Genomic DNA, 61,201 nt, shown 5'->3' on the forward strand with positions numbered 1-61,201 from the left:
CTTCTACTATCATGACTGTTCTCTCATTATGCTTCTTCACTCTGTTTGTATGTCTTCTCATGAGTTTCTGAAAAAGAAATCTCTGAGCCTGTTTTAACTACTTGCCCCTTCATCTTTGTACTTAACTCGAGGTGGAAACCCAGGAATTTGGGGGTTCTGCTGGAGTTTGGTCACGTGATTGAAATTGGGTTCTATTTCAGAACCCTTGACTCTTTCAGACTAATTTTTGAGTCTTTGAACTAAGTTTGAACTTCTTTGATTACATGCAATTCCGAACTTTTAAATTCTTCTACACTAGACTTTTCTAATGGTTGGCATGATAAGTTTCTTTCATGTTTAACGTGTCTGTATGCTTTTATATATGATGAATCTTTCTTCAAAAAGGTTTTCCAACTTGTGATTGATTCTGAATTCCTTTTAATAGGTCTAATTGATTGTTACTAATTTTCCTTAAGTTAAAACCTTTTCCATCTTTCTGGCTTGGTTCATTCATACCAAATCTTTGGACTTCTGATTTCTCGGCTATTAATTGATTCTCTTCCCTTAAATTGTACAACCGTGTACTGTCAAGACCTTGTCCTTAAATAAACCTCTATGTATTTTCCCCTAATTTACTACTTTGGAAAAGTGTTTGATTAATCTCTTTCCTTAATTAGTTTTACCCGTTTGAAATCTGAATCCCTTAATTATGGGGAAAATCTTGTGTAATTGATTGACAATCAGTTTTCAAACTAGTTCTTACCTTATTTCTGCCTGCTTTCTACACTATAAAAGGCACGAACTCTTTTTCACAAACACACACTTTTCAATTCAACACTTTTACACTACAGACTTCACAATTTTTCTGAACTCTTACTCTCACTTAGAGCATTCTTGCTTCTTGTCTAAACTTTGGCTTTACAAGACTACTGCTTTCTTTCCACTTGTTTCTTTGAAACTAGTATGTCTATAATTTAAGCCTCAGCATCTCCCCAATGTGTTTACTTACAGCCTTCATGTCTATGTCTACTTTACTGTCTATGTAGAGTTAAATGTTTAATCAGCATGTTAATTTCCTTTTGCCTGTTTCTGCTGTGAATCCCTGCCCCCTCTATTTCCCTTTATGTGCTTTGAGTTATAGTTTAGAACATGGCAATATGTAAGTTATTGTCCACGGCTTGAACTTGATCCCTTAGGGGGTCCTAATCTCTAAAACAATGTGTTCTAACAGGCTTGTAAGGTGTGCCAGCACTTCTCATTGCTAGGTATGCCCACTAGCCTGTCCTTGCTTCTTTACCACTTCCCCTTCTCAAAACTCTGCACTTACACTCACTCTTAGCTTCTAAGTTCTGCCCCCCTCCTGTGAGCCTTGCCTTGGGACCTTGAGTTCCCACTGAACTTGAACACTTGAGGGTTGGCCCTTCCATACTGCACTATGACTTAATCCTGCAATGTATTTGGGTTCGAGCACTGCCCGGGGTCCATTTGAGGATCTTAGGGAACTCTGACACATCCAAATGATAGAAAGGCTTTGGATCTTGATCTTTGGAATTGGTTCAATACATATTTCAGACATGGAGTCTGAATTAGACTCCCCTTGGTTGTACTATTAATTCTGATGTAATTCTGCTTTTCTTATTCATTCTGGGCTGTAATAACTTGTAATAAATGTTGGGGATGGCTAGTGAAAAGGGGAGGGAATAACTGTATGCAAAGGGAAGATAACTTGCCTATAGATTTAATTTATTAATTTCTGCATTCACGTAGAGATCTTGCCTATATGTTTATTAATTTTTGCATCCACGTAGATATCCTGCTTATAGGTTTACTTACAGAATTCTGCATTTGCATATAGACACCATGGCTATAAGAACTCCTGCATTATGTAGATACAATGTCGATAGGTTTATGCATTCATATAGATACCATGTCTATAGGTTTCTGCATTCATATAAATACCATGTCTATAAGGTTTTCTGCACTTCTGCATTATATAGATACCATGTCTATAAGAAAGTTCTGCACCTCTCATATAGATACCATGCTCGTAGTTAACTAGAAATTCAAAATCATACATATGCATCCGTCACTAGGCAAACCTGTTTATAGGATTTAAAAAACTAACAACATTTAGATATCATGCCCATAGGATTTCTGCACTCATGCTACGTCTGTAAAAAATGTTTAAAATCAAAAACGCCTAGAAAGCATGCCTATAGGAACTATTAACCAAATCTGAACCGCCTCACTCGTTTTAAGTTTAATATGTCAGTAGTAATGTATCATCAACTGCAGAACTTATATTATTCTGTTAAAAACTGGCGACCTTTCTGTAATCAGTTTACTCCTTTATTTTTGAAACCAGTAGATATCATGCCTATAGGTTTCGTCTAATACCTAGTCAAGCCTTATGATAAAAGTATAAACTACATCAGTCTTTATTAATTATAACCAGCGGGCAGGTCTAATTCCGACTTCTTATATGAAAATATGTGATAAATCAGCCTGATTTAACTTATTAAGTTTTAATCAGACCCTAATCAGTACGTGCAAGACATGCTAAACTATATGCTTTTCTTTGATTTAAGGAGGTCTATTTGAGCCTTTCTATCTGTTTATGTACTTTCCCAATACTTTCTATATATGTTTTGATTGTCGCCTTAGAATTTTGTCCCTTTAAAACTATAAAACCTCATACCCCTTCCCTTTTAGGATTAGTAGTCCCAAGTAACTCCGGGACTAATAGGATTGGGGCGGGTAATAGTATGAAATAAGTAAAAGAACCATTCCGCGCTTTAATACCTTAACGGGGTGGGAAAGGGTAGATATGGATATGATGACAACGCGATAATATCTTGTGTAGCCCCTCTTTGAGGAGTGATTACCGGATGTTGTGTGGGGTGATCCATATTATTTGTAAACCTAGGACCCCCCCCCCCTCCCTTTACTTGTTTATTTCATTACTTTCAAAATTTCCAAACTATTTTCTCAAAAAATTCAGCTTTCTTTTGTTTCTTTAAACTTTAATCTATTCGCAACCATTATGTGAAAACCCCCTACTATTTGAAACTTTTACTTGCCTTCTTGTTATTTGAACTTAAAGTCACAATTGTAGTATGACCGGGAACCACACTAGTGGATCCTGAGGGGTGCCTAACACCTTCCCCTCGGGATAATTTCAAGCCCTTACACAATCTCTGGTTTTCTAAATCAATTTCTTCCTAGTGTCCTAATGCACTTTAATCATTAGATGGTGACTATTTAATTCAAACCCAATTCCCAAAAGGGAACGAGTTTTCCTTCCAAATGGCATAAACCTGATTTCACAAGAAAAAGAGGGCGCGACAGCATGGCGACTCTGCTGGGGATTTCCTTGGGCTTTTACCTTTCATGCTATTTGTGACTTTATGCTTCTTTATATGTCTTATTTAACGCCTTTAAGTATTTATTTCCCTCTTCTACTTCGAAACTGACTTGGCTCTTCGTTTCTTTCCTTTATTTCTTTACTGCCTTCCTTATTGCTTTACTTTATTACCATTGTAAATTCTGAGGAATTATTGTAATTATTACTTTATGAACGTGCAAATACGTGACAACTTGTTTGATTATTGTAACTGCATATTCAACATCATATTCCACTCGTGCTAAACAAAATACCTTAGCAATGCTTATAATGAGTGGTTGCGCTCTTCCGATATTATCACCCCCTAAATTCGGCAAAGGCATATTTGCGGTAAAACCAGTCGAACAACGGTGTAGTCGATGGTTTCGTGCCTTTCCCTCTTGAGTTGTCCGCTCAACGGTACCAGTCTAATACCCCATAGAAACCTTACTCTGTTTAACTGTGCATGCATCATGGTCAAACCTAGCCGAGTCAGTTATGTTGTCCGCATAATGACTCTTTAAGATAGCATTGTCCAAAGTCCACTGGGTTTCGTTGAAACCCAAGCGGACATTACCACGTTTTGTGCATTTATTTGGAGAACTAAATGTTTTTATGCCAATTATTGGTATTTAATAGTCAAGTCTGATGGGGGTAAAGGCCTAACACTTTTTGTCTTGAAGAAAATGAGGCACGAAGTCCCTAGATTCGGCATGGTCACTAACATCCACCCGAAATTGCTAAACTGGGGGGAAGATCTTCATTCCAGTAATTAAAACTCTTATCCGGAAATACTTAGGATATCTACCTTCTCTTTTGGAAATCCAACCCAACAACAAGATTATTGAAGCTGTTACCCGGTTCTGGGATTGCGATAGGTCTGTGTTTCGCTTCGGGGAGATTGAGATGATACCCCTGCTAGAGGAAATAGGAGGACTGGAGGGTATACCGTGGGAAACTCCGGGTCTGTTAATGCTAGAAAACGCAAAGGTAGAGGTTTTCTCAAGATGATGGGTCTAAAGAAGAATCCAGACTTAACCTGCTTGAAGGAGTCGTACATTCCCTTTGATTATTTGTACAAGAGGTACGGTCACAACAATCTTGTCGTACTTATCTTGATGAGTTTGCCCTTACATCATTGGGGAATATCCAATGAAGGGTCTTTGTCTTTATGTTCTGCTTTTTGGGGATGATAGTATTTCCAATGAAGAAGGCTAGGATCCATACCAGGCTAGCCATGGTCACCAAAACCTTAATAGAGGGAATTGGCGGGACCTCATTTAGCATAGTACCCATGATTATTGTAGAGATATACCGAGCCCTTTCAACAAGGAGCCAAACACTTCGAGGGTTGCAACTTGCTACTCCAACTCTGGCTCATGGAGCACCTCCAAAAGGGTGAGTATCGACAGGAGATTCAGTGTAGGGACTGGGACGATCATATAGCCTTCCATCAGCCAAGGAGGATGAACTACATGCCCAACATGTTTGCTCAGCCGGAAGATGCCAAAGGATGGGTAGAACTATTTGAAAATCTGAAAGAGGACCAAGTGCAATGGATGTTCGAATGGTTCCCTACTAAAGAGTTCATTGCCCGATCTCGGGATGCACCGTTTCTGATACTTATCAGTTTGAGAGGAACTTACCCTTATGTCCCTCTCCGAGTTATGAGACAGGTTGGTAGGCAGCAGATTATACCAAGGGTCGACAATTGCCCCTCAGCATATGTGGCACTACAAACTCGTCCTAGGAAGGGATAGCATCGAGCCGGACAGATACCATGCTGGTTGTACCCCATACTATCCCAGTTGGTTAGAAGACAATCATAATGGTCTGGGTCAACCCGGGTTTGCTCGAGGTCACAGGATCATCGATGAAAAAGCTAAAGCACAGGTCAAGTACAACAAATTGCGCAAGAGGATTTGAGAATGTGAAAGTGAGCACCATGAAATTCAAGAAGCCAATCAAAAGCTGATTGAAGAATGGAAAGACATGATTGTCAGCGCCAATAAGCGACTAGGGTACTTAAAGCGGGGTTTAGTAGAGTTGGAAAGGAAATTAGTCAGAAGGGTCGAAGACTGCCAGAATGCAGAGGGAAACGAAGGCGGGCACCTAGCCAGAGCCTACTTGCTGTTGGGACTTCGCGAGCTGGTACAGCTGTTCAATGGAGCCAAAGATGCCTAGTCTGGGGAAGGTCCTTCTGGAACCAAATAGATAGGAATTTACCTTTTCGTTTATGAATGTAATAAGGCCAATGGCCATTAGTGATATTTTATTTCCTGTTATTTAGTGTTGTTTTGGGATTCGTCTTATTTTTTATCAATAAAATGAGGCATTTAGCATTATAAGTTCTCCAAATCAATTTGTCCCTACCTCGGGCACAACGAGGCTCCCAAATTAGGACACGATTTATATTCTCGCACTATATATTTAAATATCGCAACATCTTCTCTTATAATCCTCACTAACTTGTTACCTTTTTTGTTTTTACTTTTTGTTTTATTCCCCTCCCAAAGGTTAGTTCGTGCACTCTGGCATCGTCATCATACTCCACCAGCCCTCCACCCATCCTCTTCCTAGTCCCGTCAGAAACAGGAACAAGGGAAAGATGGAAATCTTGAGCAACATCAGAAAGGAAAACTCGGTTGAACGAGTAGAAATCACTCAAGGTACTCAGGTCTCCGAAGAAAGTGCATCCCAACTCGAGCAGAAACTGTTGAAATTTCAGGAGGAACTTGATCAGGTCCGGAACTTGGCAAGCTTATCATTTTCCTTCACCACCCTAGATGTCAATTTTCCAAACGCGCAGAACCCCACACCTCCACAGAACATCCTAAAACCATAAAACCATCCCGCTCCTCACCATCACTGCAATACTTGCCACACTTCCAACAACACTCCACTGCTCATCCCTGAACCGCTGAACTCCACAAATGACCATCTCCACACTCACCATAACACCTCCATCTATGTGGAAACTATACCACACTCTATTCAACCCATCTCAAGCACACCTGAGTCTGATGACAAAGACTCCATCGTCAGAAACCTGGCAGAAGAACTCAAGAAACTGACTAGCCAAATTCAGGGCGTCAAAGGAAGCAAGGGGATTGAGGGGTTGAACTACGAAGACCTCTGCATACAACCAGATGCCGAACTGCCTGAGAGGTACAAACCTCCTAAGTTCGATATGTTTGATGGCACAGGGGATCCCAGAGTTCATTTGAGAACATATTGCGACAAGCTGGTCGGAGTAGGGAAGGAAGAAATGATTCGAATGAAACTTTTCATGAGGAGCCTGAAAGGAGATGCTCTGTCTTGGTACATTAGCCAAAACCCGAAGAAGTGGTCGAACTGGGTGAGTATGGCGTCCGACTTCATAGATAGATTCAGGTTCAATACAGAAAATGCACCGGATGTATTTTACATTCAGAATTTAAAGAAGAAGCCCACAGAAACATTCCTTGAGTATGCCACTTGTTGGAGATCAGAAGCTGCTAAAGTCAAGCCTGCTTTAGAGGAAGAACAAATGAACAAGTTTTTCGTCCGGGCTCAGGACCCGCAATATTATGAAAGATTGATGCAGATCGAGAATCATAAATTTTCTGACATCATCAAGCTGGGATAAAAGATGGAGGAAGGTATCAAAAGTGGTATGGTTACGAACTTGGAAGCCTTGCAAGCTACCAATAAGGCTCTATAGTCTAGTGGTACGTCCAAGAAAAGGGATGTAGGTGCCGTAATTTTTGCACAGGGGACCAAATCCCCTGTAAAATACCAAACCTACCCAATGCCTCCACTCACATATCCATCTACGCTGAATTACCAAGCACCCTCACCCCTTACCAAACTCCCCCACCTACTTATCAATCACCTCCGCCTCCTACATACCAACCTGCTTCACCAAGATATTCTCAACCCGCACATGTCTACCAAGCCTACAATACTCAACCATCCCACTATCAATCACCTACCACTCACCAAAACTTTCCTAGATCTCGACCAAATTTCGACCGCAGACCTCCCAAACAGTATACCTCCATTGCTGAACCAATTGACCAGCTGTACGAAAGGCTCAAGGCTGCTGGTTATGTCACCCTTATCCCTGCTATAACCCCTAAAACCCTTCCCAATGGGTCAACCTAAATAAAACCTATGCATACCATTCCGTCATGAAAGGGCATACCATTGATGAATGCCGCTCTCTGAAGGATAAGATCTAGGCTTTGATTGACAACAAGATCATTGTGGCAAAGGAGCCTGCTCCGAACGTCCGCAACAACCCTCTGCTGGACCATAAGGGTGGAGGTGTTCACATGATTGAAATAGAGGATGACTGGGACCCCAAGGGATCGATCAGTTTGATCACAGAAGGCGACGAACCAAAGAAGCCAATAGTCACCCTTAATCTGATTGTAGTCTAGATTTAGCCTTCTGGAGACACCGAGGTGAACATTTCCATACCACTTGAGTTTGAAACACCATCCTCTGCAAAGAGGCCAGCACCGATTGAGGTCGAGTTTGGGTCCCCGACAAATGCACCTGTACTATTTGAAGTTGTGGTCTTACCTTCCTAAACACCTACTCCGTTTGGAGTAAAAGTGCCCATTTCGGTAGCCATGTTGTCTATAACACCATTCCATACAAAGGCCATCCCTTGGGACTACACAGCCGAGGCAAGAAGGAAAGGGAAAGCCAAATCCGGAGAAGCAGTTACAGCACAGGGTATGACAAGAACCGGCAAGGTCTATACTCCGGAACATTTGGCTGAGTCAAGCAAGCAGGCCTCTGGTCGGCCGACCATCGCTGAAACCGGGCCTGATGATCTCCGGAGAAAGATACAAGCAAATGAGTACTCAGTCATTGATCAGTTGAACAAAACACCGGCACAGATCTCTATCCTAGCTTTGCTGCAAAGCTCCGATGCACATAAGAATGCTCTGTTAAATGTGCTAAGCGAGGCATATGTACCAAGAAACATCACTGGAGGAGAGATGGCAAACATGGTAGGGCAGGTATTGGAGAGTCACACGATCACTTTTCATGAAGATGAGTTGCCACTAGAAGGGTTGAGTCACAACAAGGCGTTGCACATCAATGTGCAATGCGAGGATTATTTCATCACCAGAATCCTGATTGATGGAGGGTCCAACCTCAACATTTGTCCATTAGTAACACTCAGGATATTGGGAAAGGGGCTGCATGAGATCAAGGACAGGGCCATCAATGTCAAAGCTTTCGACGGTTCCCAAAGGTCCACTATTGGGGAAATTAGCTTGTGTTTGCAGATGAGGCCTACTTGGTTTGATGTTGAATTTCAAGTAATAGATGTGTCGGCATCCTACAACTTGCTTTTGGGATGGCCCTAGATTCATGTCACTAGGGCCGTAGCATCAACCCTACATCAGGCAGTGAAGTTTGAGTGGAATCACCAAGAGGTGATCATTCACGGCGACGGTATCAATCCCATATACAGTCGCCAAACCATCTCAGCGATCGAAGGTAGAAGAAAGATAGGCGGAGAGACCTATCACCACATCGAGCGAGTCAACGTCGTTGATAAGGACAAATGGTGGGACAACAAAATTGAAAGCATATTGAACTGGGGCAGATATGAATCTGGCAAGGGACTTGGCAAAAACCTCCAAGGAATCGCCAAACCTATCAAGCTGAAGAAACATGGCTCCACTTTCGGTCTGGGATACGAGTACACTTGGGAAGAGTACAACAGCTGGTCGCCACCATGGCGCAACCCTTACTACCCACTGGAGCAACCAATACCCCATTTGGAACAGACTTTCCAGCCATCCGATGTTATTTATGGGTGGGAAGAAGAAGAAGCATTGGCAGCAGTGAGGAATTTGTTCCTAGAAGATGATGAAATGGATTGTTGTGTCGTTTTCGAGGAGGAGGGGGAGGAAGGCCCTTTCATACAAGCTGTGAGCAGAGGGGCATACCTCAACAATTGGACCATCAGGACCACCAGAGCCCGATGAGCCTCGGGGTAGCAAGACTAAAACAAGCACTATTCACCATTTTATTTACCGAATGATTTTCTTTCCGCATTTTTCAATATCCGCAATAAGATCTTCGATGTTCAAAACAATTATTCAATTTATCAAAGCATGTTTGATTTTCCAATAAATTAATATTTATTTCTATTATTTTCCTCCTTACTTTACCTATACAACATTACTATTACTTATCTCGATGAACCAATGACTATGACATATGATGAGACAACGCAACAAACAGACATAGATTCAGAAGGGGATGATATACCGGAAGATATTGTTAAGGAAGTTGAGAATTTCGAAAACATACCTAAGTCCAATCTCGACGAGACTGAGGTTGTTAACTTGGGAGATGCAGAAAACGTAAATGAAACATGAATCAGCGTTCATATGTCACCGTTAGAAAAGGAAGAATACACAGAATTTCTAAGGGAATATGAGGACATATTCGCCTGGTCATATGACGATATGACTGGTCTGAGTACATCTATTGTGGCTCACAAATTGCCGACTGATCCGACATGTCCACCGGTAAACAGAAGCTTAGAAAGTTCAAGCCTGACATGAGCTTGAAAATCAAGGAAGAAGTCACTAAGCAAGTCAAAGCTAAGGTTCTCAGAGTAGTAGAATATCCGACATGGTTAGCCAATATCGTGCCAGTATCGAAGAAGGATGGGAAGGTCAGGGTCTGTGTCGACAACCGGGATCTCAACCGGGCCAGTCCAAAAGATGACTTCCCCTTGCCAAACATACACATCCTGATTAACAATTGTGCTAAGCACGAGTTGCAGTCATTTGTAGATTGTTTTGCTGGGTACATCAGATATGGATGGATGAAGAAGATGCTGAAAAAATGGCTTTCATTACGCCATGGGGAATGTACTACTACAAGAGGATGTCGTTCGGGTTAAAGAATGCAGGGGCCACCTACATGAGGGTCATGACCACCATTTTCCATGATATGATACACAAGGAGATCGAGGTGTATGTAGATGATGTCATCGTCAAATCCAAGAAAGTCACTGATCACATGGAAGATTTGAGGAAGTTCTTCAACAGACTGAGAAGGTACAACCTGAAACTGAATCCCGTGAAATGTGCATTTGGAGTTCCTGCCGGAAAACTACTTGAGTTCATTGTGAGTCGCCGAGGAATAGAGCTGGATCTATCAAAGGTTAAAGCTATTCAAGAATTGCCACCGCCAAAGAACAAGAAAGAATTAATGAGTTTCTTGGGGAGACTTAACTACATTAGCCGGTTCATAGAACAATCTACTGTTATCTGTGAGCCAATCTTCAAGATGTTGAAGAAGGACGCCGCTACTAAATGGACTGATGACTGTCAAAAAGCCTTCGACAAAATCAAAGAGTATCTGTCAACACCACCAGTTTTGGTCCCACCCGAGCCGGGTAGGCCTCTATTGCTCTACCTTGCAGTATTGGATGGAGCGTTCGGTTGTGCTCTAGGGCAACATGATAAAATGAGGAGAAAGGAGCAGGCCATCTACTATCTTAGCAAGAAGTTCACCCTGTACGAGGCCCGGTATTCGCTATTGCAACACACTTGTTGTGCTTTGACTTGGGTAGATCAGAAGCTAAGGCACTATTTCTGTGCTTATACCACGTATCTCATATCAAGGATGGATCCCTTGAAGTACATATTTCTGAAGCTAATGCCCACTGGCAAGCTAGCCAAGTGGCAAATCCTGTTGAGTGAATTCGACATTGTCTACATAGCTCAGAAAGCAATCAAGGGACAGGCACTAGAAAATCACCTAGCTGAAAATCCCGTGGATGGAGAATATGAACCCCTAAAGACGTATTTTCCTGACGAAGAAGTATCATTCATAGGAGAAGATATTGCAGAATCCTATGATGTTTGGAGGATGTTTTTCGATGGAGCAACAAATTTCAAAGGAGTTGGCATAGGAGCAGTCCTAGTATCAGAAACCGGTCAGCATTATCCGGTGTCTGCCAAACTCAGGTTCCCATACACCAACAATATGGCTGAGTACGAAGCCTGTATCTTGGGGCTCAAGATGGCCATTGACATGAACATTCAAGAGTTGCTAGTGATCGGGGATTCAGACTCGCTTATACATCAGGTCCGAGAAGAATGGGCGACCAAGAACTCCAAGATACTCCCTTATCTACATCATGTACAGGAGTTGAGGAAGAGGTTCACAAAGACAGAGTTCCAGCATGTTCCCAGAGTCCAGAATGAGTTTGCCGATGCATTGGCTACCCTATCATCCATGATACAACATCCAGATAAGAACTTCATTGATCCTATTCCGGTAAAGGTCCATGATCAGCCAACTTATTGTGCTTATGTCGAAGAAGAAGCAGACGGAAAGCCTTGGTTTCATGATATCAAGGAATACTTGGCGAAAGGAGAATACCCAGAACTTGCAAACCCTACTCAGAATGCACACTTCGGAGGTTATCCGACAATTTCTTTCATAGCAGAGGAATCATGTATAGGAGGACTCCTGATTTAGGAGTACTAAGGTGTGTCGACGCAAAGGAAGCATCTAAATTGCTAAAAGAAATCCATGCCGGAACCTACGGTCCGTATATGAACGACTTTGTCTTATCCAAGAAGATACTCATAGCTGGTTATTTTTGGATGACTATGGAAACAGACTGCATCTAGTATGTCCGAAAGTACCACCACTGTCAGATACATGCAGACATGATAAAGGTGCCGGTAAACGAGCTTAATGCTACAAGCTCACCGTGGCCGTTCACCGCTTGGGGAATGGATGTTGTTGGACCAATCGAACCTGCCACATCAAACGGGCACAGGTTTATCCTAGTGGTGATTGATTATTTCACCAAATGGGTTGAAGCAGCATCGTACAAGGCAGTGACCAAGAAAGTCGTGGCAGACTTTGTCCGTGACCGTATCGTTTGTCGGTTCGAAATTCTAGAATCAATCATTACTGATAATGGTTCCAATCTCAATAGTGATTTGATGAAAGCCATGTGTGAAACCTTCGGGATCAAACACAAGAATTCTACAGCCTATATACCTCAGATGAACGGAGCCGTAGAAGCCGTCAATAAGAATATCAAGAAAATACTAAGGAAAATGATAGAGAAGCATAAGAAGTTGTACGAAAAGCTTCATTTGCTTTATTGGGGTACCGTACCACAGTCCGCACATCAATCGGGGCAACTCCCTATATGCTGGTTTATGGTATAGAGGCAGTCATTCCCGCCGAGGTAGAAATTCCTTCCTTGAGGATCATACAGGAAGCAGAACTCGACGATGCAGAATAGGTGAAGAGTCGTTACGAACAGCTAGCTCTTATAGATGGAAAAAGAATGAACGCAGTTTGCCATAGTCAACTTTATCAGAACAGAATGTCCAGAGCCTTCAACAAAAGAGTCAAGCCGAGACAATTCACACTGTGGCAGCTGGTGTTAAAGAAGATTTTCCCACATCAGGATAAGGCTAAAAGGAAGTTCTCTCCCAACTGGCAGGGTCCGTACATGGTTCACCGGGTTCTAATAGGAGGAGCCCTCATACTTGCAGAAATGGATAGAGAAGTTTGGTTGAAGCCGATCAATTCAGATGTAGTGAAGCGATACTATGTGTAACCTTTATGATTTCCTGTATGATGTAACTTGAACTACGCCTGACCTAATTCCCGTTTAAGAGGGGATACGTAGGCAGCCCTATGGGTTCGGTCACAATGCAATAAAAATTTCATTTCCCCCGCTATTGGAAACTGGGGCAGAATTTTGAGGAGGTCCCTCAAAATTTCGGAGCAAGAGAGGTTGCAATGTCTTGAACCAAGTCGCAGTCATCGGTTCATCTAAAGAAAACTATTCTCGATTATGTATTTATGTTATATTTTTACTAAATCATGCATGTATGTTACCAAAATTGCTTTGTTTAGCAACACTACCCCAATAATATGCACAATATCACCGAAATAGAGCCGAGCAGGTCAAGCAAAGTTAGCGGGGATACGAACTAACATTTCCCCTTTACAAAACTCACGATTTTTCTTTGGATGCAGGCACCCAAGTTGCAAAATCATCAAATATATTATACACTCATATTGTTCAGAAATACAACTCTCAGAACCGTCACGCCTATTCACAGTTACTATCCACACATCACATCCCCAGCAGCCACAATATCGCAATCAGCTATCAGTTATTGGCTAAGGAATTTTATTACTATTCGCCTTTCATTTCCTGCATTGGATAAGGCTACCATTCTGCCTTCCGAGGTTAATCTCTACCTCCATCTGCATTTCCTGCATTGCATAAGGCTACCATCCTGCCTTCCGAGGTTAAGCTCTACCTCCATCTGCATTTCCTTGCATTGCATAAGGCTACCATTCTGCCTTCTGAGGTTAAGCTCTACCTCCATCTGCATTTCCTGCATTGCATAAGGCTACCATTCTGCCTTCCGAGACTAAGCTCTGTCTCCATCTGTATTTCTTGCATTGCATAAGGCTACTATTCTGCCTTCCGAGGTTAAGCTCTACCTCCATCTGCATTTCCTGCATTGCATAAGGCTATCATTCTGCCTTCCGAGGTTAAGCTCTACCTCCATCCGCATGGTTGAAAGATCGCCACCTTTACTTACATCTTGCATCAGCTGAAATATCGCCACCTTTTATTTACACCTTGCATCGGCTGAAATATTGCCACTTCATTTAAATCCTGCACCGGCTAAAAGATCGTCACTTTTATTTCACATCGGTATCGGCTGAAAGACCGCCACCTTTATTTAAATCTTGCATCGGCTGAAATATCGCTACCTTTTATTTACATCTTGCATTAGCTGAAATATCGCCACTTCATTTAAATCTTGCATCAGCTGAAATACCGCCACCTTTTATTTACGTCTTGCATCGGTTGAAAGATTGCCACTAATTGCATTTCATAGGCTGAAAGATCGCCACCTTCTGCATTTCATGGGCTGAAAGATCGCCACCTACTGCATTTCATGGGCTGGAAGATCGCCAAAATTGTCCAAAGGTGTCATTGTTCAGAGGCACCATTTTCATAGCCCAATAACGCCATGCCATGGCCTGAGGACCCCTTTCATCTTTTGCATATCATTATTCAAAGGCATCATGGTTCAGAGGCATCATTCTCATAGCCCGAGAACATCATTTCATAGCCTGCGAATCCTTTATTATACGTTTCATGGCTCAGGATGTCATGGTTTGAGGACGTCATCCTAACCGTCCAAAGACAACATTCATGGTCCGACCGGAAATTGCATTATGTTTAAATTTTCGCACAGTATACGCTTGTATTGCTTATTTGTAGGTGAACCGGCTAGCAACTGCCGTCTCAGCAGGAGCGATCCTGCTCCATTTCCTGCAGCCCTATTAGACTTTAACCATCCATCCCAACCTAAATATCGTGTCCGTCCTTGAAGAAATCTCCATCGGCATATTCCGCCGACGGATCCTGAACTACATATGGCCTGATTCCTGTAAGACCAAGGATATGTAGGCAGCTCAGGGACCAGAGCACGGTCAAATCCTTCACACCATATCATTCGGTCAAATTGGCCATCATATCTTTACCCGACAACTCTTTCATCCTTCCCGGGTAAAGAGGGGCAGCTGTTGATACCCAATTTTTCCCTATGTATATTTTTATATATGCAAAATACTTTCAAAATAATATATACATGCATTGTAGGTATGTTCAAATATGTTAGTATTTTTCCTAATTTTTAAAGGGTTTTTAAATCAATTTATTACCATATTTTAGCAGTACAAAAACCAATAATTATTCCTCTAATTATCTTTTTGGTGATTAAATTATTTTATCCTCATATTTATACCAAAATATAGCTAAGGTGGTTTTTACACATTTTTACAAATTTATTTAGTATTTTTAAATCTAAATTGCATAAAATTGCAATCTTAGCCTATTTTAAGATTTAATTGCGTTTATAATTACAAAATTGATTCCAGTATTTTTTATTTAATATTTATACATCATTAATTAATTTAGTACCCTTAATTTGTTTCAGAAATCATTTGACCTATTTTTATAAAATAAAAAGGGAAAAAATGGCTATTTAAAATCTGGCCTTATTTTGTTTCAATTTTAGCCCAAATTAATCCCCCTAATTAACCCAATTTCAAAACCCAAACGGACCGGCCCAATATCAATTTAACCTGCCCCTAACCCAAATAATCTAACCTGGCCGACCTTCCCTTTTAATCCAGGCCGTTGATCATTTTGATCAACGGCCACAATCATTTTTTCCTTTTTAATTCACCCACACCCTAACCCTAACTCATTTCACTCAAATCGCCGCCTCTGAAATCACTCTCCTCTCAGACTCTCTCGAAACCCTAGCCTCTCTCACCGTCTTCTACCTTAAACTCACCGGGATCCATGGCTTCCCAAGCCATGGGAACCCCATACTCACCCCTGTGCTCTTATACACTTGATACTTGGAGATCCAAGGTCTGAACTCGAAGGTTTTTGCTCAGATCTTTGCCGGCTCGAGGTTCTATGGCCATCTCCAGATTTGCTCTGGCGTATCCTGGTTTTCTAAGCCTGATTCTGATCTTCTCCGACTCAGATCGGACCTTTTCAAAGTCTTTCTCATTTTAGGGTTCTACTGAAACCCTAACTATTCGAGGTTTTCTCTGATTCTTCTTAGATCTGTTATACATCTATGCTCTATTTGAGTTTCCAAACGATTTCCCCAACTTTCTTTCAAAAATTACTTTCAAAATCGCTTCTTTTCGATTTAAGGTTTTCTGAAATGCTTAAAATATTTCCCTGACTTTTCTTTTCCTTTTCTTTGTGTGTATTTGTCTTTACTGTGCTCGTATGTTTCCTTTTTTACCACGCATGTTCTTCTACTATTTTCTTATGCTTTCCTTCTACCACACATGTTCTTCTGTGCTTTCTATATTTCGTTTTCCTACTGTGTTTCTATACCATGCTCTCACATGTTTATATCACTGTGTTTTCCTATATGTTCTTTTGCTATACGTTTCTGGTGTTCTTGTGTTCTTCTACTGTATTTTTCTACTAAGTTCTTAAGTCTCTTTGTTTGCCTTCCACTGAACCTTGTTTGAGTTCTTCTAAAAAGACCTCTTTAAACATGTTTCTTCTACTGTATTCTTAAGTGTTTACTGTTTTCTCTTCTACTGAACTATGTTTAAGTCTTTTTTGAAAGGATTTTTTCTTAAACGTGTTTCTTCTACTATCATGATTTTTCTCTCATTATGCTTCTTCACTCTGTTTGCATGTCTTCTCATGAGTTTCTGAAAAAGAAATCTTTGAGCCTGTTTTAACTACTTGCCTCTTCATCTCTGTACTTGACTCGAGGTGGAAACCCTAGAATTTGGGGGTTCTGCCGAAGTTTGGTCACGTGATTGAACTTGGGTTCTATTTCAGAACCCTTGACTCTTTCAGACTAATTTTTGAGTCTTTGAACTAAGTTTGAACTTCTTTGATTACATGCAATTCCGAACTTTTAAATTCTTCTACACTAGACTTTTCTACTGATTGGCATGATAAGTTTCTTTCATGTTTAACGTGTATGTATGCTTTTATATGTGATGAACTTTCTTCAAAAAGGTTTTCCAACTTATGATTGATTCTGAATTCCTTTTAATAGGTCTAATTGATTGTTACTAATTTTCCTTAAGTTAAAACCTTTTCCACCTTTCTGGCTTGGTTCATTCATACCAAATCTTTGGACTTCTGATTTCTTAGTTGTTAATTGATTCTCTTCTCTTAAATTGTACAACCGTGTACTGTCAAGACCTTGTCCTTAAATAAACCTCTATGTATTTACCCCTAATTTACTACTTTGGAAAAGTGTTTGATTAATCTCTTTCCTTAATTAGTTTTACCCGTTTGAAATCTGAATCCCTTAATTATGGGGAAAATCTTGTGTAATTGATTGACAATCAGTTTTCAAACTAGTTCTTGCCTTATTTCTGCCTGCTTTCTACACTATAAAAGGCACGACCTCTTTTTCACAAACACACACTTTTCAATTCAACACTTTTACACTACAGACTTCATAGTTTTTCTGAACTCTTACTCTCACTTAGAGCATTCTTGCTTCTTGTCTACACTTTGGCTTTACAAGACTACTGCTTTCTTTCCACTTGTTTCTTTGAAACTGGTATGTCCATAATTTAAGCTTCAGCATCTCCCCAATGTGTTTACTTACAACCTTCATGTCTATGTCTACTTTACTGTCTATGTAGAGTTAAATGTTTAACCAGCATGTTAATTTCCTTTTGCCTGTTTCTGCTGTGAATCCCTGCCCCCTCTATTTCCCTTTATGTGCTTTGAGTTATAGTTTAGAACATGGCAATATGTAAGTTATTGTCCATGGCTTGAACTTGATCCCTTAGGGGGTCCTAATCTCTAAAATAATGTGTTCTAACAGGCTTATAGGGTGTGCCAGCACTTCTCATTGCTAGGTACGCCCACTAGCCTGTCCTTGCTTCTTTACCACTTCCCCTTTCCCCTTTTCAAAACTCTGCACTTACACTCACTCTTAGCTTCTAAGTTCTGCCCCCCTCCTATGAGTCTTGCCTTGGGACCTTGAGTTCCCACTGAACTTGGACACTTGAGGGATGGCCCTTCCACACTGCACTATGACTTAATCCTGCAATATATTTGGGTGTGAGCACTGCCCGGAGTCCATTTGAGGCTCTTAGGGAACTCTGACACATCCAAATGATAGAAAGGCTTTGGATCCTAATCTTTGGAGTTGGTTCATCACATATTTCAGACATGGAGTCTGAATTAGGCTCCCCTTGGTTGTACTGTTAATTCTGATGTAATTTTGCTTTTCTTATTCATTTTGGGCTGTAATAACTTGTAATAACTGTTAGGGATGGCTAGTGAAAAGGGGAGGGAATAACTATATGCAAAGGGTAGATAATTTGCCTATAGGTTTATTAATTTTTGCATTCACGTAGAGATCTTGCCTATAGGTTTATTAATTTCTGTATCCACGTAGATATCCTGCTTATAGGTTTACTTACAGAATTCTGCAATTGCATATAGACATCATGACTATAAGAACTCCTGCATTATATAGATACAATGTCCATAGGTTTATGCATTCATATAGATACCATGTCTATAGGCTTCTGCATTCATATAAATACCATGTCTATAAGGTTTTCTGCTCTTCTGCATTATATAGATACCATGCTCGTAGTTAACTAGAAATTCAAAATCCTGCATATGCATCTGTCACTAGGCAAACTTGTTTATAAGATTTAAATAACTAACAGCATTTAGATATCATGCCCATAGGATTTCTGCACTCTTTCTACGTCTGTAAAAAATGTTTAAAATCAAAAACGCCTAGAAAGCATGCCTATAGGAACTATCAACCAAATCTGAACCGCCTCACTCGTTTAAGTTTAATCTGTCAGTAGTAATGTATCATCAACTGCAAAACTTATATTATTCTGTTAAAAACTGGCGACCTTTCTGTAATCAGTTTACTCCTTTATTTTTGAAACCAGTAGATATCATGCCTATAGGTTTCGTCTAACACCTAGGCAAGCCTTAGGATAAAAGTATAAACTACATCAGTCTTTATTAATTACAACCAGCGGGCAGGTCTAATTCTGACTTCTTATCTGAAAATATGTGATAAATCAGCCTGCTTTAACTTATTAAGTTTTAATCAGACCCTAATCAGTACGTGCAAGACATGCTAAACTATATGCTTTTCTTTGATTTAAGGAGGTCTATTTGAGCCTTTCTATCTGTTTATGTGCTTTCCCAATACTTGTTATATATGTTTTGATTGTCGCCTTATAATTTTGTCCTTTTAAAACTATAAAACCTCATATCCTTTCCCTTTTAGGATTAGTAGTCCCAAGTACCTCCAGGACTAATAGGATTGGGGCGGATAATAGCATGCAATAATTAACGAAACCATTCCGCGCTTTAATGCCTTAACGGGGTAGGAAAGGGTAGATATGGATATGATGACCACGCGATAACATCTCGTGTAGCCCCTCTTTGAGGAGTGATTACCGGATGTTGTGTGGGGTGATCCATATTATTTGTAAACCTAGGACCCCCCTCCCTTTACTTGTTTATTTCATTACTTTCAGAATTTCCAAACTATTTTCTCAAAAAATTCAGCTTTCTTTTGTTTCTTTAAACTTTAATCTATTCACAACCATTATGTGAAAACCCCCTCATATTTGAAACTTTTACTTGCCTACTTGTTATTTGCACTTAAAGTCACAATTGTAGTATGGCCGGGAACCATACTAGTGGATCCTAAAGGGTGCCTAACACCTTCCTATCGGGATAATTTCAAGCCCTTACCCAATCTCTGGTTTTCTAAATCAATTTCTTCCTAGTGTCCTAATGCACTTTAATCATTAGGTGGCGACTCTTCAATTCAAACTCAATTCCCAAAAGGGAACGAGTTGTCCTTCCAAATGTCATAAACCCGATTTTGCGAGAAAAAGGAGGCGCGACATTAAAAATGAGAAAGATTAACCTTTGCCTTCAAAGATTAAAACTTCAACGGGCAATTTGAGGGATTTTCGGCATAAATTAGAAGAAGAAGAAGAAGAAGAAGAAGAAGAAATTAGGGCTCTTAAATTGGTGGTAAAATATTGGGGAAGAAGGGATTTTACCGTTGGTTGGGGTTATATTAACGTTAAAAATTTATTTATTTCTTTTTTTTGGGTGTTTTCAACGATTAAAAGAGTAAGGACGCGCTCAATTCGGTTTTCTAAGACGCGCGACTGGCCAGGACTTAGGAGGGAGTAAATAAATACAATTCTTTAAACAATAGTGGGGTGTTAGGACACCCGTAAAGTTTAGATGTGTAAATGACTTTCCAGGACAAGTTGAATTGGGTCTTTATGCATTTTCTCTTTATTAAATTACTTCCTATAGCTATGTTTTCAGTTGTTATAGACTGTATTCAATGTATTTTTGCTACTGTATTCATGAATAACCTCGGCGAAAAACATGGGAGTACAGATAAGCATAGAATGTATTCGACTGTGTTCGCGAGCTGTATTCATGAATACAGTAACGAAATTTGTCAAAAAAGGTCTTCAGCTGTTTAAAACGGTAATTAAATCAATTAACGCGATAGACTCCTAATATAACTCAACAAACTCAATTATAACACACAAAATTTGTATTTCCAGTTATAAAAAAGATTCTCAACCGAAAAACACCCCAAAAAACAGAGCAATCTTCAGAGATTCAATCCATCCTTTCTTTTTTAGTGGTATCTTTACTAAAATATTTTTTAATGGTATCTTTACAAATAGATTTATATATTATGATTACATTGAATACAGTTAAACACATAAAATACATTGAATACATGAAGTATAGTAGGTCATCTATAGTGCAAATACATATGAATACATACTGCAGATACATTTGAATACATATATACATCTAAATACATAAATTACATTAATTAAAAAAAATATATGAATACATTCTACAATACATTGAATACATACTGATGAATATATACTACTGGACAAAATAGTGAAACAAAGTAAAGCTTTGAAATTATATAATTACATTGAATACAGTTAAATACAGTGAATATATTGAAAAAATAGAAAAAAATAAAGACAATGAATACAATGAAATACATGGAATACAACGAGAAACATTGAAATGCGATGAAAAACAGGTAACAGACTTTTCAAGTTCTTCAGCCCCATACTATGTCCCCAATCCACCGATATCTAGGCCGCCGTCGGTTAAATGAAGACAGCTGTTGAAGAAGCACCAATTTAAAGGATCAAACGGAAAGTAGAGACAGAACTTCTTCAGATCTCACAAGACAAACATGAACAATCAATGCAAAATCTAAGAAAATTTAGAATGTGTAACACAACTATGTGAAAGAAATCGCCGGCCGGAGGAGGGGGTTAGGGGTGACACAATAAGGAAGGGGGAAAGTGGTTGCCCCCCGAATCTGTCGTTGGTGGAACACAGCTCCTGCTAGAGGGAAGAGAAAGGAGGAGAGAGGGAAGAGAGAGGGAGAGAGATAAATAATATACAGCATATTTTAATGGCTTAAAGGTAGGAAGTGGTCATAAATAAATATTTTACTATAAAAATTAAAATATAGCTATAGGAGATAATTTTTTTTAAAAAAATATTTATTTATAATAAATAATGTATCAACTTTTACGTAAAATTTTCATTTATAAATATTCCTCTAGAATAAACGCTTGGGCCATCACAGTTTATGAAAACTTATTAATACTTAGTTACTTCGAAAATAAGAAAACTGTGTATGCCCATAGGAATCCGCCAAAAGAGAGGTAAATTGGCGTACGTGGAAGAAAGTTGTGGGGGTATTTTGTGCTAACTCAGCTAATAAATTGTGTAGTACGTGTCCTTTCCAAGTTTGACACCAACAAGTTTAGGTACCTCTCATCATCAACAAATTCATTAGTATCTTATTGGTAATTAAGCCTCATCTCATCATTACAAAACTAGACTTTTATTTCAATTGCCGGTGACATGTTCGTGTGAAATTTTAAAGGCTTAGATCTCATTTCTTCTATCCCCCTCTTAAAACTCCTTTTTCTTCCAAATGAAAGCTAAATACCGAGCTCCACCCAATGAGTGATGAAAAGTTTTTCCGACAGATTTTTTCTTACTCCAAATTCAATCTCAAATTACAATTCATTATATTTGAGATGGGTAACCCAGCTTAACTAAATTAAAATTAAAAGATATTTCAGTTATAACAAAAAAGAACACATCTAGTCTTCTTCTCTGTAACAGTATGAGACCTTTATGAGAATTTTTTATAGAAATAATATAGGTCTCTTCATGAATTGAAAATCTCAATTTTATGATATATAGATGTGGATACAAGGAGGAGAAGGAAACAATTATGTAATTCAACAAACTGCTACTTGAAAAAACCAAAAAGAACAAAAACGAAAGTTGCCATTGTAAAATAAAAAAGTAAGCGCAGCCAGGCTACAACGTTGTCTGATGACTAAGGCCCGTCTGGCCATGAGTTTTGCCAAAATAAATTTGGGATTTATTTCGTGTTTGGCTATAAATTTTGCACATATTTTGGCCAAATCCCAAATCTCAAATTTCAAATCCCAAAATCAGCTATTGAGCTGGCCAAAACTTCAAAACTTGGGAATTATATACATGTTTTTACAAAATAAAATAAATTTGGGATTTATTTCGTGTTTGGCTATAAATTTTGCACATATTTTGGCCAAATCCCAAATCTCAAATTTCAAATCCCAAAATCAGCTATTGAGCTGGCCAAAATTTCAAAACTTGGGAATTATATACATGTTTTTACAAAATAAAACTGGAAAATATGTTTTGAAAACGTATATCCAAACACATTTTGATCTTCAAATCAAATTTTTTTAAAATAAATTTGGGATCTATGACCAAACGCTAGCTAAAAAAGACGTAGATGGTGAGTTCTGTATTTTTCTTCCAAGTGAGAGAAAGGAGTTTTAGGAGAAGCAGACGATAAGGGATCTAAGCCTTTAGAATTTTAGAGGGACACGTGGCTCTAATCCAAACCTGTATTGATACATACTGGAGGTACAAGAGGAAAATGTTAATTAAATTATATGGCTTCGAATTTTATGTGGACTGCGATATTTTTTGAGTTAATTGGAAAAGATATAAAATTTAGTGCTTCACTCAACCTAATTTGTCTTATTTGCTATTGATTACTTTAAATACAATAATAAATTCGGTGAAATTTCATATACGGGATCCAAGGAGGGTATGTATATGTAATTCTTACCCTACTTAGAAAGTAGAGAGGTTGTTTCGATTTGATTGCCTCTTATGCTCAAGTCAATTGGAAGATTGCCTATTCAATTTCTGAATCATCCCTTTTTTCATGTTGTTTTAGCACAATAGGTTATTCCCATTTCCCTGGCAACTTGGGTAAAAATAACGAAAAATATCTTTGTTAGTAATGGAAACACCAAAAAAGAACGAAATTACATTTTTTTAGCTCATGTTAAGTACTTAATCTACAACCTAGACGTACTACCATATAGACTACGGGTGTATAAAGGAAATCGACAAGCCGCACCAATCCGATAATTCGAGTCAAATTGAGAAAAAAAAATCCGATTATGGTTTGGTTTGATTTTATTTGGTGTTGGAAAAAAAATTAAGTGGTTTGGTTTGGTTTTAACCAAAGAAAGTCAAACCGAAATCAAATCAACCCGACATTACATATATAAAATTTTTAGATATATTTAATATATAAATATACTTATTCTGATGTAATTTATTAAATATTTCTTAAACTTTTTCATAATTTTATCTTTTAAGATATTATTTCAAGTTTGGACTTAGAGCTTTTGAATGTTTCAATAAATTTAGAGCCATTAATACTAGTAACTTAAATAATGCTAACAAAAGCCCAAATCAAAATCAAATCAATACTAATGCTAATAAAAGAAGACATTCAATTCAATACTACGAACCACAATGTATTGAATATTTATTTTTTGCAATAATTTAAATAAAAATGCATAACCTAATTTTATTTTTTCTTCAACGTTTAGTCAAGTAATTAATACTCCCTTATTAGTTTACTTATTTTAGCATGACTTAGTACTTTTAGATTATATTTATTTTTATTATGACTTTTTAATTAGCAATATTTATATTACATAATTTTATTGTCTTTATTGTTGAATATTTTAGGATAATTCCATGACACATCTCATATTTTGTATTATTTTCTTGCAAAATACATTATATAATTGTATCTTACTAGGATTAACGAAATATTTGAACACAAGTTATATATTTTGTGCTGCAAAGATTTTACCGGAAAAAAAATCTGAAAAAATCCGAATAACCCGAAAAGCCGAAAAAAATCGAGATTGAATAACCCAAGTTTTATTGGTTTGGTTTGGTCTTTAAATTTAATAACCCGACACAATTAATTTGGTTTGATAATTGCAAAATCCGAACCAACCTAACCTATGTACACCCCTAACAGAGACATTAGACTACAGGTCGAGAGTCCACTGGTTGGAATTTGGAAACCTGTCAAATCTGGTTTGTGGATTTACGACTCTGAAACTGAAAGCAAACCCCTGACTCAAAGGATAAAATCCCGCAATTTTTAAAGTCAAAAGGCCAGGTTTCACTCTGTTAGATATAATTTCCCTATTTTGTAGTTTCGTGCTCAAGGCACCAAAACCAAAATCACTAGCCAATTGACGAGAGTTTTGATTGTGAAATGAATGATATTAATTATTAAGCAAAAACGTCGCTCCAGTGAAATTTGTGTGTTGATTCAAAAGGGCACAGAAGAAAGGTGCTCTTATTTAAATAGTGGAGTATCAGATTTCTCCGAGATAAGAGGTTTATAGCACGTTTGGCCAAACTTATAAAATCGTCTCATTTTGAAAAATACTAATCTCAAAGTGCTTTTTAAAAAATACTTTGGTAAAAAATAATTTGTACTTGACAGCTAATTAATTTAAAAAGTACTTTTGAGCAATAATCAGAGTTTAACCAAACTTTTAAAAAATATTTTTATTACTTTTGGGAAGAAGTTATGCTTCTCAAAAACTGCTTCTGCTTCTACTAAAAAATATATTTTTTTCCCTTCTAAAAGTTTGGCCCAACAACTTAACTTTAAAACAAAGCATTTTTAGCCAAAAAAAAGCTTGGCCAAACAAGCTATTAGTGTGTGAAAGGTGAACTTCTGAGACGGTATCCAAGAACACAACAGTACCTGCCGTTTAATTAACACGACTACAGCAATATACAGCTCAAAGCATGACGGAAATACCAAATCTGCCATATAAGGAACACGATATTACGCCAATTCTCACAATTTAGCAATTTGACAACGTTTACAGACCATATAAAAGGAGAGGATAAAAAGAATTGAAAAAATGAATCCCCATTGCTATTTTTACAATTTACAAAAAAAACCCTGACTGATATATAAGCGACACAATTCTCTCTATATATACACACATCAGTTTAAGAGGTCCAAAAAAAAAGCCTAAATAATTAACAAGACTGAAAGACTGAGCACTCTATCTTGCTATGCTATCTAGTTGAACTTATCTTTGATAGTAAATTGGGTGTTCGCGCTATAGGCCCCTGCAAAATAGTCTTTTCCTGCATACAAATACTCGCATGAGAACAGCAGCACGGGAATTTTAGACCACAATAAGCTGGTAATGCACCGATAAGAATTCCTGGGTACAAGTCAAGTACCAACATTTTTCTTTTGTATAACTTTTTTCCCAAACTGTAACCCCCCCCCCCACCCCACCCCCACCCCATCCCCAGAGAGCTCCCTATCCAGGATCCCAATAATGGCCCTTTTCCACTTTATTCCCTTGGAGACTCACATCGCTGACTTATGGTTGGAGGTGCAGGGTCTTTATCACTGGGCTATCCTTCCATCATCAAGTCAAGTTACCAACTTTAGAGCTTATATAAGGATCTCAAAGCAAATTCAAAGGAGAACCACTGCAGACAACAATTCATGCAACAAATAGTTCTTTGCTGTGCCATTAACCCATGACTTGTTCACAGCCTTAAGAGATCATTGAGCATCACAAGCTTTACGGCACCATCTCCACCACATGTAAGAAAACCATGAGGAACAATTTGAATATCTGTAACAGCTGCCTGAAAACGCAGGAGAAAAAATCCCTTTAGTTTTGCAAGCTCAGGATCTCGGTAATTTTTCTTCCAACTATTCACGCATCTGATCAAAAAAGTTACCTGTACCACACCACCAAAGCCACGGGAGCTTGGCTGCAAGAAGGTGTGTCTTTCGTGCAATTTTGGCCAATGAAATACTAATTTTGCATTTTTGGCATCCCAAAGTTTTACATCTCCATCTTTACTTCCCGTCAAGAAAAAACTGGTATGTGGTATGGTTGATATTTTGGTAACACTCCCTGCACGAGATAAAGTAGAATTAGAGAAAGATCTCATTATGTACTGCCAATCAACTATCTACAGCATTTTCAGCCACAATCATCTAAAATGGTCCAATACCTGTGTGAGCCTTCGGAATATACCAGAGCATCCCATTACGATTCTGATCACCGGTTTTCTTCTTCATGTCAACCATGGAATTCACACCATGATCACCAATTTCTGTATGCTTCTGTCTTTTTGCCTTTCCAGTAGCTATGTACCGGAAATCATGAAGTCCAACATCACCACCTTTCCCACCCGTCACAATGAGGGGGGAAATAGAACCACTTCCTAAATCATTATCAAACACTGCTAGGGAGCGTGCACCTCCTGGAAACAAGAACAGGGTCAATAATCTTAGCAAGTTAAAAGCTTATAACGGCTAATGAACTAAACAAAGACCATTATCAAGGTTTTGCTAAGGTTCTGAAGAAAAGCACTACATGTAGACTTTAAGTGGCTTATACCTATTTTCTTGCCAAAAAAGACAGTCACTGAGAATCCACCATTTAGCTCTTGACAGATGAAATGTCCCCCCCTCACAGTCCTCCTCCGAATCCACCAATAATCCATATACATGTAGAATTTTCTTCTCATGAAGGTCACACATTTCCTAGACAAGAGCTTTATCCTTTTGCTGTCGAGTAGAATTCTTCTACTTGAGGGTTCTCTATAGATTAGGTTCACTTTGTTACTAATATCTAGGGTGTTTAATCTTAAATTAAATGTTCTACCTTTTGCTTTAAATTTGGGTCTTCGCTAAATTCTCTTTAATTGCTTTTCTAGCTTATTGTTATTCCTATCATTTAAAAACTGACATTTAAGAATAAATTGACATATCTTAGTTCCGCATTTGTCTTTTTGCTAGAACTTAATATTAGGAACTGTCCCGTTCCTTCACAAAAAGGAAAACATATCAACAAACGAACCTTCATGACACATTATGGAGGCTCGAGATGTCGCTGGTGGAGCAAGTGTGTCCCATATGACAACGTTAACACCACTGGAGCTATATCCCGCGGCAGCTATGATAGAACCACTTGACGTAACATATGTGACATCCCTGCAGTCATTACGAGGCACAGCAGGCTTTATAAGAAAGCAAAAGATGGAAACTATAGCAAAAGCATAACGACTGCATAGCAAGGAGCAGGAGAAACAGAAAACAAGGAAGATAAATGTAACTGCTTCATCTTTCAAATCACTCCGACAATGTTACTAGTTGGAACTGATATTCATGGTGTCCTTGCGGTTACTAATGACGCAACGAAAGACCAAGTGCAAGTAAGGAAAATAGAAACAATTTCAAACGCTTCCAGCCCCCTGTCACCATCCAAAGACAGTATAGAGCATTCTGGTGGTTACGGGGTGGTGCTAGGTACTGGAGAGGCACCAAATAAATAAGAAAGCTTTTCCGTTAATAATATATCAGTTCAGCTTCGAGACAACTTTGAGGAGATACCAATACTTAGTTTCGATGTATTATAATACTTGAACAGGAAGTTCATACAATTTTCGCTGCTTATGGTGTATGGTAATTAAGGAAAAGAGAAGGTTAAGGCCTACGAATGTTATTAAGTAGCAATGAGGCACTAAAGTACAAAGAGAGAATATCCAAAAATCTAACTTTTCAGTTTGGATACAATTTTGTGGAGATAGTAATGCTCAGTTCCACCTAACATAAAGTTAACACGATTTGGGTGCTTACGATGTATAATTATTAAAGCAAAGAGAGGATTCTGTTGGCCGAATGTTACTTCTGCCTCCTACTTCAAGCTGCCACGTGCACACAGTACCATCCGAAGCAGCAGATACAAATCTGTGACCACAATGATCAAATTTCACGGCAGATACAGAAGCAAGAGCATATGGTGGAGGGACATTTGCAGCAGGAAGCACTCCATATGTTGCAGTAGCTCTATCTTTGCCAAACTGCAGATATCAAAATTTATTCTAAATACCATATCTTAAGAAACCACAATAACACAAGTATGTGACGAAACAAGTTTCCAATCTCATGTAAGAACAACGAAAAAGACATAGCCTACAAACAGTAAAAGAAAAAGAAAATGGCCAGACATATCATGCCACTGCATGAAGATTACTTAATACTTACTAATTTGCAAGTACAGAAAATATTCTACATTCCTTTTAGGAGTCAAACTTGCTCAAGGTGCAAATTAAGCCTTACTGTTGCCACTGCAAAAGATCTAATTAATCTGTTGATCGTGATGCTTTACCTCCCACAAATATATGTGTGTATTGCTTGAGCCAACCAAGAAAAAAGGCCTTGAAGGGTGAGTTGAGAATGCCCTTGTCCTAACATTTTCTACGGTGGCAGGAGGGTCAAGAAACTCATCAAAATCCTCTTGAACTCCCCAGCCAAGACTGGATCCACCCGTATTGGCATAACCTGGAAGCCCAAATGTAGGTCTTGCCTGAAAACCTGCGCCAACAGTTGCTCCACCTAGCCCGAGGTGTGTGCCCTTTTTACTCCCGAGACCCACTCCAGGAGAGACGCAAGTAGGAATTGGTGTAGAATCGGATCCCGCCCAACCATTATGTGGCCAATCAGCTTCTGCCCAGACATTATCAAATCTGTTCGCACAAGGAAGTCCATCTTCCCAATTGAAGAATAATAATCCCTGAATCAGACATAAGTAGATTGAGCGATCAGGAAAAATGTCACTGACTTTACAAATATAGAAGATTACTGGGAAATTTAAATGTGAAACAAATAAAATAGACGTATTTACTTTATCGCCAAACTGTAAAGCGCAGAGTCTAAAGACCAGAATAGGAATTTACTATGAATGTCTAACAGGCAAAATACTTCCCGAGTAATATAACAATATCAGAAGGCAGCCAACTGATATTTATTCATCAATAAATCTCTTAAAAGCAAAATACTTTCCATTTATTATCCCTATTTAAAAACTAAGATCAGAATAATTTTCTGCACAATGAAATGATGAATTTGCAAAAGATCAGAGTTCATGGAAGTGTGAAGCATCAGATACAAATTTCTCCTATTGAAGTGACACTTGGGATACATTTGAGACACCCTAGAATTTGTACCGTTGACATTCCCACACCATATAACAAGTTGAATACAGCGAACATGAAAGATACCACGTGACTCATCTTTAGATTCACTTATGCCTCTCTCATATCATAAGTACACCTCTCAAAGTTCATAATAACCATGAAGTACCGTACTCTTAAAGTTTCACGAACATGCAGCCAAATCAGTTTAACATCTCCATTTACCCCACCACAAACATTTCAACTTATCCCAGTTTACTTATGCATCAAGTCGTTCTTTTAAGTATGAAACTTGGAGCTGGATGTTAATAATTGTAAAGTGACATGATCCCTAAAGCCACAAGTTTATTTCATGTTACGACCAAAATGATGTATCAGATGCATCCTAAACCACTGGGAAAACATCAAATTCAGATGCATAAAATATAGACCGCTAAATAAGCCCCAAAGCACAGTCTCACCTTCCGATTGCTAGCAAGAGCAGCTTCATGTTGATCAACGGAGTTGATGCACAAAGCCTGCTCAAATACAGGAGAATTGCATTCGTTAGCATCAAGAAAGAAGATTTGCCATTAAATTTACCTGTTATCTGTAAGAAATATAAAGTGCAATTCAAATTAAAAAAAATTAGGAGAAGAATTACCTCCAAAAGTTCTCCATTTCTCTTATATATCTCCATCGGACTACGAAAAGGCAAAACCTTCTTTGTATGGTTCGTATCTTTTCCCCCGGAACTTTGGAAAGGATGATTATTTGGTGACAAACAAGCAAGAGGAGATCCAGCTGCGCTGCTTGGACTACCAAACCTATCGTCTCTGTCACAAGTTTCCTCAGCTTCACACTCTCTTACAATGCTGGGGTACATTTCATTCCATCCTTTAAAGGACTTTAGCAAGGTATGCTGTAAAAACTTCTGGTCTTGAAGCAAAAATCCCTGATTAGCTTTCTTAAGCTCAGAACAAATATCCCATAATGCCTCAAATGCTGATAATTCATCTTCAGCAGTCAGCTTATCCAGATCATTATTTCTATGACTAAGTTTAGTATCTGGCGCTTTATGTAGGGACGGATAATCTTCAGACCAGAAAATAGTAGTTGCACCTGGATCTATGCTCTCCAGCAGGATGGATGCAAACCGATTCGTACAGTAAGAAGAGATGTGAGTACATGTGATCTTTAGTATCTTCGCCAGAAGTCCTGGAACAATCCCATTGTGGGTTGAGACATTGTTGCCATTTACACAGTTTAGTGAAGTGGATACACTGGGATGTCCGCCTGGAGGTAGAAACAAATCGCTTTCTTCATGTTCTGGAGATAGCAGATTTAGCTTGTATTTTAAAAAGCTAGATACATATCCCCAAAAAGAAGCAACCATGACATGCCATCTCTCTTCCGGAACAGACAACATAACATCCCCAAATTGTGCCCGTGGCATTTGATTCTTGTTCTGGAAAGAAGATCCAGCATCATGAATAGATAAATCATGAGCCACCGTTTCTCGAATCTCACAAAGCAGTTTTTGTATATCCTTTATGCCTGTCTCATCTGAAGTTCTTGCCATCAAGAGAGGCTTCACAATCAGGAGAAGAACACTGTAATCTCTTTGTACCAAAGCAGATGCAAACAGTAACAAATACTCTGTTAAATCAAGGATGGTGAAATGTGTCCCCACAAAATTTTCTGCAGAAGAAACTGAAGAAAACTGCATTGTGGCTCTAAGACACCATAATGACCAAGACAGCCTCTTTTTATACAGCTCTAAGACGGCGCCATAAATATTTTCATCAGCTCCATTACTCCTAAGGGCGAATGACTTCAAGTAGAAACAGTCCATGCTACACATAATGATGTATCTTGCAGAAATATAAAATAATTCTCCAGATACTTCAAGAAATAGCTTGGGAAGGAAAGCATACAATGAGCAACCATCAAGTTCATGGCCTTGCTCCATCGACAGATATTTATTTATGTAGTCTCGCAACAAGTAGCATCCTGTATACGCCAAACCACCATTGCAAAATGACAAAAAAGTCTGAAAGAGGAAAAAGGAAAAAACTGACAATCAGTCCTCCGGAAAGAAAAAAAACCCATAAACATAACACTTGTTCCATAAATAAGCAGAGATACCAAGTACATAAGATGTAGAGGAATTAAGGAGAATTTCAGTTGAAAGGATGCAATTGTCGTCATCAGTTCATCTTGAAAAGCTTCGACTGAAAGCTTGTATTCTTCATTCTCTGATACAGTATCCATGTGTCCCTGAAGACATATCATACCATGGTCTACCCAGCTTGGATGTCTCCTTAACATCTTACACAAGTATTGCATAGACAAGTCTGATCTCATGTGTGATTCTATCCGTAAAGCCACATCCGATGATAGCCAGTTTGATGAAGTTTCATTTAGCATTGCACGCAGCATTTCATGCAGGTATCCAGAGTCCACATTATCAGCCACACTTCCTCCAGTTGGACCACCAATGATGCTCACAGAAGATGAAAGGCATTCCAAAGCATCAAGCTTACATAGAAAAAGATAGGAAAACTTTTTTGAGAATGCGAAAAGAGATAGGAAAACTATAGTCCTTCGACGAAAAAAATCTAATTAAAATGAACATACAATGGTACATCCATACACACGACCAGGCTGGCTGAGAGGGTCGCTTGGCATTAGATAACATTAAGGTATACCCCCTAAACTGACTTATAGAAGAAAAGGTATGATAAAAGTCAATGTGTCAATCACAAGTGAACATTTCCCTAGATACTCTCTCTCCTACTTCCTAGGAGGTTAGAGCCACCTTTCCGGTGGGATCCTGTCAGGACGGTGTTTCGCTCCGGTAGAGCTGAGAAGAACCAACCCAGCTGCAACCAAGAAACCTGTATCCGAAGAAGAGGCTGAGGAGTTCCTGAGAAAGATGAAAGTGCAGGACTACTCCGTGGTCGAACAGCGGAGGAAAACACCGGCCCAGATCTCGCTGCTGTCATTACTAATCCATTCTGAGGAGCATCGTCGGGCCTTGATGAAGATATTGAACGAAGCTCATGTGCCCAACGAGATTTCTGTAAACCACCTGGAAACCATTGCCAACAAGATTTTCGAGGTGAACAGGGTAACATTCTCAGATGATGACCTGCCGATGGAAGGTACATAGCATAATAAAGCTCTCTACCTAACTGTCAAATGTGAAAACTCGGTAGTTACTCGGGTATTGGTGGATAACGGTTCAAGTGCCAATATCTGCCCATTATCCACTCTAAACCAGTTAAAGATCGACCACGGAAGAATCCACAAGAATAGCATCTGTGTCCGAGGATTTGACGGAAATGGAACAGCCACTGTAGGGGATGTTGTACTTGAATTGACCATCGGTCCAGTCCTGTTCACCATGGAGTTCCAGGTGTTAGATGCCACAGTATCTTATAACCTTCTGTTAGGACGACCATGGATTCATGCAGCCAAAGCAGTGCCCTCCACCCTACATCAGATGGTGATGTTCGAGTGGGATAGGCAGGAGGTCGTGCTACACGGCGAGGACACGGCGTTCACCATGGGTGGCGCAATTGTATCTTTCATAGAGACCGATGATGACAAAGGTCCTTGGGTCTACCAGATTTTCGATACAGGGTCGGCAAACAAAATTGCTGAAGGAGAAACCATCCCGCACCCTAGGGTAGCTGCCGCGACAGTCATGATGGTCTCGGAAATGCTGGGTAATGGATTTGTGCCGGGAAAGGGCCTGGGAGTCGAGCTTCAGGGGATTGTCCAACCTGTCTCCCTGCCTAAAAATCTGGAAACTTTCGGATTGGGGTTCAAACCAACCGCAGCAGATGTAAAGCAAGCGCGGAAAATGAAGAAGAAAGTCTGGTATCTTCCCAAACCCGTGTCACGTCTTTCAAGATCTTTTGTCAAAGCAAGCGCCAAAGGGCCACCGGTCCCAAAGGTTCTAGGACCATTGAGTGGTATGGATGGGGACCTGAATCAGAGTTTCGAGAAGCTATTCGCTGATGTCAGTATGGTAGAAGCTGGAGAAGGTTCCAGCAGAGCAGGGATACAGTTTGTGGGGCCTGAGGCCAAAACCAACAATTGGACAGTTACTCCTCTTCCTGTCCGAGGGTAGTCTTGGTAGTAGGCTTTAATTTATGTTTTTGTTTGTTTTGTTTTGTTCGGATTATTCCAGGGTGTAATCCAAATTTTACTTTTGTTTTGTAAAAGTGTGAACCCTTTTATCCCGCAAGTTTAATAAAGTTCCCTTCTTTTGTCCCATTTTAATTTTGTTTTGTTCTTTTTCTTTCTGAACAGTTCTCTTTTTACTGGTTCTAACGACATGGCATGCACAACGGATCTTCGACCTAGTCTAATAAATCAATCTGAATCCGACTTAAGGGTACAAGAGATCGTTTGTGACGATGAATCTGAATATGACGAAGATAAAGCCTTCGAAGAGATAAGCCGAGAACTGTGCCAATTTGAAGAAAAACTCAAACCTAACCTAAATGACACTGAGGCTGTGAATCTAGGAGACGCTGATAATGTCCGAGAAACCAAAATCAGCATCCATATTGAGCCGAATGTCAGGGAAGAATTGATCAAAACCCTCGTGGAATTCAAAGATGTTTTGCATGGTCATATGATGATATACCGGGATTAAGCACCAATCTAGTGGTTCATAAATTGCCCACTGACCCGGCATACCCTCCGGTCAAGCAAAAGCTAAGGAAATTTAAAACAGAAATGAGTGTAAAGATCAAAAAAGAGGTGATTAAGCAGTTGCAGGCGAAGGTCATTCGGGTCACTCGATATCCCGAGTGGTTGGCCAATGTGGTACCAGTTCCAAAGAAGGACGGGAAAATCAGGGTGTGCGTCGACTACCGCAACCTCAACAAAGCAAGTCCCAAGGACAATTTTCCATTGCCCAACATCCATATCCTGATCGATAATTGCGCTGGGCGCGAGATCGAATCCTTTGTGGATTGCTATGCGGGTTATCATCAGATCCTAATGGACGAGGAAGATGCGGAAAAAACAGCTTTTATTACGCCATGGGGAACTTACTGCTATCGGGTAATGCCGTTCGGATTGAAGAACGCCGGGGCAACGTACATGCGAGCAATGACTACTGTGTTTCACGACATGATACACAAAGAAATTGAGGTGTACGTAGATGATGTGATCATAAAGTCCTGGCGTCAAGAAGACCATGTAGCAGATCTAAGGAGATTTTTCCAAAGACTCCGAAGGTATGATATCAAGCTCAATCCGGCCAAATGCGCATTCGGGGTTCCATCAGGAAAGCTGTTAGGATTCATCGTCAGTCGGCGGGGGATTGAGTTAGACCCATCCAAGATCGAATCCATCCGAGATTTGCCACCGCCAAAGAACAAAACAGAGGTAATGAGTTTGTTGGGTAGACTCAATTACATCAGCGGGTTTATCGCTCAACTCACGGCGATTTGTGAGCCCATATTTCGGTTGCTAAAAAAGGATGCTGGTGTAAGTTGGACGGCAGAATGTCAAGAGGCTTTCGACCAAATCAAAGGGTATCTGTCTAATCCACCCGTGTTGGTCCCGCCAGAATAGCAATAGTACAGATTCCACAGTTCTTTAACCCTATTTGATTAAAAGAAAAGAAAACAACATATGGGAAAGCAACAAAGCCAAATAAACAAGACTCGACCAAAGATTAATTTTCCAACTTAAGGGCCCACGAGGCATCATTCGGCCTCTTCGCGGCCCTTGGTGTGAGGTCCCTCTGCAAGCTCTTCAACTCATTCATAATTCGGTGGACGCAGCCCATGATGGAAACAAGGAGGGTTTTCCGAGGTATTTGCTCCCCTGCTAGGCATTTCATGTAGATGTAATGCCCAATTTCGTCGATCCTTCCTCGAATGTTGTCCCTCTCAATGAACAATTGCCTGATTTGTCGGTTCTTCAAATCCCAGTGCCTGAGCATTGTCGGCAAGTCGATCCTGGAACAACTCCATTTGTCTTTCCATGCAGGCCATTGCATCGTAACAATGTCTCCTGTCGGCCTGAGCGTCTCGTGCTTGTTTGATGATCCGATCATGTAGAGTGGAGTTCGTTTCCCTTAATATCCCGATGCTCATTTCATAATCCCTTATGACCTGTTGCAGACGCTGTTTCCGGGCCATTGTGCATTTTGCCCATCTGACCTTCATCCTTGCTACGCGAGCTTCTGATTGTTCTAATTCTTCCAGGCTTTGGACGACCTGATTTTTCAAACTTGCTATCAACCTTTCGTCAGAGCGACGTTTCTGTCGGTCAATGTTACTTTTGCTGGCTTGGCGTAGGCGGGCCTTCAGTGTCTGGTTCTCTTGGGCTAGCTTGTTCTTTTCGCCCTGCTCCGAGGCGACTTGCACGTTGTTCTCAAATACAAGCCTCTCGACTTGTTGCTTTAGCCTCCCGATTTCAGCCCGGTAGCCTTCTTCTCTTTTTAACCAGCTCCACTCTGCCTGTGAAGATTCCTCAAAGCCTTGGATGTGAGCTCTCTTAGTTGGTCTCTGATGTTCAAGCTCTCTTCTGTACCACGGGAGGTATTTCGGAGACACTTCGCCCTTAGCCCGATCTCGTACACAAGTATCTAACTTCAGGGTTTGACATTCATTCCAGATCCTCCGAACGAATGCTTCAGGGAACTGCCCACCAGGTCCAATTTCAATCACCTGGCTACTGAGATCTTCTTCCTTCGGGATCACTTGGTATCGTCCCAACTGCCTCAACACCCTGCATGGTGCGTAGGGCTGGATACTTTGGAGACCCATCAACAGCAAATAAGATTCGGCGGCCGCCATGTGTATGACCTCATCTAGGGGTAGCCACTCGAATGCCCACTCTATCTGGTTTGCTGAAACAGAGCGCAGTAGCGTGACCCATTCGGCGACCCCTTCCGGCAATCTGAACCCGTCGATCCTGGTGGGAAACTCTTCTATACAAGTCTTTTGTGATGACCCATACTTCAGAAATTGAGGGCGACGACCCATACTTCAAAGAAATTTCCTCCGGTTTTGCAAAAGGTGAGCGCGCGGAAAATTTCCGCAATTATCAGTGGTGCCAGAGTGTTATTTTCTTGTCTGATCAAAGTATTGACGACCCCAGCAATTTGTATGTTAATTTTTCCGTCTCTTTTAGGGAACACCAAAAAACCCAGAAAGGCTATCATAAAAGCAATACATTTGTGCCTCTCCCACTCCAACCGGTTCTCCCCACTGCAGATCTTACTCTCGGGATTGTTGAGCCCTCCCAGATGACCGTATCTGTCGTACAGAAATGCAAAACTACAAAACCCTTTTGATAACTCTGGGTTATGAACCGTTCTGCGGATCTTTACGATATCCAGGAATTTGTGTATGGTTACAGCCCTTGGTGCAATGAGATACTGCTCTTTCATAGGGATGTTAGGACATCCAATGTACCCTGCCAACTCCTCCAGTGTCGGGGTGAGCTCGAAATCTGAGAAGTGAAATACGTTGTGGGCCGAGTCCCAAAATGAAATTAGAGCTCTGATAACGTCCCCTCGCGGATCGATGTCCAGCAATCCAACCAAATTTCTCAAGTATATTTTGACCGTATCTTGCCCCGATCCTCCCAAGTTGCTCCACCACATGCGTAAGCCCAGAGGAACTTTGTTTATAATGGCCTCAGATGAACACCTACTTGTGCTCATTCTGCACATTTATTAAGGTGTTTTTAGACAAGAAAGAAAAGATTTTTTTTTTGAAAGAAATAATATGTGTATATACATACATGGGTATATGCGTATATATATATAATTTTTGGTAAACAAAATCGGGGAGTTGGACCCGATAAGCGTTGCCTACGTATCCCACATCCGGTGAGAATCAAACTGACGTAGTTCGGGTAAGAAATTTATCTAAATCACGAGTCTTCTAAAACTGAAAAATATCTGGACATTGCTTTTTTTTCATTTTTATTTATGCTATCGAAACTCCTGTTATCACCCGCCGGTCAACATGCAAATTTGAAGCAAATTAAATGCGATAACAGACAAAATGCCACATGATGGTCTCCTTTTTTTTGTTTCAGGTTGTTATTCTTGGACGGGCCCAACCCCTGTGTTGAGTCCCCTAAGTCAAATGCAACGTGATGCAAATAAGCGTTTTCCTACTAGGGATCCGGCATGAAGTTATGTTTTACTAAGCTTCAATCTGGGCTTTGTTCTAGACCTGGCTTACACGAGCGAACAACTCGAGTCGAGGAGGGGGCTACGTACCGGGGACCCGCGGGGTCGTCCGGCTTTGTAACTTATCCGAGCCTCTTTCTACTTGGGCATTGGCACTAACAGAATAGGGAGTCTCGACCAGCGAGCTTCTCCCCGGAGGTAAGAAGAGAAGGGTTTCGGCACTGTTTATATGTACAGTTCAAATAATATCAAAGCGGTAAAAGCAGCATTTAGCACATTAGGCTCAAACATGTAAAAATCAGAAAGAACCAAATATAACAATTTATCTAAGATCGAATATCTAACCCTGAACCAGTGGTTCTGGGTCCATGTCCCCAATGGAGTCGCCAGAGCTGTCACACCTCCTTTTTCCGCACCCGCAAGAGTGCAAGGGAGTTTTTTCCAATTAAAGGACAACCGAAACGGGATTCGTTTGTCTATTTCAGAGTCGCCACTTGGGAGATTTAGGGTGTCCCAAGTCACCAATTTTAATCCCGAATCGAGGAAAAGAATGACTCCATATTACAGTCTGCGTACCAGAAATCTGGATAAGGAATTCTGTTAACCCGGGAGAAGGTGTTAGGCATTCCCGAGTTCCGTGGTTCTAGCACGGTCGCTCAACTGTTATATTCGGCTTGATTATCTGATTTTATACAAATGTGAACTTATGTGCCAATTTTATCTTTTAACCGCTTTTATCATTTAATGTTATTTTTATCAAGAATTGCAACATCGTGGAAACACACCTCGAACCACGTTACAATCAATGTACCTGTGGTTAGAGCTACGTTTCAACTCTGTTGAGATTGGGATTTGGGTCACATAAATGTGCACCCGAGTTTAGGAAGATAACATTATTAAAGACGTGCCTAAAGCAACTAGCGTATTGTTATTTTTAGGGAAGGCCGTAAAATTCGCTAAACGGCCGGTTGGTTGTAGTGTGGCTTGCCAGCCCTGGGACCAACTGCCTACCTCGATCGTGGCAATTTCTTCTTTCTTTCTTCTTCCCAGCGCTCCTCCCGTGCCGCTCTGAATAGCCTGGGTCGTGGCCTTGAGTGCTGAGTAATTCAGGATTTTGTCAGACCTCAGACACTCTTCTATCATGACCCCTATCTTCACCACCTCGTTGAAGGATTTTCCAACCGTCGTTACCAAGTGACCAAAGTAGGTTGGCTCCAATGTTTGCAAGAAATAGTCCACCATCTCTCCCTCTCTCATGGGAGGATCGACTCTGGCCGCTTGCTCCCTCCAACGGAACCCGAACTCGCGAAAACTTTCCCCGGGTTTCTTCCCGGTCCTCAACAACGTGCGACGGTCAGGGACTATCTCGAGATTGTATTGGAAATTACCTGCGAAAGCCTGCGCCAGATCATCCCAAGTGTACCATCTACCGGAATCCTGCCAGTTGGACGGCAGAATGTCAAGAGGCTTTCGACCAAATCAAAGGGTATCTGTCTAATCCACCCGTGTTGGTCCCGCCTAAGCCAGGGAAGCCCTTAATTCTTTATTTGACGGTCCTGGAAAATTCATTTGATTGTGTACTGGGGCAACATGATGACACAGGAAGGAAGGAGCAGGCCATCTACTATCTTAGCAAGAAATTCACAGTATACGAGGTCAAGTACACTCAACTCGAGAAAACATGCTGCGCCCTAACTTGGGTAGCTCAGAAGTTGAAGCATTACCTGTCCTCGTATACTACTTATCTCATATCCCGTTTGGACCCATTAAAGTATATCTTTCAGAAACCTATGCCCACAGGGAGGTTGGCAAAATGGCAAATTGTGCTCACAGAGTTTGATATCGTCTATGTGACGAGAACAGCCATGAAAGCCCAGGCGTTGGCCGACCATTTGGCAGAGAATCTCGTTGATGAAAAATACGAGCCTTTAAGAACGTATTTTCCCGACGAAGAGGTAATGCATACAAATGAGCTGGAGTTACCCGAGGAAAACGACCCGTCCTGGAAGCTGAATGCTTCGATATATACATTTAACGAGGGCCCCGCAGCTTGTGCGTTTTTATTTGTCGAGGCTCATCTCGTCTTTATTTTAGAAGGATATCCTATAGCAACTACGTTTCTTGTCGCGTTTGTCTCTACTAATTGAAAGCAGAGATAGTCCTAGTTAATTATATGTTTGCAGGTTATTTATAGCAGGATTCGGAATGCTTTTACAAAGAGTAAACAAAGCCGCGACCCACGGGCCGGCGATCGGATCTCATGGTCCCAAACCCAGCTTATGCGGGATTGGCCAGGCCTGGGCCATTGATCTCACGGCCAAGGCCTGCTTAGCCCGTTTCGACTTGGGCTCAACCTTCGTGAGGTTGGGGAATGCAGACTTGTGCTATTTGTTCTAAAGGCGTGGTTCGACAATTATAATGAGGCAGTTTATCAAAAGGGAAATGAAATTAGCTAACATGGATAGTTCTATACTTGACATGCATTTAAGGACATGCTAATCATAAAACACAGCTAATTTCTAAAATGTAGCCCACTATACTGCCAGTCCTCTTGTCTGTCAACCTACACACAATATGATATTAAATTATCTTACATTTACATTCACTAAATAAGAGGACCAACCCCAGTATCCAACCTCACGAAAAAAATAACTCTGAAGAATAGCAATAGTACAGATTCCACAGTTCTTTAACCCTATTTGATTAAAAGAAAAGAAAACAACATATGGGAAAGCGACAAAGTCAAATAAACAAGACTCGACCAAAGATTAATTTTCCAACTTAAGGGCCCGCGAGGCATCATTCGGCCTCTTCGCGGCCCTTGGTGTGAGGTCCCTCTGCAAGCTCTTCAACTCATTCATAATTCGGTGGACGCAGCCCATGATGGAAACAAGGAGGGTTTTCCGAGGTATTTGCTCCCCTGCTAGGCATTTCATGTAGATGTAATGCCCAATTTCGTCGATCCTTCCTCGAATGTTGTCCCTCTCAATGAACAATTGCCTGATTTGTCGGTTCTTCAATCCCAGTGCCTGAGCATTGTCGGCAAGTCGATCCTGGAACAACTCCATTTGTCTTTCCATGCAGGCCATTGCATCGTAACAATGTCTCCTGTCGGCCTGAGCGTCTCGTGCTTGTTTGATGATCCGATCATGTAGAGTGGAGTTCGTTTCCCTTAATATCCCGATGCTCATTTCATAATCCCTTATGACCTGTTGCAGACGCTGTTTCCGGGCCATTGTGCATTTTGCCCATCTGACCTTCATCCTTGCTACGCGAGCTTCTGATTGTTCTAATTCTTCCTGGCTTTGGACGACCTGATTTTTCAAACTTGCTATCAACCTTTCGTCGGAGTGACGTTTCTGTCGGTTAATGTTACTTTTGCTGGCTTGGCGTAGGCGGGCCTTCAGTGTCTGGTTCTCTTGGGCTAGCTTGTTCTTTTCGCCCTGCTCCGAGGCGACTTGCACGTTGTTCTCAAATACAAGCCTCTCGACTTGTTGCTTTAGCCTCCCGATTTCAGCCCGGTAGCCTTCTTCTCTTTTTAACCAGCTCCACTCTGTCTGTGAAGATTCCTCAAAGCCTTGGATGTGAGCTCTCTTAGTTGGTCTCTGATGTTCAAGCTCTCTTCTGTACCACGGGAGGTATTTCGGAGACACTTCGCCCTTAGCCCGATCTCGTACACAAGTATCTAACTTCAGGGTTTGACATTCATTCCAGATCCTCCGAACGAATGCTTCAGGGAACTGCCCACCAGGTCCAATTTCAATCACCTGGCTACTGAGATCTTCTTCCTTCGGGATCACTTGGTATCGTCCCAACTGCCTCAACACCCTGCATGGTGCGTAGGGCTGGATACTTTGGAGACCCATCAACAGCAAATAAGATTCGGCGGCCGCCATGTGTATGACCTCATCTAGGGGTAGCCACTCGAATGCCCATTCTATCTGGTTTGCTGAAACAGAGCGCAATAGCGTGACCCATTCGGCGACCCCTTCCGGCAATCTGAACCCGTCGATCCTGGTGGGAAACTCTTCTATACAAGTCTTTTGTGATGACCCATACTTCAGAAATTGAGGGCGACGACATAGATGCTCTATCATCCACATTTGTAGCAGTATATTACATCCCTCAAAGAAATTTCCTCCGGTTTTGCAAAAGGTGAGCGCGCGGAAAATTTCCGCAATTATCAGTGGTGCCAGAGTGTTATTTTCTTGTCTGATCAAAGTATTGACGACCCCAGCAATTTGTATGTTAATTTTTCCGTCTCTTTTAGGGAACACCAAAAAACCAAGAAAGGCTATCATAAAAGCAATACATCTGTGCCTCTCTCATTCCAACCGGTTCTCCCCACTGCAGATCTTACTCTCGGGATTGTTGAACCCTCCCAGATGACCGTATCTGTCGTACAGAAATGCAAAACTACAAAACCCTTTTGATAACTCTGGGTTATGAACCGTTCTGCGGATCTTTACGATATCCAGGAATTTGTGTATGGTGACAGCCCTTGGTGCAATGAGATACTGCTCTTTCATAGGGATGTTAGGACATCCAATGTACCCTGCCAACTCCTCCAGTGTCGGGGTGAGCTCGAAATCTGAGAAGTGAAATACGTTGTGGGCCGAGTCCCAAAATGAAATTAGAGCTCTGATAACGTCCCCTCGCGGATCGATGTCCAGCAATCCAACCAAATTTCTCAAGTATATTTTGACCGTATCTTGCCCTAATCCTCCCAAGTTGCTCCACCACATGCGTAAGCCCAGAGGAACTTTGTTTATAATGGCCTCAGATGAACTCCTACTTGTGCTCATTCTGCACATTTATTAAGGTGTTTTTAGACAAGAAAGAAAAGATTTTTTTTTTTGAAAGAAATAATATGTGTATATACATACATGGGTATATGCGTATATATATATATAATTTTTGGTAAACAAAATCGGGGAGTTGGACCCGATAAGGGTTGCCTACGTATCCCACATCCGGTGGGAATCAAACCGACGTAGTTCGAGTAAGAAATTTATCTAAATCACGAGTTTTCTAAAACTGAAAAATATCTGGACATTGCTTTTTTTTCATTTTTATTTATGCTATCGAAACTCCTATTATCACCCGCCGGTCAACATGCAAATTTGAAGCAAATTAAATGCGATAGCAGACAAAATGCCACATGATGGTCTCCTTTTTTTTGTTTCAGGTTGTTATTCTTGGACGGGCCCAACCCCTGTGTTGAGTCCCCTAAGTCAAATGCAACGTGATGCAAATAAGCGTTTTCCTACTAGGGATCCGGCATGAAGTTATGTTTTACTAAGCTTCAATCTGGGCTTTGTTCTAGACCTGGCTTACACGAGCGGACAACTCGAGTCAAGGAGGGGGCTACGTTACCGGGGACCCGCGGGGTCGTTCGGCTTTGTAACTTATCCGAGCCTCTTTCTACTTGGGCATTGACACTAACAGAATAGGGAGTTTCGACCAGCGAGCTTCTCCCCGGAGGTAAGAAGAGAAGGGTTTCGGCACAATTTATATGTACAGTTCAAATAATATCAAAGCGGTAAAAGCAGCATTTAGCACATTAGGCTCAAACATGTAAAAATCAGAAAGAACCAAATATAACAATTTATCTAAGCTCGAATTTCTAACCCTGAACCAGTGGTTCTGGGTCCATGTCCCCAGTGGAGTCGCCAGAGCTGTCACACCTCCTTTTACCGCACCCGCAAGAGTGCAAGGGAGTTTTTTCCAATTAAAGGACAACCGAAACGGGATTCGTTTGTCTATTTCAGAGTCGCCACTTGGGAGATTTAGGGTGTCCCAAGTCACCAATTTTAATCCCGAATCGAGGAAAAGAATGACTCCATATTACAGTCTGCGTACCAGATATCTGGATAAGGAATTTTGTTAACCCGGGAGAAGGTGTTAGGCATTCCCGAGTTCCGTGGTTCTAGCACGGTCGCTCAACTGTTTATTCGGCTTGATTATCTGATTTTATACAAATGTGAACTTATGTGCCAATTTTATCTTTTAACCGCTTTTATCATTTAATGTTATTTTTATCAAGAATTGCAACATCGTGGAAACACACCTCGAACCACGTTACAATCAATGTACCTGTGGTTAGAGCTACGTTTTAACTCTGTTGAGATTGGGATTTGGGTCACATAAATGTGCACCCGAGTTTAGGAAGATAACATTATTAAAGACGTGCCTAAAGCAACTAGCGTATTGTTATTTTTAGGGAAGGCCGTAAAATTCGTTAAACGGCCTGTCCCGAATTCTAAGTATTTTAATATATACACTTAGAGGGCCCCGCAGCTTGTGTATTTTTGTTTGTCGAGGCTCGTCTCGTTTGTTATTTAAAAAGAATTTGCAACGTCATGGAAATGCATCTCGGATCACGTCACAATCAATGTACCCATGATTAGGGACACATATCGATTTCGTTGAGATTTGGATTTGGGTCACATAAATGTACACTCGAGTTTAAGGAGATAACATTATTAAATACGCGCTTAAAGAGACTATCGCGTTATTATTCTAGGAGGGCCATGAGATTTGCTAAACGACCCGTCCTGGAAGCTGAATGCTTCGATATATACATTTAACGAGGGTCCCGCAGCTTGTGCGTTTTTATTTGTCGAGGCTCATCTCGTCTTTATTTTAGAAGGATATCCTATAGCAACTACGTTTCTTGTCGCGTTTGTCTCTACTAATTGAAAGCAGAGATAGTCCTAGTTAATTATATGCTTGCAGGTTATTTATAGCAGGATTCGGAATGCTTTTACAAAGAGTAAACAAAGCCGCGACCCACGGGCCGGCGATCGGATCTCATGGGCCCAAACCCAGCTTATGCGGGATTGGCCAGGCCTGGGCCATTGATCTCACGGCCAAGGCCTGCTTAGCCCGTTTCGACTTGGGCTCAACCTTCGTGAGGTTGGGGAATGCAGACTTGTGCTATTTGTTCTAAAGGCGTGGTTCGACAATTATAATGAGGCAGTTTATCAAAAGGGAAATGAAATTAGCTAACATGGATAGTTCTATACTTGACATGCATTTAAGGACATGCTAATCACAAAACACAGCTAATTTCTAAAATGTAGCCCACTATACTGCCAGTCCTCTTGTCTGTCAACCTACACACAATATGATATTAAATTATCTTACATTTACATTCACTATATAAGAGGACAGACATGCAACAAAAGGAACACATGCAACCGGAAGAGGAGAGAACATTTGGAGAGTGGACAATCGAAGAAGTTCTCCCCTCAAATTCTCTAGATAATGAAGAAGAAGAGGACCAAAGTTTGAGGCATCAATTTGGGTGCACCAAAATATTATTAGGTTGAGCAAAGAGTTTGGGGCGGAATTCAAAGGGTGCGAAAAGGAAGCACTCCAATTTTTCATGAAAATTGATGGAAAGAGAAGGAATTCAATGGAGTCAACATCACTGATTATGGAGACTGTCACACCAAAGAAGAAAGGAAGCAAAGAATTGAAAAACTTAGACCTTGGAAGCAGTTTCAAATGCAATGGCACAAGAAGCAGGGGAGGGTATATTGTCATCGATAGTCAATGATGATTAAAATAGTATCTTGGAATGTTAGGGGACTTAACAGAGTTAGGAAGAGGGAGTTGATAAAAAATATGGTGAGTAGCTGAAAGGCAGAAGTCTATTGCTTTCAAGAAACCAAGTAAGAAGGGGAAATCAGGGAGATAGTTAGAAAATTATGGGCAAATAGATGGGTGAAATATGCTCAGTTGGAAGCAAGTGGAACTAGAGGGGGTATTCTCATCATGTGGGAAAGTAGGGCATGGGAAGGGGAAGTCAGTAGTGTCGGTAGATATTCCATCACATGTAAGTTCAGTGGCAAAGCACAAGAATTTGTTTGGCATTTAACCAGTATTTATGCTCCTAATGATAGAGTTGAAAGAAAAGAAGTATACTGGACCAACTTGCTGAAATTGAGGATATACAAGAACTGAGGAGCTTGAATGAGGAAGACACACACAAAAAAACCTCTCTACTGCTAGAATTTTAGGAAAATGCTCGGAAGGAGGAGATAGCATGGAGGCAAAGGTCCAGGGCCTTTTGAAAGAAGGCGACAAAAATACTAAGTTCTTTCATAGAACTGCAAATGCCCATAAAAGATATAACAACATTGACAAGCTACAAGTCAATGGGAAAACTGTGGAGAATCCTGAAGATATCAAGAGGAAGATAATTTCTTTCTACCAAAACTTATACATAGAAGCTGAGGAGTGGAGACCACAATGCAGCCTAAGGGACTGCCAAACTATCAGCTCAGAGGATAATCGGATGTTATTGAATCCTTTTGAACCTCAGGAAATCTGGGAGAATGTCAAAGCATGTGCAGGGGACAAAGCACCTGGTCCAGATGGGTATACTATGGCTTTCTACATTCAATGCTGGGAAGTGATCAAGTCAAGATGTGATAGCTGCAGTCTAGAATTTTCAAGTTACTGGGGTCTTTGAAAAAAGCTTCAATGCTACCTTGGTGGCTTTGATTCCTAAGAAAGTTGGAGCTAAAGAACTGAAAGATTTTAGACCTATCAGTCTGATAGGTAGTATCTACAAAATAATCTCAAAAATCCTAACAGAGAGAATCAAGAAAGTAATGGGCAAGCTGGTGGACAATCAACAGATGACCTTCATCAAAGGTAGGCAAAAATGGATGCTATTCTCATTGCAAATGAGAGTGTAAATGCTAGAATAAAGAGCAAAGAACTCGGTATCATGTGCAAGCTGGACATAGAAAAGGCATATGATCACCTTAACTGGAAGTTTTTGTTGGGAATACTTTTGAAGATGGGCTTTGATGAAAGATGGATTAGCCGGATCAAATTCTGCATTAATACTGTCAAATTTTCTATCTTAGTCAATGGTTCACCTGTTGGTTCCTTTTCCTCTCAGAGAGGCTTGAGACAGAGAGACGCAATTTCCCCTTTCCTATTTATTCTGGCTATGGAAGGTTTACACAATCTGTTTAAAACTGCCAAAGCAAATAATAGGATCAGGGGTTTCAGGGTAAACTCTAGAGAGTCAACCAAATTGGAAATCACCCATTTACAATATGCAGATGATACTTTGGTGTTTTGTGATGCTAGCAGAGAACAATTGCTCTTTCTGAGAATGGTATTCATTCTTTTTGAAGCTATATCTGGACTACACATTAACTGGAACAAGAGTTTCATTTATCCGGTTAATGAAGTAATGGAGATGCATAGTTTGGCTAGAATACTGGGAGGGAAGATAGGAGCCCTACCAATACACTGGGAATGCCACTTGGAGCAAAAAGCTAATCAAAAGGAATATGGAATGGAGTAATTGAGAATGTGAAAAGAAACTAGTTAGTTGGAAGAGTCAATACCTATCATTGGGAGGTAGACTAATCCTCATCAATAGTGTATTGGATGTCATGCCTACTTACATGATGTCTTTATTTCCAGTTCTGGCCAGTGTAGTTAAAAGAATAGATGCACTGAGAAGAAACTTTCTATGGCAAGGCACCAGTGAAAAGAGTAAGTTACATCTGGTCAGGTGGGAAGTACTTATGACCAGCAAGAAGGAAGGGGGAATGGGGATCAGAAATTTGAAAACTCAGAACCAAGCATTGATGATGAAGTGGTTATGGAGGTTTGCTACAACAGAGCAAATTTGTGGAAGAAGGTAATTCAGGCAAGGTATGGGATGGAAGGTAGTTGGACAACAAAAACAGTATGTACTCCTTATGGGGTAAGTCTATGGAGGTCTATCAGAAACATATGGCCAATGTTCAGAAACAACACCAGTCTCAGAGTTGGAAATGGAATGATAACATCCTTCTGGGAAGATAAATGGCTTGGACAAAGAACTTTAAAGCAATTATTCCCGAACATCTACAATCTGAATCAACAACAAAGAGCTTCTGTTGGAGAACTTTGGACAGGTCAAGGATGGAACCTTACGTATAGAAGATTTCTATATGACTGGGAAATAGAGAGGCTGACAGTTTTCTATAATACTCTAGAACAGTTTACAGGGACCAACAACAATGAAGATAGGTTGTTCTGGCAAGGGGGAAAGAAGGAATTTTCTCTGTTAGATCAACTTCAAGGAGTACAACCATTCTAATAATCAGATTGGTTGTTGGCCTTGAAAAATGATTTGGAAAGTTAAAATAACTTACAAAGTGGCATGTTTTGTTTGACTTCTAGCAAGAGAAGCTGTCCTAATCCAAGATAATCTCACTAAGAGAGGATATCAGTTGGGGTCCAGATGTTACTTATGTAAAGCTCGGGAGGAGACAGTCAACCATCTTTTTTTGCACTGCAGTGTCACAGATCAAATTTGGAAGATATTCATCAACCTGAGGAGAATTCAATGGGTTATGCCAAGGAGAATCAGGGAAGTTCTAACAAGTTGGAAAAGAGATGGAATGCAGTCTGCCCAGAAGGAGAGATGGAAGATTGTCCTTGCATGTATATGGTCGACAATTTGGAAAGAAAGGAATCTAATATGTTTTGAAGATACACATAGTACAATACAAAAGTTGAAAATGAGCTGCCTTACGCTCTTGTGTGAACAGGAGTGCTTAGAAGAGAGTGAATGTATTTTTGATGTTTTAGACCTCTTATGAGCTTTACAGAGACTTAGTTTGTCTCTCTTTGTACTCCCTTTTGTAATTATGGATGGCTACACTGAATTAGTGTAGTCATGTTTATATTTAATACAAAAATGTTACCAATTTCCAAAAAAAAAGTCAATGTGTCTAACTTTGATGCTAAACAGTCACATGACTCACATCAATTGCAAGATAGCAGCACTTATAATGCAAACACTTATCAGCAAAAGAAGCTTAGCCATGGTGGTAGGCCATTCTACCATCGCTCTGACATGGTATTAGGAACTTAATCTGCTTTTAGTAGGATTTAGGTTGACCATTTTACCAAAATTTAGGTCAGCCTTGATTTCAAAAGCCTAATCTAAATTGAGTTTATCCAAGTAGTACTTGACATGCAAAAGACGTTCTAGACTGGGGTTGCGCTAGATTCACTTTAGAAATATCTAATATGTTATTCTTTTTAGTTCTATACATATCTAATATGTTAATACATGAATCTTGCAAGCTATGTATTGACTTGAAAAACAGAACTAATCTAGATCAATGAATTTTCCAAAACTTAAAATTACATTTAAAAGGACCTCAGCCGAATTTTGTTATACGAATCTGCTTTACGACAAAATCATTTCCAAGTACTTGAGAGGAAATGAAGTTGGTGAAATGTGAAGTATGAGGTTAGGGCATTGGGTGGTGTTTTGTGATAATTCTGATAGCAAAGAGAAAAATAATGCTTACATATTGGTAAAACAAGTTATATGGAGTAGTAGTGGAAAGAGTTATAATGGAAAATAAACTACAGCCTCCAATGATGTAAGTCATTTAATTCATTTGGTGTAAATTAATAGGTTCAGGTGACCAAATAGCAATGATTTCATCAAGAAAAATATTTCACTTAGACCTAAACAAGTAAGTTGTGTTCTAATCAAAGTTAGATCAGTTCTGGTCCTTCAGGATTTCAGATCTCAAAGAGGATCATATCAAATATACAATTTCGGAGTCCTTAAAAGAACCCAGCCCCCCCCCCCACACACACACACACACCCAAAAAAAAACGCTTGCGAATCCCCAAAATTTAGGGAAACCAAAAGAATTAGATGAACTTACAGGTAGACCGCATCTGCTTAAGGCAGTGGCCCTCATCAAGATCGCCCATCTACTCAAGGCAGCAGCATTTTGCTCCCCAATAGAATTCTTCATGGTAGTTTTGGCTGCTAACATTAAGCAAAAGTCACCAACGCTTGGATCTAAGAAGGCAGGTTGACGGGATGAGAATATTGACTTATCGTTCAAGGAACCCGTTGGGAAAGCAAGCATTCTAAGAAAAGCATGTGAGGGTTTTCCTAATATCCACTGCAAATGAAGAACTTTAAATGAGTATATAAACAAGGGAACAAGATGCAACCAACACAATCCCTTAAGGAAAAAAAAAGCATCACTCTCTATAAAATCTAAACTTCTAGCTGAATACCTCCAGTACGCTTGCAAGCCAGTAGTCACCTTTGGCAAGAGCAGATGGGAGAAGCAATTTCGAAATAAGGTAATGCTCTAGCGTTCCACCATAACCTTCAACAAGTCGGCAAATTACAAGCGCAAGCTGCTCATCCCCAAGATTCTTCACACAAACAGTGACAGCAGATGTGGTATCTCCTCCAAGCAAAAAGAAAGCAATTGCAAGCTCCAACTGGTGTTTTCCCAGTAATACGTATGCATTCTTTAAAGCAGCTGCCTTATTTTTATCTTCCTAAACAAAGGGAATGGGTGAAACTTCTAAGCAACTAAACGCTGAGTAACGATGCTCAATAAGAAAATACAGAAGACTAAAACTTGGATTACAAACAAATTAACAAAGAAGAGTAACAGTTTCACATCAAGACCTCAACATTTTAAAACAGAGGTAATGTGCAGATCTTGTAAAAAACGAACCACAAGAAGAATATGTGAGAAGGCAAGTTAATAGTAATGAAATCTTTTGCTTATTTAACCAAAAAAAAAAAGAGATGTAAATTTAAGAGAAGGTACGAGAAATATAAAAGTAAAGTTTATGCACTTAATTTAACACGCTGTCAGATTTGCTTTAACATTTTCATAAGAATTATCCCAAATGTAGGGCATGGAAAGACAGTACACAAGATCATTTGATCACAACAATACGCTTTACAACATGTTCCTACTTTCCCAATTTAGATACTGGAAAAGAAAATTTAAGAAACAATTCAAGATAAATGGGTCAAAACTCACTCATAAATAATTGGTCAAAACTCGGTAACATTTCTTTTAAAATATTTGTATCAGGCATACAAATAAAGTAGCAGACGTTTAAAAATTACCTGAAAATTTCGTGAAAGAAATGCCACCAGAGGTTTGTCTTTCTCATCTTTGCTAATCTTGAAAAGGCCCGCTAAAACATGAAGCCTATTCAATGCAATATACAGAAGTGCACATGCCTTGGGATCTCTATTCTTCAAATATTGCTGTCTTGCCAGCTTTTCCATCTGCAGAAAACCCACCTGAGTCAGAGTTGCGATGCCAAATACAGAGGGAAAATGAAAGCTAAGGATATAAGACATTAGTTGTTCCTGTTTCTTTCACCCCCTTCAGAGGAAAGAGCAAGAGTAGCTGCAGATTCAGTTGGTTACAGAATATACAACTACACAGTACCTCCCAAAAAATAACCAAATGATACAGCTGATTTGTTTTATATCGTAAATCCTACCCCCCAAATCCCCCTCCAGGAGTTAACAGTTTCACTTTCCCACTTTGCTCCAGTGGTGGAAAACTCACTTTCCCAAAACCTCACTTGCCATGCTACAACCGAATTCACAATCTTAATGAAAAAAAGTACCTTCACTCGCAGTTGTGCCACACTTGTATACCATAATCCAACACCCATATCGCGCATTTCTTGCCAAGATGGTTCCTTAGATAAAAGAGAATCAAACAAATTCTCTTGGCAATCAGAGTGGAAAGCCCATCCAATCAGCCCCGAGTACACAACCAGCTCACCTTCTGATGGCAGTCTGCCAAATCGTTGAACAAAATACAGCTGCTGAAACCTCACTGAAACCCAAAACCTAGGAAGAAAAGACAAGTAGCATCAATGAATGATAATTTAATTAGAAGCAACTACAGCTGAATAATACCCACAAAAATTCTGAGCCAATCTATCAGAGAATATTGATGCATAGAGCCATCGGGTTTTCTTTTTGGTGTTTTTTTTTTTTTTTGGGGTGGGGGGGGGGGATGGGGATTTTTATCCATTTATGTCACCATTTACAGTTTTTGCCAACTCTACTCTAATCCCAAGCATAGGGAAGAGTGATGCAATATGAAACTTTTAGGCAGCTATCGTTATGGCGATGATGTACGGACCAGCTTGTGCACACCTCGACTATTCTACCTGCTACCTCCCTCTAGCACATGTACTAGATAACTCTCCCACCAAGGCTTAGGCTGGTGGGAAGAAATCACACCTAGTGTTTTTTGTCTCTGCTGAGATTCGGATGTAAGACCTTACGATTCTCCACCCACTTCAAAACTTAGTGTCTATATCTAAAGCAAAATTGGAATATGTTTTTCTTGTCTGCCAAAAACTACACTTCTGTGGTTGATTATCACTATACACAAAAATTGACAGAACACAGAAGCTCAAGAACTTAACATAAAGGTTGATCATAAAAAGAATGTTTGAGCCTTTACAAACTTGGCAATTGGCATGAAGATATGTTCACACGCATGGAAGATAATTTATTCTAATCTTCTAACTTAGACTTTACCTTCGACCAGGTCCATCAAGGCTATTATAGGCAGAAGTTGACTGCATATTGCTAACTTCATCTAGAAGATGAATAGCAGCACGAATTTGCATCATTTCAGTGGAAGATATAGTTGCAAAATTATGAAGTTTATCAAAGGCTTCTAGAAAGTCAGTAATTTCAGATCTTGCAGAAGAGATAGAATCAGATGCAGCATCTCCCCAGCTTGAGGAAGCTTGGAGGAAACCATTTTGAACCTCTGAAGGTCCACCCCATTGAAATGACTTCTCCCCAGTGCTTAACAAGACATGTCCTTCAAGATAGTTTGACAACGAAATGGGAAATATTAAACCACTGAAGGCTCGAAGGCAGCATATTTCCGCCGATAATTTTGAGGAAGCTACGTGTTTACTGAGACACTGCAGAGCTACATATGCACGTTTCCAATTACCTATACACATTTGGAACACACAACCCTAAGGTCAAACTCAAATTAGCAAGTATTATAAGTCTAAATAAAATAACTGGAATTTCATGATGGGAACATAAGCAGATAAGAAACAAATTGGCAACAATCTTCTGATGACATACAAACCTGGTAGCATTTTCAGACAAGTAAAACATAAAGCTGAAAAAGAAGGCACAATAAAATATCCATTACACAACCGACAGGGTAAGGATTTAGAGGATAGTTACATCCAAGAATAACAAATAGAGAAACAAAACCCAGTACAGGCAAATGATGTGGGTAGAAGATAAAAAGTTTCCTCTACTTTGCAATGATACAAATGTTTCCTGAAAGCAAGCGTGAGCCAACATCTCCCGGAGCAAATGAACACGATTGCTTTCTGATTTTAAGGAAACTTTATGGGATTACTTACCTTGTAAAAAAAACTTCGCGGGTCATTAGGTTCATGGCATAAGTTACAGGGATAAAAATATGAAGATTGTTATGCAGTAAAAAAATAATGCAAGGTTTTTTACGTAGGAATTGCAATACCAAGGTCAAATGCTAGTTGTATAATTAGCATGATTGTATAGGCTTTGCTTTAATTTTTTATATTAAAAATTTATTAAGAATATCTGATATTATCATGAATATTAGTTTTGTAAAAGAAAAGTTTTATGTTATTTACGATAACAAATCACCTTACTTTAAGGGGAGTTTTGTTAATTTAGGTGCTCCTATCCAAATATTACTAATACTCATTTTTCCATTTGTTAAGCAAGTACCATTAGATGTTGCATTAGTGAAACCAAAAGAGCCTTAAGTGTCATCTGCTTCTCTATGAAGAGCATCCAATCAACTAGGGTAGCTGGGATCTCAAAAGTGCTCCAAAAATGTACAAATATTAGAATGTTCCACTTAATCGGAAGAGCACTTTTATAAGTCAAACAGCCCAATAAAAAATCTAAATCAATTTTGGCAGCAGTACGCATTAGATGCTCCTATTTAGGCATGTTCCTGACTTTCACAACCTCGTAATTATGGCTGGGCATCGATTCATTTATGCTGAAGAACCAAATTGCACACAGCTGAAACAATTTCACAAAGTTTAATGTATTTTAACCAGCTTTGGTTTAAATTCTCAACACTGAATATCACCATCATGAGTTCACTAGGAGAGCCTAAGAATTAAAAATGAAGACAAGGAATAAACTTAAAAAACAAGCTCAATTCCTTATCAAATTTTCTTTCCTTCATAAGACCAGGTTTTGGCAGCAGGAAAGATGGAATACCAGTTGCTAAACTAAAGAATAGCATTGCTGCTGAATTCTGTCACGTCATACAATAGGACAAAAAGACAAGAATGAGGTATAAATCGCAAAGAAATTCTGATCCTCCCACATCAGGAGGGCCAGATACTACGTATTAAAACTATATGCGGCGAAATCAGAGGGTCCAATTTCTTGCTATTAAGTCATTTCAGAGGAACACCTCGAGGCCTCGAGGACGCGAAGCTGTGATCGAGTTCCCTCCCTCGAAGCTCGTCGAGGCCCGGCCTAAAGAGAATATTGATCGAGGCTAGAGTAAAATAGGGGATTCCCAATGCACACGGCTAAGTCTGACAAAGCCGGCCTACTCGGAGCCTGTATCAAGGTGTCACGTCTAGCCGTCTCATCTCCATGCCTTTACAATTAATGTATTTTGTACTATAACGGGATCCCCCTCCTATATAAAGGGGATCCTTACCACTTTGTAAGGGGTGGTTGTTGTTCCAACCATTCTACATAAGATCAATAACAACTCTCTCTCTCTCTTTTCTCTCTAACTTAGTCGCTCGAGACTACCACTTTCATTTATTGCTTTCGTACTTGTTCTTCATTTATTGCTTGATATCGGCCATAAAGAGCCTCCTTTAATTATATTCTAATTGTTAGCCCCTTCCCGGTTACCCCCGACAGCTCGAGCCCGACCCCAGGCATCGACCTCGAGGCCCTTCATCGGTTAGCCCGAGGCCCGGACGGCTAGCCCCTCGGTTTGATTATAACTCTGCTTTAGTTCGTAATTCCGCCGTTAAGCTTCACATATCTAGCATCAACTGCTCTAACAACTAGCATAAAAATAGATCGCGCATTTTTAGAGTTTCATTAACAAATTTAATTGTTATTACCATTTTCACGGTAAACAAAAACCAAACAACACTAAATTAAATTTCTCCTCCTAGTTTACTTATCCCTAATGAGCTCATCAAGTGACTTCTTGCCCTCCTAAGGACGATACTCGAGGCATTTAACTAGTATTTAACCAAAACCAACTTAAAAATGCATCTTTACTATTATCTATTAATAGATTTACCCTTCTCTCAAAAAATTCACCTTTACCTCCTCATTTTTTTAACTTTTTTTCCCAGAGCAAATCAATTCTTCAGAAAACAGTAAAGAAACAAGATTTTAACTTTAAAATAAAAGTCCATGTGTCATTACTATCAGAAACTTAACTTTTACACAAAACTAAGATATTTGGTTTTCAAAGAGAGCACATAGGATACCATCATAGAAAAATATTAATTGGACAATAAACCTGTTCATTTGTAAGGCAAGCAGGACACGGACATATGTTACCTAGTTCAAAGGAAAGTATAATAAGATAATAAGATAAACAATAAGATCCATTGGTCAAAACGGGACGATTATTACAAGACAATTTCTGCTGATGAGAGACAAAATTTGGATCCTATAAGTATCACGAAAAGTAGATTAACATTGGAGAATTTTGTTCAAATTGTATGCTTATACAAGAAATATTTGAGTTTACTAGCTGAAGAGTAAAGAGTGTAATTCAGTTTTTAGTTTGTCAAGAATCTGCTAATTATTTGGTTTAGAAGTTCAGATATAATAGAATTTACTTCCTAAATGCACATGTAAGTTCCTTAAAGCAGCCAACCACAAATTAATTCGTAAGAACACAACAAATGGTTTGGCTAAATCGTATTAAAACGTCTTCCATTAAAGAAGAAGAGGACTTGGGTATTTGATTTAGGGGAGTGGGGGAAGCGGAAAGAGCATCAACCAAATCATAGATACCTGAAAGTAAGTTTACAAGAATTGCCTCTGGGTGAACAAGAGGAAGAGATCCTCCTACAAGTTCTGCTATCTCTAAAATGCTCCAGATCCCATTTTTAACAGAAGTAAAGCCTTCTTTAGATTTTGTCAAGCTACTAAATAGTGAAATCTCATTGACCACTTCCATTTTCAAGGGGAAATTAGCCTGATACTGTGCATAGTCACAATTGTTATGACCATAAAATATTGGCACTTTATTAGAACCATAATGACAGACAGAACTGTCCTTGCAAACTTTTCCACCAAGCTGGGGCAGAAGTTTCTTGTTCATAAAGTATGAGAACTTGCTAAACAGAGAAATATATTCATCATGAACAACCACTATCATGGCTTTGGGTCCCCAAAAGAAGTCTTGAATGGTAGGGTTAGTATCACTTGCTGCAAGACATACCCAGATGTTGCCTTCAAATGATTTTTCCGGTTCCAAATTGCATTGACCTCCACACCGCTTTTGAGAAAACACCTGCACCTTACCTCTTGAGCAAACTCCAAGTAAAAACTGACCATTCCCTATCGTCAACCAATTTGAAGCAATAACCTCTGCATCAAAATATAAAGTGTCTTCTAGTATAAAGCTGCCAGCGTCCTCAATTCGCGCACATTCCCATATATGAATAGCAGAAGTACTTAAGTGACCTTTTGAGATAGTTGCAATTTTTCTGCCACAGACACTTGCAGATATAGCCAAAACAGGGCCTTGCTGCAAAGCAATCCGACCAACAAGATCCCATTGAGAATTCGAGCTCCCAGCAGGCACACTTCTCCATAATAGCAAGCTACCATCAAGACAACCAGTGACCATATGATAAGCAAAGTAGTTGCTATATAAATTATTAGCAAAAATTTCTTCAGTTAAACCAGAGTTTGTGGGACAGATCACAGCATAACTTGAAATCTTATCATTGTCATGGGGCTCTGGCAAAACTGATGAACAAGGTTCGACAGACACAAGGTATGTATAACCAGAATAACTACTCTCAAATTTCCATATATTGTTCTGCAAGGTGTTTGCACTGTCAAAACTGCAACCACAGCGTGTTTCCGACAAATCACAGTGATGAAGGTCAATTTTCCACGATAATGCCAGAAAGCCTTTTTCCCACACAGCAAACAGCAAAAAGCTATTTAAAATAGTTTTGTTACAAGTGGAAGGCAACGGAATTGAAAAGACGCTATCCGGGCCCTGTCCATGACTTCCAGCGGTAAGTGGTATAGTACATATTTTGTCACAAACTATTTCCAATTCTTCAGTTTTCACAGCCTTAACTACTAAAAAATCTATTCCATCTACATGTCCAATGACAAGAATACGTTCTTCACTTAACAGAGTGGGTGCCCATCTTAAGCTTGTATACTTGGGTTGTTGAGGGAGTGCTATCGCACCTTTTCCAAGCAGTTTCCAAGATGGGCTCAAAGTTGGGAGGCCCACAACAGTATTTGAAGCAGAAGAAAACAACCAAAAGAGGAGCTTTCCTTCAGTGTCCAGGGAGGCAGCAAATTCCAACTCAGATAAACAAGGATGAATTGCAACTTGCAGAATTTTACTGCAGTGACTGTCTGCATTTGAAAGTCCCCTTGCACATAGTGATAGTAAACATTCAGTCTGACATTTATTTGGAGGCGACTCGTCTGTGCTACTCAGTTCTGAAGATACCTCGGGGAATTTTGAAGAATATAACTGCATCCAGGCTAGAGAGTTACTTGGTAATAGACTAATAAAAGAACACACTGCTGGTGGACCAAAGACCTGATTTCTCATGATAAGGACTTTATTTAAGAGCAATCCCCTTGGCACCTCGTTAGGACTGTTCAACTCTTTTCTTTTCCACAATGTCACCCTTGGGGCTCTCACTGGAGAAAAATCATCAAGACAATGAATAGCCCAAAAGGTCAGTGTCGTTTGAGGACCTACGGCAATCAACCATTCACACCTGCCAGCATTGCTTTGTTGATGTTCATCTGATGAGGTATATGTCACAGCCTCCTCATTGACAGTTATTATACCATTAATATCTGTTGCCCATCTTACAGACACATCCAAGCCCAGCATTCCATTTAATGCTTGGTTTACCTCAACTACAGCGACAACACGAAAAGAGAATTTACTCAGTTTGTGATCATTACTATCCTTGCCAACTTTTCTAACCCTCCCATCATCAATCTCATTCCAGAGCCTTACAGCTCCATCTAAACAGCATGTTAATAACACCAACCTCCTAGAATAGCTGCCATCTCTAGTTGACTGTGTAACTAAAGATGGTCTCCACTGAATCATAGAAACTGGTAACGGATGGGGTAGCATAGCTTCTAAATGTCCGGCGTCTGCATCTCTTTGACATACCAAAACACATTTGTGTCCTGCATGGATTTTCAAACCCGAACCTTCACTATGTGAAGGTGCAGCAGCCAAAGGTCCTTCAATTGACCAAGTAGCAGAAATCAGAGTCTGAGGCAGTTGTGGTTTAAATCTCCAAGCTATTTCCCACGATCTCTCCTTCTTTCTCCATAATATCAATTCAACGCCACCTGAAACTATCCCATCTCCTGATCCCGTCCATATGATTGAGTCCACCTTTGTAGATTGTACTAGTGTTGAGGTCTGGCTCCAACAAAAAGAACCTGAATATGAGTAAATAAATTTATACATCTAAGAGGGATGGAAGGGAGGGGAGAGAGAGATTTAATATCCAATTAACCAATAGTAGTAACTGATAGCAAAACAATTGCTTAAAGTTCCATATTCGTATCCAGTAAGAACCAGATCACCTCCTAAACAGAATAGCTTTTGAGTTTAGCGCATAGGATCCAACTAATGCAAGAGTACTGATTTTATTTCCAAGTACACTTAGATGATACGCAGCTCTAACTATGTGACGTACCAAAGAAAAAAAGCACCCTTTCACCAAGTTGGACATCCCGCTGAGCCATTCTTGTTTAGGCATTGATTTTCATCTAGCTTTAACATCTAGTTTGCAAGAACCCCTAATTGGCCTTAAATAATTCAGTGTTGGACTGTTGAAATGAAATAGGCTAAAATAAAGCAAAATGAACACATGGATTTCAGTAAAACCCACCCTAACTAATTTGTGATTGAGACGTGGTTGATTAAATTTATTGAATTTTACTCTTGCTCCTAGTGTAAGAATATTATGGCCATTCTCCAATGCATTACACTGCAAATCATGCATGACTGTACCACGCATATTGCTTGATCCAGAGATCCAGAATGAAAGCATTTCTACATCAAATTACAGGGATATATCTTAAATATTCATCCAAACTAAAGCAACGAACATGTACCAGAATAGTATACACACTTTTAGATAAGTACGTAACGTTGTTAATCAAAAAGGCAACAAGACAGTGCTGGATAGGTAGAGAAAGGAAAAAGATTGTTCCTTTATTAGATTAATAAAGTATAATAAAGTAATCAACTACATAGCATATTAGTATATACATTCGAGAGCGAGATCAGGAAACTGAAACTTACTATGAGAAGCGTCAGAATTGTAAGAAAACAATCCAATGCAGTTATCGAGTGCGGCGGCAAGGTCTCCAGAAGAAGGCGTCACCGGGGACCAAGCAACGGCGGAGACAGTGCCAGTGCCGTCGATTGACAGCTCGAGGACCTGCTGAAAAACTGTGCCGATTACAGTCTCATTTTGTGAGATAGGATTAGGGAATTGACGTATGACGAGGAGAGACGAGGCACCGTAGGCGATCCATGAGTAGCCAGCGAAGTTAGGCTGCCAGTCAATTGCTGGCTCGAATTCGGACGGAGATTTTGATCGGTTCGGTGCCGGAGGGATGATCTCCGATTTGATCAGCTGAAGTGGTAACTGCGAAACGACGTCGTCTACTGAGTTACAACAACTGATATTATGACTCTCCATCGTGGAAAGTTTGAGAAAACGGAGGGGTTCCCGTCGGGAGTCTTGCCAGATTTAGCTTTCGAGTGAGTTGTAGACGAGCTTATAAATCTTTGTCCCAAAAATCCAAATTATGTTGGGTGCCCAAAGGTTTCAAATAAGTCAATTGGGTCCTTTAACTCTTTAGGACTTCAATTTATGTGTGAATTCCACCAACAGATCCAACTATACAAGGATCCCATGGTTCAGGGACAAGTTATCCAAATAAATAGTTTTTCCACTGTCTCAAACTCTCAATATATGTGATATACCTTTTTTAGTCTGACCCAACAAAATTAATAAATTAATTTAAAAAATACTTTAACTATAAACTTCTTAATTTACAAGATAATTTATAGTCATATAATTATTTATGACTTATTTTAGACCATAAATTTTAATTTTTTCTTTTTTAAACTCTGTACACTTTGAAGTGCATCATATTAATATGAATGGATAGGGTTATAGATAAGATACACAATCATCCTTAAAACTTGTTTCCATTTGTTAGCTATAAACTTAAACTTTACCGGACCTTATTACTGTTATTTAATATGATATAGTAACTTATCAAAATATTACCATTTTAAACAAAGAAAATTTTAATTTGAAACTCAAAATGAGGTATTGTAGAAAATAAATTTGCGTTGAAAAAATAAAATTAAGACCCAAATATATTGCAACAATTGTAGTATTTGATTTCGGATAATATGAGTGCACAATCTCTATGAATCATCTGATTCTTCTTTCCAATAGTAAATAAATTCAAGGGTCCTTGAGTATGATCTTGAATCTATATTAGTTGCCACGAAAGATGATCCTGTCTATCGGGACCTGCGGGCATGAGATGCAGCGTTGTTGATACCCAATTTTTTCCTATATATTTTTTACACTCAAAATGCTTTCAAGATAGCATGTGTATGCATATATAAGCATGCCCAAGAGTTTTGGTATTTTTTCCCCAATTTTTTTAAGATTTTTAAAATCAATTTATTGTCTATTTTAACAGTACAAAATCCAATAATTATTTCTAAAATTATCATTTTGGTGAATAATTTATTTCCATCCTCGTATTTACACCAAAATATAATTAAAGTGATTTTTGCATATTTTTACAAATTTATTTGATATTTGTTTAAACTAAATTGCATAAAATTGCAATTATAGCCTATATTACGATTAATAGTGTTTTGCAATTATAAAATCATTCCCAGTATTTTTAGATTAATATTTATATATTATTAATTAGTTCAGTACTTTTAATTTATTTTTAAAATTATTTTAACTATTCTATATAAATTAAAAAAGGGAGAAATTGGTTATTTAACACATAGCCATTGTTATTTCAATTTTAGCCCAAAATTAAACCCCAATGCCACCCAATTAAACGACCCAATTTCATTTTTTTACCCGACCCCTTGACCCAATTGCTAAACCCATCCGATTTTTCTTTTAAATCCTGGCCGTTGATCATTTTTGATCAACGGCCATAACCTATCCTTTCCTTTTTTAATCCCTAACCCCCTAACCCTAGTTCATTTACCCAAAGACAGCCGCCTCCAAACTCCCTTCATCTCCCAAAACCTCTCTAGCCCTCCGAAACCCTAACCCTATTCCATCGATCTTTGTCTCATTCCCACCGAAATCCATGGCAACCCTGGCCATAGGTGGCCTGTGCTCACTCTCCCTCACCACTAACTTAAGTTACTCGAAGATTGGAGGCCTGACTTCCATGGTCTCCTTTAGATCTGTCTCAGATCTGCAAGATCCATGGCCTCTCCGGCCATTTTCCGGCATGTTCGAAGCAATATGA

At 39.8% G+C, this 61,201-nt stretch overlaps 1 protein-coding gene across 2 annotated transcripts; it reads right to left on the minus strand.

The window, feature by feature from the left end:
- Positions 1–25,179: 25,179 nt before the first annotated feature.
- LOC107797510 (uncharacterized) lies at positions 25,180–59,435 on the minus strand. 2 transcript variants are annotated; one of them, XM_075217821.1, is made up of 16 exons: positions 58,971–59,435; positions 55,442–58,099; positions 51,935–52,364; positions 51,004–51,232; positions 50,489–50,653; positions 49,630–49,902; positions 49,266–49,511; positions 31,518–31,910; positions 30,034–31,422; positions 29,852–29,908; positions 28,586–28,990; positions 28,054–28,277; positions 27,275–27,408; positions 26,424–26,675; positions 26,145–26,323; positions 25,180–26,048 (listed from the first exon to the last, which is right to left on the minus strand). In XM_075217821.1, the coding sequence occupies exons 1-16, from the start codon at positions 59,371–59,373 to the stop codon at positions 25,947–25,949; spliced, it is 7,539 nt and encodes a 2,512-aa protein (XP_075073922.1). In that variant the 5' UTR covers positions 59,374–59,435; the 3' UTR covers positions 25,180–25,946. The 2 variants fall into 2 exon arrangements, 1 of the variants encoding a protein (XP_075073922.1); XR_012693582.1 differs by lacking the exons at positions 25,180–26,048; positions 26,145–26,323; positions 26,424–26,675; positions 27,275–27,408 and having other exon boundaries at positions 28,141–28,277; positions 28,462–28,990.
- Positions 59,436–61,201: the final 1,766 nt, after the last annotated feature.

The sequence above is a fragment of the Nicotiana tabacum genome, chromosome 7 (genome assembly GCF_000715075.1).
Source record: "Nicotiana tabacum cultivar K326 chromosome 7, ASM71507v2, whole genome shotgun sequence".
NCBI lineage: Eukaryota > Viridiplantae > Streptophyta > Magnoliopsida > Solanales > Solanaceae > Nicotiana > Nicotiana tabacum.

Excerpts from the sequence above, each read along its gene's own strand:
- LOC107797510 (XM_075217821.1), bottom strand. The coding sequence starts at position 59,373 with ATGGAGAGTCATAATATCAGTTGTTGTAACTCAGTAGACGACGTCGTT. Across the intron at positions 58,100-58,970 it reads CAATTCTGACGCTTCTCATA|GTTCTTTTTGTTGGAGCCAG; the intron begins GTAAGTTTCAGT and ends ACTCATATTCAG. Across the intron at positions 29,909-30,033 it reads GAAATGGAGAACTTTTGGAG|GCTTTGTGCATCAACTCCGT; the intron begins GTAATTCTTCTC and ends GTATTTGAGCAG.